The 72,089-nt window shown below is 47.1% G+C and overlaps 1 long non-coding RNA gene across 1 annotated transcript; it reads left to right on the top strand.

Annotated features, from left to right (window-relative positions):
• Positions 1-16,463: 16,463 nt before the first annotated feature.
• On the top strand, positions 16,464-39,638 carry LOC140391401 (uncharacterized). Its single transcript, XR_011935045.1, has 3 exons — positions 16,464-16,614; positions 23,808-23,918; positions 39,142-39,638. It is a non-coding gene; the product is annotated as an uncharacterized lncRNA (long non-coding RNA).
• The last annotated feature ends 32,451 nt before the right edge of the window (positions 39,639-72,089 follow it).

The raw sequence follows: 72,089 nt of genomic DNA, 5'->3' as shown, positions 1-72,089 counted from the left end.
TACATCACCCAAGGTGATGGGCCTGTATCGACGTTTTCAGTTACCCACTGATGCCTCACAACACCAAGGACCTGGGTTCAATTCCAGCCTTGGGTAACTGTCTGTGTGGAGTTTGCACATTCTACCCGTGTCTGTTCGGTTCCACCTGCGGCTCTTCCACCGTCCCCTCCTGGGTTTCTTTCGGGTGCTCCTGTACCCTCTCACAGTCCAAAGATATGCAGGTTTGGTGGGTTGGCCATTCTAAATTGCCCTTTACTGTCCAAAAGGTTAGGTGGGGTTACTGGGTTACGGGGTTAGAGTGGGGCTGTGGGCCTTGATAGTATACTCTTTCAGAGGCTCAGTGCAAAATTGATGGTCCTTCTGCACTGTAGTGATTCTATAATTGTAATATACAGTCATAGATTGTAATATACAATCATAGATTGGAATAGACAATGGTCACTCACTGTGAGGTAAGCTCTGATGCTCCTCAGTTTATGCCAAAGTCTGACTCCTGTCTTTCTCCTGACAGCGCACTCACACCCGCTCTCTGAACAGGGTCTGCATTGGGGAAGTTGATCTTGAAACACTGTCCCACAGGGGTTGGTGGTGGGGTGAGTGGAGGGCAACAGGGGTTGGAGGTGCAGACAGGCCCACTCTAAAGATCAACATGACAGAGGTTTCACATGTATCAGGTATGATTTAGTAGTGCACATTTAACATTTCCATTGCCGCCTCGTTACAGATGGTTCCCCCAGCCCCCACCCCAGTGCCCATTCAGTGATCTTCAATCTTTTTGATTTTACGTTTTGGTGTGTCCCCAGGATGCACATCAGAGGTGGAGGCAGCTTGCTGCTTTCGTACCCTGGCCTTTGATGGCCTGGAGGGCCTAGAGCTGAAGGGCCCCAGCCTATTTACAGGAGTCATTGGTGCCGTCATGCCACCCTGTTCTGCCCTTGAGATGCACTGGGGTCAGGGTGGGGGGGAATCGTTGGAACTGGAGACCCGTTGTTATCTCCCTAGTGACAAGCATTAGGTTGGCCCCCAGCACTTCCTCCTCCCTGATGGTGCCCATGAGGCCCTGGGGGCCTCCATGGGACAGAAAGGCAGCCGGAGTCAGCTCCAAGAGCCTCTGCGTTATCCGGCTCCACCAGTCCTGATGCCTCCCCATTCTTCGCACATGGTGTCGACGCCCTCGCCGATGGTCCTCTGTGACTCGGTCAGGCTCTGGCGTGCTCAGCAATGTCCACCTGCATCTGGGATATGTTTCTCATTGACTGGGACATGATGTCGAGGCTCTCAGCCATGGTCGTCATAGACTGAGCAACATCACTCAAGAAGCTGATGTTATGCTGCAAGCATTCTACTGCGGTTGTCACCCAGCAGTTTTAGCACAGGCCACCATCTCCTGTACCCGTAGCCCTTTGGACTCCTCCAATCGGCTATGTTCACATCCCTGCCTAATCTATCGCCCGTGTCCTAGCATCTGCGTCATCTTTGGGATAACCTTGTCCAGAGGCTCGGCACCTAATGGGGTCTCAGCTCAGTCTTGGGATCCAGAAGAACGTCACCTGCTGACTCCTTTGGGTCCCCAGGGCCTGGTGCCTACATTCTGGGTCTTAAAGGGAGTGACAGCGGAGATAGTGGATCCATTGGTTATGAAATATTCCAAAATTTCCTGGATGCGGGAAAGGTTTCAGTGGATTGGAAGAATGCTAATGTAACAACCTTATTCAAAAAGGGAGAGAGGCAGAAAGTAGGAAACTATAGACCAGATAGTTTAACATCTCTTCTTGGGAAATTGTTTGAATCCATGATTAAAGAAGCAATAACGGGACATTTGGAAAGTAAAAACATAATCGAGTCAGCATGGCTTTGTGACGGGTAAATTGTGTTGGACCCGTCTGCCTCCAACCCCAATAGTTTGTTCGGATGTTTTTCCAACTGCTGATGATTGTTCTCAGTCCATTATCTTTGCATTGCCTGTTAGTATTGGGATGGCACTAGTGTCCACCACTGTGAAAACTGAATATTGATTGAACATGTCTGTTACTTCTGTGTTTACCACTATTAACTCCCTGGTCTCATCCTGCAAGGGACGACCATTCACTTTAGTTACTCTCTTCCCTTTTATATACCTGTAGAAGCTTTTTTATCCTTTTTTATATTCTGAGCTTGTTTGCTTTCATAATTTACTTTGCTATTTTTTATTGTTTTTTTAGTAATCCTTTGTTGATCTTTAAAAGTTTCCCAATCTTCCAGCCTGCCACTTGCCTTTGCAATATAATTTTTGTCTTCATGTTATCTTTAACTTCCTTGCTTAGCCATGGATGTTTTCCCCCTTCTACAACCTTTTCTCCTCTCTTAAAATATTTTAGTTAGGAAGAATTAAATACCTCCTTAAACAACTGCCAATGCTTATCAACTGTCCTACATTTTGGTCTTCCTGCCCAGTCCACTAGGGTCAAGTCTTCCCTCATGCTTATGCAATTACCTTTGTTTGACTGGGACTTCAGGTTCTCGCCCTTACACTAAATGTTGAATTCTATCATGCAATGATCACTCTTCCCTAGAGGATCCTTAACTATGAAGTCATTCATTAATCCCCTCTCAGTACACAATACCAAATCTAGAATAGCCTCCTCCCTAGTTAGTTACAGAACACATTTCTCAAAGAAACAATCTCTCAGAGATTCAATGAACTCTCCTTCGAAGCTACCCTTGCCAACTTGATTAACCCAGCCTCTATCCATATTAAAATCACCCATGATTATTACCGTAGGTAGTTGTGCATCTAATGAATGGGCTAAATTCAGCCCATTTGAATTGTCATGAGGTGAGAGGGTCACTTAAATTGATCACAGAGAAATTGGTGTGTCCAGGATTGCAGACTACATTGTTGGAATGTGTGTCAAACCTTAGGGACAAATTAACTAAGGGTGATGACTTGGCTAGGAAATGTTTAAAATTGTCACAACAGGTAATGAAAAAAGAGGTGGATAAGAAATCAACAAATTGTAGTTCTGTTAGTGGGGGGTAAGTAAGAGTGTTATTACCACTGGTAGGTGAACCATTAAAAGCAAGATTTAATAGGCCTTGTCAAATTGAAAGGAAATTGAGTGAAGTGAATTATTTGCTAAGAACACCAGACAGAAGGAGAACTCACAAGAGTGTATCATATTAATATGTTCAAAGGGTATTTTTATAGAGAAGGAAAGAAGAAGGAAATGTTAGTCATTGTAGCTCAGGGAGAAGAGGTAAATCCAGACAATTTTGAAATTTACTTTCCTCAAATTAAATTGAATAACTAAGAAGTATTAAAGAATTGGGATAAATTATTAAGTTACCTTCCGGAGGAAAATCAAAATGACCTCCAAGAATTATTACAATCTCATAGAGCTGTATGTAGGAATAAATAGGAGGTATGAAAATCATTATGCATGATATAGATATAGGAAATGCTATTCCCATTAAAAAACATCCTCATAGGCTCAGTCAACTAAAGTTAGCACAGGTACAAGTGGAGATGCCTGATTCATGTAATAGCCAAACAGGACTCCCTGACAGAGCTAATGAAGAGCTGAAGGCTAGAAAACAGATAGCATTGTAGCCTCATCAAGCAGAAGGTATCAATGATGGTTACACAGAAACGAAAGCTAGCTTGAAAGGTAACCTAAGATGACATAGAATCCCTACAGTGCAGAAAGAGGCCTTTTAGACCATCAAGTCCGCACCGACCCTCCAAAAAAGCACCCTACCTAGATCCACTCACACACTTAACCTTTGGACACTAAGGGGAAATTTAGCACTGCCTATCATCTAACCTGCACATCTTTAGATTGTGGGAGGAAACCAAAGCACCTGGATGAAACCCACGTTGTCACGGGGAGAATGTGCAAACTCTACACAGACAGTCACGCAAAGTTAGAATTGAACCCGGGACCCTGAAGCTGAGGCAGCAATTCTAGACACTGGGATGGGATCCAGCATTAAATTGAACAGAGCCCGGGACCCTGGAGCTGAGGCAGCAATCCTAGACACTGGGATACACCATTAAATTGCACAGAAAGTCCATCATACCAGCAGTCATCTGCATGAGCTGGAAGAGGGGGGACAACAACTTCAACAAGAGAGGAAATGAATCAACAGATTGGAATGAAAAAAAATGCAGGAAGTGAGGAGCCCCATGAGCAGTCAAATTCCTGAATGGTAGTGACAAAGGAGGTGATGATACTTTTATCTAGTCAGGAGGGACAGATGAATGACTGGAGATGCCTCACTGTTTCACAGAGCGCATCTTCAGTGGTGTAATACTGGACGGAAGGTTAAAGAGCTTGTATGAATCTGGGAACTCGTCTTCAAGGATCTTTAGAAAATATTGCTGGAATCTATCACAGACACCACCGATCTGCATGATAATGCCAGGACTACTCAGACAGAACTTATGTGAGAATCTGTCCAAATGGAAATGTGATTGCTGATTCTTTATCACGACTGTAATATGTAAGAAGACGAGAATGGACTTTATTCCTGTTGATGTTTGCTGATTAAAAAATGTAAAATGATATATCGTATAGAGTATGTTGTGATGTTGTGTGTAATCTTATGAAATGTTGAAAGTGAAAGGGGTTTTAGAAAAATGAAAAATCTGTTTACATTTTTTAAGGGGGTAGGTGTAACAATTGGAAAATCTTAGTAAATTGGATATAAATGTAGTGGGTAATTGAAGGGTTAAAAGCCTGGGTGAGAATGTGTTTGTTTACAAAGGATTTTGTTTTGCCTCCAGAAAACAGCAGGCGGAAGTGTCAAGGAATGTATTTATCAGCCTGGGTTAATGCACGGTGCTTTGTCTTGGGAGGTCCTTGGGGGGGGGTTAATGTGCTTTTGCAGCCTGCAGAGATAATTGGTGGGTTTCCCATTCCTGGGATACCCAGAATGCACTTCCCGATGGGACAGAGAATTGAGCATCAGGGGAAAATCGATGCGCGCCTACAGGGAATGTAAATAAATGAAAATAGGTCTCAATGACCCATTTGCATCTATTGCACAGGCCCGGGGTTATATTCTCCGGTCTCCCATGATTCTCCGATCCCCACCGCCGTGAATCACGTGGGCATGGATCACTTGTGGTTTTTACCAGCGTAGCCTTGACATGGTGGACCTCACGATGGGCCGAGGGGGCCTCCCCAGGAAGCTCAATAATAGGGAAATCACACACTTGAGTGATTGGAATACACTTACATCTCTTTGATGTGGTTAATTTTTACAAACATTGGGGTTTCACCACTTAGGCCATTTAAGCATGAATGGATATGAATGGATTAAAGCTGCACATGGTTTATAAAAGCTGTCAATCGCAGTCCACTACTTGAAAGGTAGGAATGGCTTAATGCCAATATATCTGTGGGAAATAGCGCAGGTTACAGTTGCACCTCTTGGTGGAATGGGCACATGGAGCTGCAAGGTAGTTATTACAGCTATAATGCTTCCCACTGCCCCTGTCTGGACTGCTCCCTAGCTTCCAGACAGGGGTCCATTTTCTGGACTGGGGTAGGGGGGGGGTCAGTGTGGGGATAGGTGTGTGTGTGGGTGGGGTCTGTGGAGGGGGTTCCTTTAGGCAGGGGGACCCCATTGCAGAGATCCCAGGGGGGTTCCCTTATTACAGGGGTCCCTGGGGGTCCCGCTATTACAGTTTAAGTGTCCCTGGGGAGGGGAGGTTTGTGGCACTCCCGCATTTGGGGGTGGGGGACACCCAGGCAATCCGGGGGTGGGGGTCAGGGCCGATTTGCAGTGTGGATCAGTGGGGGGACGGGGGGGACGACGACGACTGATTTGCAGTGTGGGAGAGTTGGCCAGCCGAGGGACCATACTGTTGGGACACCCGCTCTAATGGTGCCTGATAGCTGGATTCCCTGGGAATCCCTCGTGTTCCACAGCATGAATAAATTTGCATGGCGTGGAACACTGAATTGCATCCAACTGGAGCCAAATCTGTTTTATAAAGCAAGCATTATTCGATGTAGTGAGCCTTACTTCTGTTGTGGCCAAAATCTTGGAAAGGTTTATAAGAGATAGGGTGTATAATCACCTGGAAAGGAATAATTTGATTAGAGATAGTCAACACGGTTTTGTGAGGAGTAGGTCGTGCCTCACGAACCTTATTGAGTTCTGGAGAAGGTGACCAAACAGGTGGATGAGGGTAAAGCAGTTGATGTGGTGTATATGGATTCCAGTAAAGCATTTGATAACGTTCCCCACGGTAGGCTACTGCAGAAAATACGGAGGCATGGGATTCAGGGTGATTTAGCAGTTTGGATCAGAAATTGGCTAGCTGGAAGAAGACAAAGGGTTGTGGTTGATGGGAAATGTTCAAACTGGAGTCCAGTTACTAGTGGTGTACCACAAGGATCTGTTTTGGGGCCACTGCTGTTTGTCATTTTTATAAATGACCTGGAGGAGGACGAAGAAGGATGGGTGAGTAAATTTGCAGATGACACTAAAGTCGGTGGAGTTGTGGACAGTGCGGAAGGATGTTACAAGTTACAGAGGGACATAGATAAGCTGCAGCGCTGGGCTGAGAGGTGGCAAATGGAGTTTAATGCTGAAAAGTGTGAGGTGATTCATTTTGGAAGGACTAACAGGAAGACAGAGTACTGGGCTAATGGTAACATTCTTGGCAGTGTGGATGAGCAGAGAGATCCTGGTGTCCATGTACATAGATCCCTGAAAGTTGCCACCCAGGTTGAGAGGGTTGTTAAGAAGGCGTACGGTGTGTTAGCTTTTATTGGTAGAGGGATTGAATTTCGGAGCCATGAGGTCATGTTGCAGCTGTACAAACTCTTGTGCGGCCGCATTTGGAGTATTACGTGCAATTCTGGTCGCCGCATTATTGGAAGGATGTGGAAGCATTGGAAAGGGTGCGGAGGAGATTTATCAGAATGTTGCCTGGTATCTGGTATGGAGGGAAGATCTTATGAGGAAAGGCTGAGGGACTTGAGGCTGTTTTCGTTAGCGAGAAGAAGGTTAAGAGGTGACTTAATTGAGGCATACAAGATGATCAGAGGAGTGGATAGGGTGGACAGTGAGAGCCTTTTTCCTCGGATGGTGATGTCTAGCACGAGGGGACATAGCTTTAAATTGAGGGGAGATAGATGTAAGCCAGATGTCAGAGGTAGGTTCTTTACTCAGAGAGTAGTAAGGGCGTGGAATGCCCTGCCTGAAACAGTAGTGGACTCGCCAACATGAAGGGCATTCAAATGGTCATTGGATAGACATATGGACGATAACGCAATAGTGTAGATGGGCTTTAGAGTGGTTTCACAGCTTGGCGCAGCATCGAGGGCCGAAGGGCCTGTACTGCGCTGTAATGTTCTATGTTCTATGTTCTATATTTTTATTTTTCTGTTTTCCTTCATGAGAAATTGTATCGATGTGTTAAGGGGTAATTGTAAGCTGTTCTTTGTGGGTGTGCAGTTAAAACAGTTGATATTGTAGTTATAATAAAGTTTTGTTTTAGAAACACCAAAGTCCAATTTTTTCATGCAATAATTCCTGGACGATTCATTCTTTCCACACAGTCGTACAAATATCAGAGCCACGGTTGGGGTCTGGCCTGGGATCGTAATACACAACATATCAGTATGCTACCATCAGTATACCACTTCTCATCAGTATATTCCCTTTATTGTACCACCTCTCAACACAATACTCTCTTCATACTGCCCCTTATCAGTGTATCATCTTCAGTATTTCACCTCTCATCAGTGTACTCCCTTCTGTATAACATGGTTCATCAGTGTACTCACTGCAGTATCCAAATACTCATCAGCATACACTTATCAGTATACCCCCACACATCAGCATACTTTATTCAATATACCACCACCCATCAATGTACAGCCTTCAATATACCGCAACTCCTCAGTATCTCTTTAAACATACCAATACTCATCATTGTTGTCTCTTCATTATACCACCTCTTATCACTGTCGTCCCTTCATTATAGCATGTCTCATTGGTACAGTCTCTTCATTATACCGACCTTTATCATGTATTCCCTTCAATATAGCAACAACCATCAACATACTCCCTTTATTACACCATCGTTTTTCTTGTAATTCTCTTCTGTATCCCACCACACTTCAGTATTCTGAAATCAGTGTACAATCATCCCTCAGTGTACTCACTTCAGTGTATCACCACACTTCAGAATGCGAAGATCAGTGTACAATCACTCCTCAATGTACTCACTTCAGTATATCACTGCTCATTAGTGCGCAACCAACATGATACCACCATGCAGCTGCATACTACATTTGGTACATTACCATCCAACAACAACAACTTCATGCATTTGTCCAATACCGTTAAGATCAAAAATATTCTAAAAAGACTTGTAGAGGTACAGTCCAAAACAATGGTTACCAATCTGGAAACAAAATTAGTAGGAGAGCTGACTGAATACCTGCACAGAGAGTAGAATTTTATGGTGAATCATAAATTGCAAAGTCAAAAGAGATTATGGAGGGATGTCCTGAGCATGTGACCTAGGCAGCTGGAAGCAAAGGGGAATACAAAAGAGACAAGAGTCTTCAGAAATGAGACTTTGTTGTTGTTGTTGGTTGCTGCGGTAAGGAGAAGCCAAAGTATAGAGGGGTCTTAACATACAGATGAAAATATGAAAACAAAGTTGCTCCATGCTCAGAAGCCAATGTCTATGATGCCAAGGATAGTGGGTGCATGGGGCTTGAACGGGGACAGGATACTGACAGCAAGTTTCAGATGAGCAGAGCTCACAAATGGCGGAAGTTGAGAGGCTAGGCAAGATAGTATTGCAATAAGTAAAAGGCAGTGATAACTAAGGAGCTGGTCATCGACTTCAGGAAGCCAAGTGTCATAAACACCCCTGTCTGCATCAACGGGGCCAAGGTGGAGAAGGTTAACAGCTCCAAATTCCGAGGTGTGCACATCACCAACAATCTGTCCTGGTCTACCCACATCAACAATACGACAAAGAAAGCACAACATCGCCTATACTTCCTCAGGAAATTAAGGAAATTTGGCATGTCCATAATGACTCTTGCCAATTTTTATAGATGCACCATAGAAAGCATCCTATCTGGCTGCATCACAGCTTGGTATGGCAGCTGCTCAGCCCAAGACCGTAAGAAATTACAGAGTCGTGAACACAGCGCAGTCTATGATGCGAACCTGCCTCCCACTCATTGATTCTGTCTACACCTCCCGCTGCCTTGGGAAAGCAGGCAGCATAATTAAAGACCCCTCCCACCTGGGCTATTCCCTCTTCCAACCTCTTCCATTGGACAGAAGATACAAATGTCTGAGAACACGCACCAACATATTCAAAAACAGCTTCTTCCCTGCTGTTACCACATTCCTGAATGGCCCTCTTATGGACTGAATTGATCTTTCTAAGCATCCTCTCTACTGTTGTAGCATTCTCTTCCATATGCTGCACCCGATGTCTATGTCTACATATTTACACCGTGTATTTATCGTTTCTCCTATGTTTTTCATGTATGGAACGATCTGCCTGGACTGTAGGCAAAACAATACTTTTCACTGTACCTCGGTTCACGTGATAATAAATCCAAATCTAAATCTAAATTTCAGTAAGAGTTAGGCTGAAGTCGGGGCACAGGTTGGTAAAATGATGCAGGCAGAAGCCAATGATCTTTCTGATGTTACTTTCAGTTTAAGATTGAAGTATTATGTGGATGCTTCAGGAAACTTTACTACAGCGCATGTCCAGTGGCAGAGTGATAAATCGCAGCACCATCATAATGAAGAGAATAAAACAGACATGTTGAATATAATGCAGTAAAACAACCGTGTACCATGCACCATTACTTAATTTGTATCTTTTTCCGACACAATGGGGAGTAAATAATTCTTGTTTTATTGAACACAGCTTTCAAATTAATTTGGTAATACTTCACATGATTGCCTACTGTGAAGAATAATTCAGAAAGATCTTTTTTCCCTTTTCTTGTTCATGTGAATGTGACTTTTTCTCTTCATTGAGCAATGAAGTCGCTAGCTACTCAAAATTAATTCAGATATTTCTCTAATTCTTAGTCTAATCATTGTGGGCTATTTGTACTTTATTCTATTGCTATATTATGAATAATTTTGTGTATTATTGTTGTTCAATTTATCATTCAAAACACAAATTATTTTCTATTCACAATAACAAGGCCATTACTGTCAGTGTTTATCTGCAGATTGTTCATAGATAAAAATATATTTTAGATCCTAGTAACTCGATATTGAACATGAATATTGCTGAAGGGAGACAAGTTGCTGAAGCTTTTTGTCTTGGATTAACCGCTAAACTGACTGGTCAATCAATCAGCACTCTTTTCTCCTGTAATATAAATTGTTGGCAAAGAGAAAATGCCGGAAAATCTCAGCAGGTCTGGCAGCATCTGTAGGGAGAGAAAACAGCTATCATTTCAAAACATTTTTCTCCCTACAGATGCTGCCAGATCTGCTGAGATTAGCCAGCATTTTCTCTTTGGTTTCAAATCCCAGCTTCCGCAGTAATTTGCTTTTATATAAATTGTTGGGATTGTTTGAAGTTTGACTTTCTTGCATGTGAGGCATGGTAACACAGTGGTTAGCACAGTCGCTTCACAGCACCAGGGTCCCATGTTCGATTCGCGGCATGGGTCACTGTCTGTGCGGAGTTTGCACTTTCTCCCCGTATCTGCGTGGGTTTTCCGGGTGCTCCGGTTTCCTCCCACAGTCCAAAGATATGCAGGTTAGGTGGATTGGCCACACTAAATTGCCCTTAGTGTCCAAAACGGTTAGGTGGGGTTAAGGGGATAGGGTGGAGTTGTGAGCTTAGCTAGGGTGATCTTTCCAGGGGCTGGTGCAGACTTGATGGGCTGAATGGCCTCCTTCTGCACTGTAAATTCTATGATTCTATGTGTCCTGATGAGTGCAAGAAGAAAAACTTTGGCAACATGTCTCTCTTTTGGTAATTCTCCTGATATCAGTAACATATTCATGACAAAACCAAATACATTTCACTCAAATGTGCTATTGATTGTCGGCATATATCAAATGGGGCAATTTCATCAGAACCATTTTTATAGCCCATTTTACATCCATTCTCATGCTTTAGATTGTCACTGTAAAAATCATTAGGGTCCATTTTAAACCTCGTCACTCATCACAAACGAGGTGGATGGATAATTCAAATGAGCAGCTTAATTACATGTTAGATTTATTTTACAAAATGCAAATTTCATCACCAATCATAATGGGATTCAAACGTGGAACCCCAGAGCTTTGCTCTAGATCGGGTGATTGTCAGTTCAATGACATATACAACTAGGCCACTAATTAAGTGTTAAACACTCATCCCTTTCCCACTATCTGTGAGTTTAACCAGATGGCTATGATGATCTCCTAAAGCAGACAGGGCCTCATGTATTGATGTAGTTTGGGGAACTTTATTTCAATGTGACTCCATTTGCTTTCTCATTGGGGCCTGGGCAGAGGGGTTGCCATAGCAATGCCCTCATGTGAAAGCAAGCCAGCTGCTGTTAGGTAGTGGAAAGCAGGAGTGCTCTTCTGGGCCTCACAGTAAGCTCATTTACCCTGCACTCCTTCTCATTTGTTCCCCCACTCTGCGAGACTGCATGACACCTGGCGCAGGCTGGCCACGAACACAGGGGAACCTTGACGAATCACAGAAACGACCATGACCCCGGTCACCCATAGGCAACAATCAGTCAGACTCCTCCCAATAGTTGTACAAGACCAGGACCCAGTCTGGCTGCAAAAAATTCAATTGGGCTGGCAGCAAATTTTCAAAATGTGAAATGGTGGCCTATACAAAGTAATTGGCAAATATCCCAAGCTATTTCAGGGAGGCCACGGCAAAATCAAAGGAGCAAGAGCAAAAATCTACATAGATTCAGAGACCCTACATAAGCACTTCAGAGCATGACCAGTCCCCTATGCCTTGCTCACCAAAGTAGAGACTGTACTTGGGCAGCTGGACAGCCTTGTTATTATTCGCCTGGTACAATTTACAGAATGCGGTGTGCCAGTAGTTCCAGTATTAAAGCCTAACAAGTCAGTCTGCCTTTGAGAGATGATAAATTAACTGCCAAAAGAGCCTCTCGCCTTGATTAGTACCCCATGCCATGCATCACTGACCTGTAAGCAAAACCGACTGGAGTCTATACATTTACGAAGCTGAACATGAGCCATGCATACCTCCAGCTGGAGCTCAATGTGGCATCCAGGAAATAAGTCACCATCAATAACCATTAGGGTTTATATGAATACACCTGCCTTTCGGAGTCTTATCGATGTACGCCGTTTTTCCGCACGTAATGGAAAATATCCTTCAAGGGTTGCCTAGGGTAGCAGCATACCTGGATGATGTATTAATTACAGGTGTCACTGGAAAAGAACATCTGGCAAATTTGGAGGAACCCCTATGGCGATTCTTGGGCATTGGCATCTGCCTCGAGAGGGAAAAGTGCATTTTTCAAGTAGGTGAGGGAATATACCTCGGATACCGTGTCGGTAAAGACGGCTTGCACCCTTTCGAGGACAATGTAAAGGCCGTAAAAGGGCCACTAACCCTGCAAAACATGACAGAGTGGAAGTCATTCCTTGGCATCAGCAAGTATTATGGGAAATGTATCCCCAACCTAGCTGCCTTATTGGCACCCCTGCAAGCATGGTTGAAGAAGAACAAGAAGTTGTTGTGAAAGGCATCACAGGACAAAGCATCCACAAAAGTCAAGCAACAGCTGCTGTCATCTAACATCTTGGCATACTATGATCCCACAAGACCGCTGGTACTAACATATGATCCCTCTCCATCTGGAGTAAGAGCAGTCCTCTCTTGTCGATGTGACAATGGGCACCATTCAGCTACCATGTTGTGCCCGGCAAGGATCCAGGTGTAACGGGTGAATTGAGAGCCCAAAACCGGGCTCCATGCCGGGCTGATCACGAGTCACCTGACCAGCTCCACCCTATGTGATCTGGATCTCGCAAAAACGTGGACCGGGCGTGACAGAAGCTTAGTAGGTCTTACAGGCCTCTAGAGACCTGCAGGTGGTTGGGGACAAGGCAGGATGGTACCCTGGCAACACTCCCTGGCATCCGGTCAACTTGGCACTGGCAGCCTGGCACCCCGCACTACCAGGGTGCCCTGGTGGCATTGCCAGGTGCCCAGGGCATGCTGGCAATACCAAGGTGCCTGGGTGCCAGGTTGACAGAGCCAAGGGGGCAGATCCAAGAAGGCCTTGTCCATAAGAGCAGGGGTGAGGGGAAATTAGGGGGTCCCAGAAAAAGTTTGGGGGAGGGTCCTGAAAGCCCAAGGGGGAGGGGGGAGCTGAAGGGAGGGGGGGGGAGGGTTCCAGAGATTTGGGCAGACTTCCAAAATATTACCCCAATCTGTGAGAAGCCGGTCCTGCTGGCGAGATCAGTGCAGGACAGCTGCCTAAGTGTGGAATCGAAAATGTGGGCCTGGAAAATGGGAGTGGGGAAAGGGAAGGTCTCAGAAATTTATAAAAAGCTCATGGAGTGGGAGGGAACCCAGTTAGGGGAGGTAAAGCACGAGTGGGAAGATGAGCTAGGTAAGGAGCAAGAGGCAGCTCTGTGGGAGGATGCTCTGAATAGAGTCAATACGTCCTCATCATGTGCCAGATAAAGCCTGATACAATTCAAGGTGATTCACCGGGCACACATGCTGGTGGCCCGGATGTGCAAGTTTTTTGGGGTGGAGGACAGGTGTGTGAGGTATGCAGGAGAGCCCGCAAATCATGTCCACATGTTTTGGGCATGTCCGGAGCTTAGGGGATCCTGGCAGGGATTTGCCAATATCATGTCCATGATGCTAAAAAACGAGGGTGGGCCCGAGTCCAGACGTGGCGATCTTTGGAGTGTCGGAAGACCAGTGATCCAGGGGTGAGAGAGGCTGGCGTTTTGGCCTTTGCCTCCTTGGTAGCCCAGAGACGGATCTTATTAGCGTGGAGGGACTCGGAGCCCCAAAATCGGGATATGGGTTAGCGATATGGCCGGGTTTCTCAGGCTTGAGAAAATTAAGTTCGCCCTGAGAGGATCAGTGTTAGGGTTCGTCCGGAGGTGGCAGCCGTTTATCGACTTCTTGGGGGAAAACTAAAATGTTATCAGATACAATAGGGGAGGGGGGGTAGGGAATAAGGGTGGAGGGGGTGTTAGTTTAGCTTAGTTCAGTTTAGGCGGATCAGCGAGAGAAGATGGGGGGACTTGAGGATTGTGTGTATAAGCTATGTTGGTGGGGTATGGTTGTTGGTTGGGGGGATGTTTTGCACTGAATTATGTTTACATTTGAATTTGTGTCTTTTGTTGTTATAAAACCATAAATGCCTCAATAAAACATTTGTTAAAAAAAAATGAAAATGGGGGCCTGACCGTGATATTCGGAATGAAGAAATTTCATCTGTGCATCTACGGTATACACTTTATGATAGTAAACCCTAAACCCCCTTTTTAAGGGGGACAAAGTGATCCCTCCCATCAACTCGGATCCAATGTTATAAAATATTGTTGTTGGATTATGAGTTCACCTTCAAGCACCGCCCAGGAACGCAGATAGCTAACATCCTGAGTCGCCTACCGTTGCCCACACACCCATCCCCTCTTGTCAGTAGGGGACGAGGTTATCATGATTTTAAACTTTCTGGAGAGGATGAGGATGTGGACTTGGGGGAGGGTGACGGATGTGATAACCCCTACGAGAACAATGGGAAATCACTTATTGATCTCCCCGTGGGCTCTTGGAGTACGAGTTCCCATAGTAACGGGCGGAGGCCCACCCAGCGGGGACTCAGTGCTGTTGCGCTGTGGATGTGGGTTTACTTTTGAGTTTACAATAAACCTGTTTAAACCTTCATCCTCATGTCTTCTGGATTACTACATTATACGGCATGATTTTAAAGTTTGCAGTTGCCACAAAACGTGGAAATGTAGAAAACGCAAAGGAGGATAACAATTAGCTTCAACAGGGCAAAGAGAAACTTGAAGGGTAAAAGACAATAGGGCTGCAGGAAAGATCAAGGAAGTGCAAACAATCACATCGCTCTTTCAAAGAGCCAGCAGAGGCACAATGGGCCAAATAGCCTCCTTTTGTGCTTTATCTTTCTATTATTCAGCTTTGAAAATCAACATCCACGTAATGTGTCTTTTTTAGTCGAACATCTCAAGCCACTTCATAAATGTGATCATGCAACTATCTGACACTGAGGCTGATAAGAAGATATTAAGGCAGGTGATCAAAAATCTGGTCAAAGAGATAGGTTTTAACCAACATCTTAAAGAAGAGAGAAGGAGACAAGGGAAAACGTGCAGGGAGAGAATTCGACAACTTGGTACCTTGGCAGCCATTGTGACAAAAACTGAGGAAGCGCTTGGTGGTATTAGAAGAGCACACAGATCCTGGAGGGTCGTCGGACTGAAGAAAGTTACAGAGAGAGGCAGTTTGCTAAACAATACGTTTTCAAAAAAATTGTTCAGCTTAATTTTTAAAAATTCATTCATTGGACCTGGGCATCGCTGGCTGGGCCAACATTTATTGCCCATCCCTAATTCCCTTGAGCTGAATGACTTGCTAGGCCATTCCGAGGAGGGGACATTTAAGAGTCAACAACATTTCTGCAGGTCTGGAGTCCAGACCAGTTAAGGATGGCAGATTTCCTTCCCTAAAGGACATTAGGCGCCAGATGGGTCTTTTTGACAATGGTAGTCATAATAGCCACTGGAGGAGGCCATTCAACCCACCATAACTTGTGTTGGTTCTTTCAAAGAGCTGTGCAATTATTCTCATTCCCTTGATCTTTCCTCATCGCTCTGTAATTTATTTTTCCCTCCAAGTCGGTCTTTTGTCATCCTTGATGTGTATCATTATCCTCCTTGGTGTCTATTACATTTCTAAGTTTGTGCCAACTGCAAATCAAATTCTGCCCTGCCATATTGAGTCTGGGTCAAGTGTGAGTGGTGCAACTATGAAAATTGAGATTTGCAAGCAGATATTAGATCTTTTCAGCTAAAATTACTGACTTTTTGTGCAGTCTAATCCACTACAATATTTTGCTTTAGGTTTAATGATAAATATGCCTATGCTATAATAATTGGGCAGCATTCTTTAAGTACAGCTCCTTCACGAGCTGCTAGGAGCGTTCCTCATGGGAATACTCTCTGATAAAGGCCTGGCATAAGTGTTGCTCAATAGATAAGCACAGAGCAGACTTTGCCTGTACTACACAGTTTATGGTCAATTTAATCTTACAGAACCAAACAGTTGTTGAAATCAATATTCTATCCAAGTAAGCAGTCAAAGATTGTGTTAGTACTTTTGTCCTTTCAGTTAGCCTATCGTTGCAAACTACCTTGCTAATTGTTCTCTGAAAACAGTAATTGACTTTATATATTGGAAGATCTACTGAGAAATCTATTCTTTAACAACAGCAACCGTTATTTATATTGTTCTTTTAACCTGGTTAATTGTTTCAAAGCGTTTCACCAGAGCATTATCAAGCAATGTCTGACACCAGGTCATGCAAGGAAATATGACAGCAGATGGCCAAAAACTGGGCCAAAGAGGTAAGTTTAAAAAACATCTCAACGGAGGAAAGAGGTAGAGAGGCAAAAATGTTGAGAAAGGGAATTAGTGAATTTACAATTTTGGCATCTGAAGCCGTGGCCATCGATTGTGAAGCAGCAAAGATTGGGATGTGTAAGAATGCAGATAGCTTGGAGAGTAACGGGGCTGGAGGAGGTTACAGAGAAAGGGAGTAGGCAAGACCATGAAAGGATTTGTAACCGTGGGTGAGCAACTTATAACTGAGACAATGTTTTACCAATGTAGGTAAATGAACACAGTATGATGGGTAAATGGGATTTGATGTATGTTGTTAGCACATCGACTACAAGGTTTTGGATGACTTCAAATTTAAGAGTGGAAGATAGAAGGTTGGCCAGGGATGCATTGAAATTGTGAAGTCCAGAGTAAACAAAGGCATGGATGAGGGTTTCAGTGGTAAATGCAGTAAGGCAGGGGCAGAGCCAGACGATGTTACTGGTGGAAATAGCTGGTTCTGGTGATGGTGTGGTTATGCAGTTGCATACTCATTTCTGGATTATGGACCATGCCCAGGTTGTGAACAGTTTGGTTCAGGCTCGGTTCACTGCCAGGGTGACGGATGGAGCCGGTGGCGAGCAAGTGGGGTTCACGGCAGGGACCAAAGATGATTGGACTTCCAATATTTAGATTGAATATCTTGTCCAATAAAGTTGTTGGGCAAACATACTGATTGTTCAGTAACAGCGGGGGCACCGAGAGATGTACTGGTGACTTCAAGTTTAGTGTTGTTAGCATATGTGTGGATGCCACTGTGGGATGAATTTTGCTACCCGACTTGGAACTGCATGGAGACGGATAGGAGAAATAATTTATCAGGAGAATGTGGCTCTGGGTGTTATGCTCACATTTTTGGTGCCAGCCATTTTCAGCAGTGCGGGAAAGGGTTGGGATTGGGAACCCCACATGTCGCGATTAAGACATCAGCGTCGCCATTGTGTCAAGAACTGAAACTGAATTTTCAGGATTTCCAAAAAGGACAGATGAGTTTCTGAAGATCTCCTAAACTAGCAGAGCACAGTCAAGTCCTGAATGCCACAAGAAGCCCATTCAGAAGGGTGGAAAAATCATAACTTTGCAGTAAAAAGAGTGGAAAAGCTCCAGAAAAGATGGTGGATTTGCACAAGGGAAGGGGAAAGAGGCAGGATGACCACCATGGCAACTCAAGGGTTGAACAAAAATCTGTCACTAATGAGAAATCAGGCCATTCAGCTAGACTTGCAGAAATTCTAACCCAAGGAAGGAAAGCTGCCACTAGAAATGGATGCAACTCCCTCTCACTTGCAGCCAATCAAGGCAACACAGCCGCAGCATCACGTCGCACAATGAAGGGTTCCCAGGCAGCAATAGGCTAATACTTCAGGAGGCAATGCCAAGTTGGAGGACCCTCATTCATCAAACATTGGGTCAACCGCTACAACTTTACCAGGACATGTCTGGGCACCAGTGTAGGAGACAGACAGTCCAGGGAAATCATAACAGTCATCTGTGCTTGCTGTAGCAACCACTTATCACCTGGAACCACCAATCGATAGACCCTACCAGTGGTAATGAAGATATGAAGATGATGGTCCCTCTCAGCTTCTCCTCAGTTACACTTCACGGCTCCTCTGCTGATTCTGGTGGCGTCTCTCAGTCGGCTGCTCACCGCTGCATTCACATTGTCATATGTGGCCTCTTTGCAAGGGTCACTGACTTCATCAACTTCTCGACAGATGAGACCTTGCAAATGCAGAAGGTTCTGCCACACTAGCCTGCATCCCCAAAGTCCAGGATACAATTGATTGTATCCAAGATGGTATCAAAGTGCCCACATAAACAGGAAGGATGACCATTCCATCAATATTCAGCTGGTGTGCGTCCACAAAAACAACTTCCTTCTCATCTGCACATGTTTTCCAGGCAACTGGAATATAATAAGTGGGTCAAACCTACCTTAGCTCTTCCACCTCACCCTTCAGCTACATGGATGGATTCTAGGCATCAAGGGCTACATACTGAGGATGTGGCTTCTAATGCATCTGTGAGATCCTCAAACAGATTCGGCATCAATGGCATTCTGCATCCAGGATCCTCGTAGAGCAAGCCAGCTGTTTGCTCAAGTTGAGATTACGCTGCTTTGACCACTTTGGTGTGGCCCTTACACGCCTGACAGACTCTTCCACATGTTTGTCCACACCGCATGGTGCACAGCATGGCACTGCAAAGAGGAATTATGTTTGTGGAGGGAAAGCATGAGGAAGGCCACCTATCATTGGAGGAAGAAGGATGAGGGAATCAAAGGACTGAAGTCCCAGAGAAAGAGGACTTGAATACAGAGGGTGAGGCACAGAGACATGGTGGTAACCATACCCAGGAGTTGGAGAGGGGTTCATGTAGGATGATTTTGTTGTGAGTGGGATTGGCCTAGAATCTCCAAGAATTACTGTGTGCAACCCTGGAGAAAAATTAAAGGAATATGAGAAAAGTTTCTTTTTTGTAATTTTCCTTGAACATTTCTCATTGGCGATATAAGAATGTTGAAAATGAGGAATAAAGGATTTGGTTAACAGTCAAGTCTCATCTATTTGTGTAATGGGTCTTTTTGCTTTTCAATTGGCACAGGGAGGCAGAGCATCACAATAATGGATCTGTTGGCTGACTAATGGCTGGGGTCTGAGGGAATACATTGAATCGCCGGTGGCAACCCTGGTTGACCCAGCAATAGTTCAGCTGAAGATCACTGAGTATTTGAGCATAGAAGACATGCCTGGTCCTAAACCAAGCCTGACTCTACATATGCAGAGTCATGACAGTCATGACAACATCATTCACAATCCTACTGTCACACAGGAAGGGACTGGCTATCGTCTCCACTCATACCGGTGAGAACCTGATGACGTCTGTGTACATTGTAAATAGAATTTGACATTGGGTTGTAAAGAGCATGCTAACCATTGCAAAAAAAACTTAATTTTATTCCATCAAGAGTGAGGCAGATTATTTAAAAAGTACATACAAAGGAACCCATAGTGTTCCACACAAGCGATTAATGCATTGCAGTGTCTGTAAATGTACACTGGAGTTCATTGGATGTGGATATTGTTGGCTGGGTCAGCCATTATTGTCCACCCTTAATTGGTATTGCTGGCATTCCCTTCCCATAATCTGTCTTTATTGCGTTCCTCCTTTAAGACAGCCTTTAAAGCTCTATTGGCTCAAGACATACATTGGAGGCTTCCAGTAGTAACAAGGGGTTTATTGATGAAAGGCAAAGACAGGTAAGTAAGAGGCACAGAACTCTATACAACATGTCTGGTCACTTCAGCTCTAGGGTCCATACCATTCAGGGTGCTGCTCCCAGGGTCATGTGCAAACTCCTTATTGGCTGGGGTTTGCGTGCTCCCGCATAATTGGCCCCGAGCTGGTCATGTGGTCTGTTGAGCCTGCCCCCTTAAAGGGGCCCCGCTACCACATCCCTTCCCCCCCCTTAACTCCTTTAGTACAAACAAAAAACTAGATACAGAATTTGCAAACATCAAAACGCCTAGAAGGTGGTCTCGGAACTCTGCAGACTGCCTACAGGCACGGCATTCTTCGAGGTCGTCAAGTTGTCAGCAGCCGTTGACACTTCAGGAGGCATCACCTCATGACAGGAGAACTGGCCTCGCCGGCTTCCACAGGTGCAGTTGTTTGAGTGGATTCAGGAGCCCTTGGCTCTCCTTCGTCGGAAACATTTACAGGAGTATCTATAATACCGATAGAAATTGTTGGCTCCAAATTGGGGGTCGCTGCCCCCTGACTCTTCTAGTGGTCACCGTGCTTTTTGACAATCTTTCTGTTTACATTGGCCGCATATGACACAGGCTCTGACTGGACCACAATCCATCGAGTTGTCAATGCAGTACCAAGGCAAAGTTACGAACCAAACCTGGGTCCCCCACCAGAAAAGACCTGTCGCCCCTCTGCGCAGCCCATTGACTTCTCTGAGAGGCCTGACGTGCCCCCACCCTCTCTACAAAATAAGAAAACACAAGATCTAACTGGGTTCTCAGGTGACGGCCCATGAGCAGCTCAGCGGGTCTGACCCCTGTGGTGGTGTGGGGGGTTAAATTATGCAACAATAAAAATGTGGCCAATCACTGGCATAATGGTTTGTCTGACTATTTCCGCATGACATTCTTGAAGGTCTGGATGGCTTTCTTGACCAAACCATGTGACACGAGGCCATCACCAGATGTATCTGCATGTCAGTGTCTTCAATCAAAGAGAAAATGCTGGAAAATCCCAGCAGGTCTGGCATCATCTGTAGGGAGAAAAAAAAGCTAATGTTTCAAGTCCAGATGACCCTTTGTCAAAGCAGCATCTTCATCTTTGTCTGTCCTGGGTGGGGGTAGGTGCTATTCAGCTCCTGTAAGAGGGGTCCCCTGACTGGAGGCGGAATGACTAATTGTGATCCCCATAGGATCACATCATGCTCAATGTCAACTCAACCTGGTAAAATCGGGTCCCAATTGCTCAGATTTCTCATTGTGCCACCCAGTCTCTATCATTCTCTTCACTTTGGATAATATGGGGTCCAAATGTGTCCAGCCGACACTGGCAGGGTGTCTGGAAGGCAGAAAGCTAAAATGATCTCCTGGGCTATTGGCAGTGGCGGGAAGCTCTTTGGCAGGGGGAGACCACTCAATGCATCTGCATTGGTAATCTACGTGCCAGGCCAATGTTGGAAAGCAAAATTGTAGGCCGCTAGCAGCAAGGCCCAATGCTGCATCCCAGCCATGGTTATTAATGGTATCGGCTTTGCTTCCCTTAAATGTCAAGGTAAACCATCACGTTGGAGGAGATTTTCCATCATACTGTGGAAAATAGCGCAGACTGAAGTGATACCAAATGTTAGTCTTGTGTGCTGAAAAAGGCCCTGGTGGGTGTTTATTGTGGCAAACAAAAGTGAATTTAATAATGTAACATTTTCTCAAATGTGTATTTGCATATTCTTGATGAATTATCGTTATTTCTTTTGGTCTGCCTATTACTTTGGCACTGTGCAATCTCTCTGGCCTCAGCAGAGATGGAAGCAGGTTACTCAAATCATTGCTCGAATTGTTCAACTGCTCTTGGATTTTGGAACCCAAGGCTCTGTCAAAGACTGTTCTATCTGAACCTGGGCAGGGGTAGACATGGCTACAGGAAAATAAGGCAGCATATTGGTATTGGCTGAGAGGAGAGGCTGACAATGGATAAAACATGGCAGCATTCTGAGTGGAGTTCCCACTTCCACAATTCCTTCAGCTGTATACTCCAAAACGTATGAGAGAGCTGGCACATTACAAAACTGAGAAACCAATTCTGTAACACGGTGAGAGTTTGAAGTAAAGTTAACTTCGACGAACTACCTGAAATCATCTCTTTCCTGGGCTTGTGAAGCATTACTCCTAGCACTCTGCTATAGTCCAGATTGGTGAAGATTATTGACACAATATAAGGGCACACAGAAGATATCTGTCATTCCATTTAAGATGCCAGGTCATTCCAAAGTCTTCATGGTCGTATTCATGACCTGCATGGATTCATCTGAGAGAGTTCTTTTTGCAGGGGTTGGGAAGGTGGGGGTGAGGGACAGAGAGGCAGGGGGAGAGGGGGGACAGGAGGAGGAAAAGGGGCAGGACAGATAGGCGGAGGGAGAGGGGGAGGGACAGATTTGGAGCAAGAGAGGGGTAGGGACAGACAGATGAAGGGAGAGAGGGAGGGATCGACAGGCTTGCCACTATGTTGATTATCCCCCAGAAAAGAGACCTCGGTCAGGAAACCCCCAGAAGAGAACCCCCTGGTTGGGAGCTAGGGAGCAGTCCAGATAGCGGCAGTGGAAAACAATTACTGTTGTAACTCTCACTTGGGCAATACACCTGCTGGCTCAGACACAGGAAGCAGCATCTGTCAATTCCTGGAAAGAGAAAAACAGTCAGCTGTGACAAAACCCCCTCAGATCTTTGAGATGCAAGCCATTCATTTATTTCTCTTTAATATTGATTTTAACTAGGCTGTGAATTACAGTTTCCACACACTTCCTCAGTAATGCTCCATTCACTTCCCTTCACGATTGAATAACTCTGAAGTGTTCTAACTGCAATGTTTATAAACATCAAGCTTTTATTGACAGAGCTTTCATGGGCCACATCAGACAGAGTTAAGTACTTTCCAATTACCTCCCTTTGCGCTTGAGTGATTTTGAAGTGGTCAGCTGGAAACTGACAACATCTAACTCTGTTTGAAGTGGTCCAGGAACTGTCAATCAAAGCTTGATAGAAACCATCTTCTTGAATACAACTGAGAAGAGTTATGAGTCCACCAGAGTGGTGTAGGTTTGGTATAACAAATAGACCAGTTTGAGTAAGGACAGCAGCTTTACTTCTCTGATGTTAGTGAAACTGATATACTTTTATAACAATCTGGCAGTTTTTATTCCAGACTTATTTAATTAAATGAATTCCCTGGCAGATGTGGTGGGAATTGAACTCATGTCACCAGATAATTAGTTCAGAATTCTGCATTATTAATCCAGTAACATACCTCAACAGCTAAAACCAGACCTAAGAAACTGAGCAATCTGTCTGTCTGTAGCAAAGGCAGAAAAACTGTATGAGAGAGCTGACACTCTACGAAACTGAGAAACAAATTCTGTAACATTGTGAGAGTTTGAAATAAAGTTAACTTTGATGAGCTCCCTGAAATCTCTGCAGATAAGCAAGAGGCTTTATATAAACACTACTGGATATTATTTTAAACTATAATATTTGGTTTCCTGGCCAGACATGATGCATGTTTCTCCTGATATTCTATATAACTGAACAACTCTAAGACGTACATTTATTTGAAATATTTTTCATAATTCAGACTGAAATCAGAGAGGATGCTGCTAGAAAATTAAAGAAAGGGTAGGAAGAGAGGCTTTTCACTGCCTCATTATCCAGTTGATATGAACCTCCAGCTTCCCTTGGCCTTGCCTGCTTCACTTTATGCATGTTCTCCTGGGCCATTTTCTTCCCATCCACCACACTTGATAAAGCTCCCTGAGGCTGCCATGAAGAAGATGATGGTAGACCTTAGTACTCAACAGCAATAGCCTTTGAGGAACTCTCTTGGAAAGAAAATTTATATTTTGCTGTTTACATTGTAGGAATTCTCCTTAGCATTGGAAATCCGGCTGGGAACCCTGATGCATCGGCAAAGATCAACGGTTGGACAGATTTAAAGGGGTTTGTGGAATATGGAAACTCTACCATGAAAGGTATTATCCCAAACTTTATCTTTTCAATCTATGATAAACACCCAGCCACTAAACCTGCATGACTCCAAAATATAAACATAATAATAATAATAATCTTTATTAGTGTCACAAATAGGCTTACATTAACACCGCAATGAAGTTCCACACTCTGGTGCCTGATCGGGTACACAGAGGGAGAATTCGGAATGTCCAAATCATCGAATAAGCACGTCTTTCAGGATTTGTGGGATGAAACTGGAGCACCCGGAGGAAACCCACGCAAACACGGAGAGATCGTGCAGACTCCGCACAGACAGTGACCCAAGCCGGGAATCAAACCCGGGTCCCTGCCGCGGTGAAGCAACAGTGCTAACCATTGTGCTACCATGCAGCCCTTGCTTGATTTCATTGAAAATATGAGTGAAATGAAGACACGGGTTTGGTACTTATTATAATTATGGTCATGTTGAGTTTGGTACAAGGTTGTGATTTAGTGCAACATACATTCACTAAATTAAAAAGGTTTCAACATTCATCTAGAGTTTATGTAAGTGTGATCAATACTATCAATGATGTGGAGATGCCGGCTCAGGTGAGGAAGGAGCAGCGCTCCGAAAGCTAGTGACATCGAAACAAACCTGTTGGACTTTAACCTGGTGTTGTAAGACTTCTTACAATACTATCAAAACAAGGATGAAGTTCAGTCTGAAATTCTCAGTGACGTTATTATTAGTTGTGGAAACTAGGAAGAAATATATCTAATTATATTAGAAGTCACTCGTCGGAGAAAGGAGTCATTAATAGAAAAAATGTCAAGCAGTTTATTTATGGAGAAAGGTAAAGAGTGAAAGGTTGAATAACCGAAACAGCGGGTTCTCTAAACAGAGAGGAAAAGAGACATCTAGGGGCATGAATACCTCAGCCTTGAAATTCTTGCTGCCTTGCTGCCCATATTGTCTCCCATCCACCAGTTTACCCTGAAGTTGACCTTGTTACAAATTACAAGGTCAAAGTCATTACCATAAAGGAAATAATGTGCTCATTGCGCTATCTGAGAGCCATGCAGGTTTAGTAGCTGAGGGTTTTTTATAGATTGAAAACATAAAAGGGTGGGATTATATTATTCCCTGTGGAGTTTCCAATAAAAATAATTCCACATACCCCTTTAAATCCGTTGCAACCCATTTCATTGCCAATGTACCAGGGTTCCAGGAGTATCATAGTGGTTCCTCAATAATTAATTTCATGAACTTGTCAATGTCCTGATAGCATTTAACATGTCCTTCTTGGTCACCAGTAAAGCAGAATTGGCAGGAGTCTTAATGAAGAATGACGGAAAAACAAATCCCCAACTTCTCAAAGTTAATAAATATTCGTCTTGCCAGTGATGTCCACATGCCCTGAAAGTATTATTGCGTCACATCTTTGAATTGTGCTATGAAAGAAGGTAATGGCCATAAGAGACAATCTCTCCGGAAATGTTGGTAATGGGGAGCAAGTGTTTTACCTGGCAGAAGCAAATTCTACCTTCCCAAAATATAACTTAGTATTTCCCTCCCTCAAGAATTTCAGAGCACTAAAGTCTTTAAAGGTCGGTGTTGTGGGCTAACTCCCTACTTCTGGTTCTGAGTTGACTCTAGGTATCAACAATTCATGACTACCAAATTAATGGTGCACAGAGCCTGCAGGATTCTCCGTCGGTGGGATCATCCGCTTCACCGGCACTGCGTCCACGGGTTTCCCACTGCCCGGCTGTGGCAATGGAAAATCCCGCTGGCGGCTGGGGTGCGCTGCGGCGGGAAACGGGGCTGGTGGGACAGAGAATCCCGCCCAGCATATTTATTCAGCATTACTAAATCTTAAACTCAACAAGAATTATTCTTACATGTCTACGTGGGCAAGGCTGCTTGGGTTTCTCGGAGTGTTAGAAGGGAGCGAATGATCCGCTCTCTCCTTCCAGTCTCCAAAGAGTTGATCAGACTACTTCATCCTGAACTGGCTAATTATTACCCTGGAGCAGGAATTTCTAATACCCAGCTCTGTGCATGCTGCCTCCGTGATCGGCTTTGGATAGGTTAATTCTACTTCCTCGAGACTCAGTGATTGGCCAGTTGTCTGTTGACAGATGCCACGGATACGTAACATCAATCAACGTCGGTCAGCCCTCTCATTGGTCTTGCCTGCACTCGGTTATTGACAGCCTCATCAAGTTTTGATCACCTGGCATAGGAAGTTCCTTCTTCTCCAGCCCTTAAATGATAATGACTCATCAGCTCATCTCCACCAACTTCTCTATCTCAAGCAACCAACCCGTGTGATGCATCAGTTACACAGTCAATGATAATTTTAGCAACATTTTGATGTTAATAGCACTTCACCACATTTCAGATTTGACACATCCCTTCCAACTTCGAGACACTTGTTTATCACACTCAGTTACTAATGTGCATCATTCCTGTTCACCAAGTTAAATATAGTTTATAGTTGGATGGAGGGTTGCTTATAGAGGGCAAGCAGGAACGACTATCCAGGTAATTTTTTATCTTCATCTTTGGGCAATGAACGGGCAGAATAAATTGCAGGCCAATTATAAAAAAACAATTGAAGTGAAAGTAGGACTGTTTCGATAACAAATAATGATCCACATTGCCAGTCTGAACAGCAAGTTGAAAATCTGCCTTGATAAAATCGCAAGTGGAATTCCCGATTTGAGACATGGAAACACTGAATATTAAAGAAAAATAATTAAGTTGAATTGTACAAATAATTGGTCGATCGAAGTTGGACTGCTGCATGTGGCCACACTTCAGGAAAAATATTAGAGCCATGGAAGAAATTACAGTAAAGAGCCACGAGAATAATAAGGGAAATTAAAGTTTATAGAAATGAACGAAGATTGGAAAAAAATAGAGCTGTTTTAACTGAAAACAGAGAAATTTAAGGGAGGGAGGATCAATCAAAGTTTTCAAAATTATGAGGATTAATAATAATAGATTGTTTCTGCTGGTTGACAAGTCAATAAGATTGATGTGCAGACTGAGAAATACCATGGGAACTTCAAAGGGGGAAGTTTACAGACAGAGATGTTTGCTGTTATTTCTACCTTTCAAAACTCTTAAGGCAGAAACTACTGCATCATTTGAAAGGAAACTGTATTTGCACATAAGAAATAGGATTCAGCAGATAGGCAATAGGGTTTCATAGATATGTCCAAATGTCATCCTGAGAGTGAACAGCAGGTTTGTGCTCCACAATGTCACTGTCACTTCCATGATCCACAGCTCAATAATCCGAATAATTCGCTAGAGCAAAGATTTCTGGATGGCGGCAAGACACGACATGCCCTGTCAATCACTGAGGTCCACATCCCCAATGGCAGCTGCCTTTGCTGAGGTGGCAACAGGCTTAGACTGGATAGCAGTAGCCCCGGATCTCAAGACTTCTGCCTCAGCGTCCACTGCAGCTCTAATATATTGGGCGGTTGCGACCTATATTGCAATGGAAGCTGAAATAGTGGCCAGAAAACGCTCCTGCTGCCAGAAAGGTACTCACTGTAATGTTCTCTGTGTACACGATGCCAAGGCCTTTGTAGTTGAAGTAATCAGAGAACCTATGGCTTTGTTAATGAAAACTGTTTATTAATTAACTAAAACACGAAAGAGTTTCTATGAGTTTTACTAAGAGTACAGTTGGTTACAATAGCTAAATACAAACAACTATGATTAATTATTATTAATTACTGTTATATGGAGATGCCGGCATTGGACTGGGGTGAGCACAGTAAGAAGTCTATCAACACCAGGTTAAAGTCCAAAAGGTTTGTTTCAAACACTAGCTTTCGGAGCACTGCTCCGGAGGAAGAAAGCTAGAGTTAATTATTGTTGACTCGGGAGTTGCTCGATCTGTGACTGCAGTCTGTGCTTGCTGTCCAGCTTCTGTCTCTGTGCTGTCCAGGAGACTATGTCCTGTCTCACATGTGGGTATCTTCTATTGACCTTCTCCTGTCACCATGCCACCTGTGGTCGGATGCTAGAATTACAATCTATGCATGCAGGCGCGAATGTTTATATACAGTTTGGTTATTATATTATATACACAAATGATATTCTACATATCATTACACTCACCACTTCCTTGCAAAGATACACTTCATGCTCTGTGTGATGTCCAGTATCACAATGGAGCATGATTCCTCCATGCGCTTTCCCAGTCACAGGCAGTGACTGTAACAAATGGCTAAAAAAGACACTCATGATTAAACACTATTTTATTTTTGCAGGTAGCTTATACATTGGATACAAAAAGTGACATTCCCCTTATATATTTACCACCCATTACAATCTCCATGGATTTACAGAACATATCACACAGCCCAGTTACTCCCAGCTTCCAATGGATTCTTGTATTCAATTGGATCCTCAATTTTCAGAGAGTTGTTTGAATACAACACCAGCCTGTTCTGATTAACCTTCTCCCCTCTGACCATGCCAGGGTGAATCTTCTAGAATGCTTAGATGGCCGCAGGATGCATCTTTTTCACTAGACACCCTCTCCCTAATGCATCTGGCTGTGGTAGCTTGCAAAGCAAAACAGCCTTTTCACTGTTCAGACCACATAGAACCCCTGCTGTCTGTCTGTGATATTCATTGATTTGTAGGAAAGTTTGTAACCTGATCTCAAAAAATGTCTTGCTCTGCCCTCTTCCCCACAGCAACTTGAGACATTTGTCTATGATGATGGTAAAATAAACCATGAAATTTTACACAGAAATATTGGGCTTTAAAGAAAATGTTATATTTTAAAATGGACACAAACCCCAAAGATGGCTGAGAGTGTACCGTTAACCACAGACAGGCAGGACTGCAGGGTGTTTCTCCATATGACAATGGGACCCCTCCCTGTGTTTCCATACAAGGGGCTGAATTCTCCATTCTGGAGACTGTACACAGCTGCAGCGATTCAACCGCTCCCAAGGGGCTAGCATGGGCGAATCGTGGAACTCCACACTGTGTTAACAGAACGGCGGCCGATTCACTGGTCCCGTGATTGACGCGACGCCACGGCTGCAAATAAATCATTCTTCCCCTTCCCACGCACAAGCGTCGCAGCCAACATGGCCGCAAGGAGGGCAGAGGCACACTTCTGGGATGCCGAATTGGAGACCCTCCTTGACTCCATAGAGGAGAGGAGGCTGGTGCTGTATCCCGGCCTGGGATGAGGTCATCAGGTGCCATCATGCGCCGTGCCTGGGCGGAGGTGGGAGCCGCCGTCAGCGCCATCGGGGAGGTGGCTCGGACTGGAGGCCAGTGCAGGAAGAAACCGCATGACCTCCACAGGGCGGCCAGGGTGAGTACCCAGCGTTGTGCCCCTGACACAACTCCCCCTACCCCCACACACACATGTGACCTCGAAGGGGTCGGACGGACCCTTTCCCTGACCCATATGGCTGCACCTATGCCAGCTGCAACCGATGCCATTAGACACCCAACCCCTGGGCTGCATGCACTGTTGCTGTTCGTGTTTTCACCCTACCCCCCGCCCCCCCTGCCCCAGGACAAGGCCACCCATAACCGCCGGGAGCGGGAGAAGACCGGAGGGGGACCATTCAGACCTGCATCCCCCCACCGTGCCCGAGCAGACAACACGGGACATTGTCGGCGGGCTGGAGTAGTGGGAGGTCGCCGGCGTGGAGGTCGGTGGCGCGCCACAAAGTGAGACCCCCTGCCTGGTTGCGGGTCCCCACACCACAACCCCCCTCACCCCACACCACAACCCCCTTCACCCCACACCCCAACCCCTCACCCATAGCCCCCTCACCCCACACCCCAACCCTCCTCATCCCATACCCCAACACCTGCACCCCACACCCCCTCACCCCACACCACAACCCCCCTCACCCCACACCACAACCCCCTTCACCCCACACCCCAACTCCTCTTCCATAGCCCCCTCACCCCACACCCCAACTCCTCATCCATAGCCCCCTCACCCCACACCCCAACTCCTCATCCATAGCCCCCTCACCCCACACCTCAACCCTCCTCATCCCATACCCCAACACCTGCACCCCACACCACAACCCCCCTCACCCCACACCACAACCCCCATCACCCCACACCCCAATCCCTCACCCTTAGCCCCCTCACCCCACACCCCAACACTCCTCATACCATACCCCAACCCCTCACCCATAGCACCCTCACCCCGCACCCTAACTCCCCTCACCCCAACCTCCCTCACCCCACACCCTCGCCCTCCTCATCCCATACCCCAACACCTGTACCCCATCACCCCACACCCCAACCCCTCTCACCCCACACCCCAATCCCCTCTCACCCCACACCCCAATCCCCTCAGCCCACACTCCAACCCCCTTCACCTCACACTGCATCCTCCCTCACCCCACACTCCATCCTCCCTCACCCCACACTCCAACCCCCCTCATCCCAGCCCTCACTACCTATCCCACTGTCTAACCATACATGCCGAGGTGTATTCCAGGATCAGCCGGAGATGGTCCTGGCCCGTCGGTTCTCCTGCCCACAGCCAGTGCCTGAGCCGGTGCCCTCCCAGACAGCCGAGCACCGACGGGAAGAGCATCCGGAACACCAGCCCTGTGCCCAAGACCCAGGACACCACGGAGTTCGGGTCAGAGGAGGACACAGATTTTCTGTCACTGCTATCTCCAACACTGTCCACCATCTCAGAGGCTATCACCTAGGTTGGGCAAATTAGTGAAGAGGCTCCTGGGACACAATGTGGTGCGCACCACACAGTCGGTCCGGTACATCAGGTGGAGGTAGGAGCAGCCGAAGGGTCAGACAGTTGGAAGGCACTCCAGCCCCAGGAACTAGCTGCCGGCCAGATAGGTCCCGGACTCCTGGAAGATCTAGTCCCTCCCATAGTGCAGGTGCAAGCAAAGACCCAGGGCCAAGAGGAGGAGATGACGGCCGGCTTCCAGAACCTGCAGACGCAGGTGGAGCAGTCCATCCGTGTGCAGGAGCAGGGAGTGGTGCCGGTCATGTGTGCCACCCAGGCTGAAACCGCATGGGTGGTGTCCGGGGTGGAGGCAACGGGGGTGACTATGTCGGACATGGGTCAGCGTGTGTAAGGCCTGGGGCATTCTGTGCAGGCAGGGCCGAGGCCCAGGATAGGGCTGCCCTCTCACAGGCAGCCATGTGCCAGAGCCACCTGGCGCTCCGCAGTGTGACCGAGTCACAGCAGGCCATTGCTGAGAGCATCGGCGGCATTGCCCAGGTGCTGGCCTGCGTCGCACAGACACAGAGGGAGCTGGCCCACTCCCTGTGCTCCATGGCCACGAACGTTCAGACCCTTGTCGAAACCAGAGCGGGCATCCAGGACAAGCAGCGCTAAGTGGTGGGGTGGGGGGGGGGGGGGCCTCGGGGGATGTCTCCCGTCCCATGATGAAGCCCAGGGACCATTGGGCAATACGAGGGAGGAGGAGGTGCTGGGCCCCGTGTCGCTGACTCCTGCTGGGGAGTTCCCAGAACACCGCAGCACCTTCCCCTCCTGTCCCTGGTGCATCTGGTGGGCAGCGGGCAGAATAGGGTGGCACCACGCGGGACGTCCGAGAAGCAGCCAGGCCCATCCAGGCTGTGCCGCCCCAGGAGATGGGTGCAGGGAGGGCAGGAGTCGCAGCAAGCCGCCTCCAGTACTACTGTCCCGTCTGGGGAACCACAAAGGCATAGCAGTGGGGCCTTAAGGCCAGAAAGTTAGACACCAGTTAAGTTGGTACGGGTGCAGGGCACAGTTGAATTATAGGGGCTAGGGCACAGACTCATTATACCTCTTCATATTAAACACTTGTTAACACCGTTGAAACCAACCTCTGTGATCTGTCTGATGGATGTGGGCTGGGGCTGTCAGTGATGTCCACTGGGAGTGGGGGTGGTGAGCGAGTGAGGACCAGTGGGTGGACCATGCAGGCCCCCCCCCAGGATGTTCCCATCACTCCGTCCCCAGCGATTCGACACAGCCAGGTGATGAACTGGCCAGCCTTCATACAGGGCTCACCCAGCTGGAATGTGCTACTGTGGGCATGAGTCAGACATTGTCTAACGATGTGGAGGACGGAGCTCATCGCAGAGCGGGCTGTCATCATCCTCCATCCCATGGACCAGACCCGCTGTCACTGCCAACCCAGTGCCCTGGCTCGTAGTGCCGCAGGTACATATAACGGAGGGGGATGTTCATGCCGGTTGTTTGATGGTGTGGGAGGTGAGGGTGGTCGGTGGTGTGGGAGGTGAGGGTGGTCGGTGGTGTGGCGGTGAGGCTGTTTGGTGGTGAAGGGGTGCGGTACTGTAGTGCCCCTGCTCAGCAACCCCCCTCCCCCCTAGTTGGTGAAACGTGTGTCGATTAATGTGTTCCGTGCTTGCTGGCCCTGGCGGTTCCGTTGTGCGGCCTCCCATGCCTGTCCAGCCCCCATGTCCCGTTCATCCTCCTCGTCCGACGAGGCCTGCCCTTGCTCCTCATCCTCCTCCAGCACAGCGCCCCTCTGCTGGGCTGTATTGTGGAGGGCGCAGCAGACCACCACGTTGCGGCCGACCTTCCGGGCCTCGTACTGGAGGGCCCCTCCAGAGCGGTCCAGGCACCTGAAAGTATCTCCAGGACCCCGAAGCACCGCTCGACCACACCCCTGGTCGGACAATGGGCATCATTGTAGCGGTGCTCCGCGTCGGTCTGTTGCCTCCGTATAGGCGTCATCAGCCACAACTGAAATGGGTGACTCCTGTCACCCATCAACCATGTGAACGTTCATTGAGTGATACCTCTTCCGGATGGTGTTATCCCGGTGACAGCAACGAACCCCGCTGCCCGGGCATCCTGGTGGCGTGGTCCACTGGGTGCTGGATGTACCGGTCCGCAAGGGCATACAGGGCGTCTGTGGTCTGTGACGGCGCAAATGCACCTGTGCGCCAATATCTGGGAGATGCTGGCAGGTCCCTAATCGGCGACTGGAAAGACCCCATCGCGTAGAAGTTGAGTGCTAGGAGTGGGTGTCCTCCCCCATTGCCATGCGGTGCCAGGTGTGCCATCATGTGATAGATGTGTCTCACTGCCTTTCTGCTCAACTGCAGTCTCCTCCTGCATGCCCGGTCCGGGAGTTCCTCAAAGGACATGCGGTCGCGGTATACGCATGGCTTCGTCCGGCGACTCCTTGGCACCACCTCCTCCTCCTCCCACTCGTCCTGTTGGGTGGCTGGCTCTCCAGCCTGAGCGGCTGCCACCTGCCCCTCTGCAGCCGCTCCTCTGCTACAGCCTCCGCCACCTCTCTGAGTCGCCCCCGCTGTCACAGGGCAGTGGTTGCCGCCACGGCGGCCAACATCGCTGGTTGATGACTGAACATAATTATCTGCAGGGGTGAGGGGAAAATATGTCAGCATGGCTCATACACCCGTGAACAACCAGGTACCATAAGTTACATGGTAGCCCCGGTTATCACCGCACGCCCCAGCCATACATGTCCCCCACCACCGCAGCCCAGCCTGTCCCTGCTGCCAGGGCCACGATTTGATGGCACTGTCCTCACTGGGGGCTGCCATTGGTGTGGCCCTGGGTGGTCCCCCGGTGGATGTGGCCTATTGAGTGGGGTGGCCGGGGATCGGGGGCAAACCAACACCAACTCATATGGCCATTCTCTCTGCGTCCACCCAGGGGCCGGGTTGGGTGGCCAGCAAAATGGCCACCGTAATGGCGTGGGCACTGCCCCTGTACTTTCGGGGGCTCCCTGGCTGCTCTGCTTTTCACCCCCACTGCCCTGCCCCGCCCCCGGCGCAGCAGGTGCCCCCCCCCCGCAGAAACTGCTGCCGGTGTCCGATACGAGAGCCCGCAGTGCCCCCACGCCACCTCCTACCTCCTTTTGCAGCTGCCTCAACCAGCATGCCAGCTTCACGATTTTTTTAAGGATGTTACAAACACGCCGGCGGGAATCGGTCCATCTGAGGCGCAGAATCGCTGGGGCCCTGGAACATTGGTCGTCAGGGCAGATAATGAGATGCGTACTGTACTTCCAGGCCGAGCGGTGGGTGTTGCAATTTCGTCAAGTTGGGGGGTCTGGAAAATGCCAAGCCCAATTTCGACGTCGGAGCCAATTCTCCGGCCGATTGCGTTTTGCGATTTCGGCGTCACGCACGGAGAATCCAGCCCAAGGTACTTCTAAAAGCATTGCAAGACTGATTACAGTGTCCAGACTTCAAGGGGTGATTGGGATGCTAGGTAATGACTCCCACATGCTCCATGACCCGCTCACCCATGGGGTTCCACTTGTGTAGTGAGAAGTGCTCATTTAACCATGATTGCCAATTCCCTATTAACAACAGCCTTCAGCCCCATGGCCACAGGCCTCCATAGTCAGTGTGAGTTAAGGGTGGTCGGTGGGCAAACAAACAGGGACGAGGGTTGCCCCCAGAATGGGAAAGCAAAGTCCAGGGATTTGTATGGAGGACCATACCCGCACCCCCTCCCCCAAGCAGCACCCTTTCCACCTCCCCAGCAGAGTCTGCCCGGTCCCAATACCACCAGCCCCCCACGGCGGCCCACCCCCACCACCCCCAACACCCAGTTTCCCCCCTACCCCTCTTCAGAGTGCAGGGCAAAAAGCCCAGTGCCTCTGGGCTCATTGCTCATGAGTGAAGATGGCCACTCACCTCCTCAGCTCCCTGCAACAGCCCATCTGCCAGGTTCGGGTTTTTCTAATCGACTCTAAAGTGGCCACTTGCTGGGAGGCTGCTGGATCACGTGAGACCGTTAGATATGGGGTGGCTCGTGTTAATTGTATGGAAATAAGGCTTAAGTGGTGATAATTGGTTTTTCGCCACGCTATGGCCTGATCCCGATTTGGCCGACAGGAGCGGGCCGGCATGGTCTCGTGTTTGGGCTCTCCCACTATTCATTGGCCTTGTCGCACTCTCGCGAGCGCAATGAGGCCAATGAATCGCGCGCAATGTCTCCACTCAAAATTTGAATGGACAGTTGCAAGGAAGCAGTGTGGAATGAGGATGCGTAAATGTGATTAGGGATATTTGGTCATGTGGGGAGTAAATACCGGCATGTATTAGTTGAAACAAATGGCCCATTTTTGTGTTGTGTTTCCAATCTTGTACTCTTAGTTTCAGGACAAGTACCAATGCACTTCTTAAAAGGTGACAAAAGTAAATGCCATAGCAAAGAACAGATTTTGGTATTTACTTTCACTTTTAAAGGAAGTTACTCCATTTACAACAGTAGTAGGCATGAACATCGGTTTAAGTGAACTGAATTTCTTTGATCTAAATTCAGTTTGTTGACAAAAGCACAACCTACAAATATCAGATAAGCCTGAAATGTTGATCCAATCTTCTTGAGACTCTCTCGCATGCATTAACATTAGTTATTGCCAAATAGTCAGCACTTTATGCTGATATGGGATAAACTTAGCAACTACATGTTCAGTGTCATGAGATATAAATGATTTTAAAAATGGCGTTAAGCTGATCTATGCCAGAAAAGCAATAAGGGTCCTACTATTGGCCTCAGTGTCTTTGGCTTCAGGAGGAAAGAAGACAACAGGAGGTCTTGCTCCAGATTTTTTTAAATGGAAGAAGAGGCTAGACCGATTGATTACAGACCAGTCAGCAAAACCTCAATGGTGGGAAATGTATTGGAAAACATTCTGAGACATTTTTAGAAAGGCATGGATTGATCAAAGATAATCAGCATGGACCTGTTTTGAGAAGGTCAATGCATTTGAGGTTTTTGATAATTATCTGGAGTTTTAGCAATGGTAGACTGGTCACAAAAGTAAAAGCGAATGGAATCCAAGGTAAAGTGGCGAGTTGAGTCCAGAGGTGGCTCAGAGGTAGAAGCAGAGGGTAATAGTTGGTGGGTGTTTTTGTGAATGGAAGGCTATTACCTTTGGGGCTTCACTAGGTCCTTGTTTTTATGACATGTATCAATGATTTGTCCTTAAATGTAGGGGATATATTTAAGAAGTTTGCAGTTGATGCAAAAATTGATTGTCCACAGATGTCTGAAAGTGGCTAGATAGGTATTCTTGAACTGCATAAAACACCAATTAGGCCATAGCTGGAATACGATGTACTCTTCTAGTCGCCACAAAATAAGAAATATGTGTTTGCACTCAATAAGGTACGGAGTAGACTTACCATGACCTCTACCAACCAGAAGTATAAGGGCAATAAATGCATGGGAACACAACCAACTGCAAGTTCCCCTCCAACTCACACACTATCCTGACTTGGAAATGTATTATACTTCACTGTTGCTCGATCTAAGTCCTGGAACTCTCTTCCGAACAGTAGTCTAGGTGCATCTATAGCATATGAATTACAACAGTGCGAGAAGGTGTCTCACCACCACCTCCAATTTTCACAGTAACTTCATTGCAGTCTTAATGTAAGCCTACTTGTGACACTAATAAAGATTATTATTATTAAAAGGGTAATTAGAGATTGGCAACAAATCTTTGCCAGGAATGCTCACATGCCATGAATGTATTAAAAAAAATTACTTGGACTGGACAATATTAAAGATTCAATTGATGATTTGATTTTTATTGCAACAGAGGAGGCTGAGGAGAGACAGAATTGAAATGTACAAAACTATGAGGGGTCTAAATAGAGGATGGGAAGGCCATAGTCTCTGTCATTGAGGCATCCATAACCATGAGGGAATAGACATATGCCAAGAGATAGGAGATTCAGAGGGGATTGTAGGGGAATTCTTTTCACCCAGAGGGTGGTGGGGATTGGAAACCATTACTTGAAATGGTACAAATCATAGAATTTACAGTGCAGAAGGAGGCCATTCGGCCCATCGAGTCTGCACCGGCTCTTTGAAAGAGCACACTACCCAAGCCCACACCTCCACCCTATCCCCATAACCCAGTAACCCCATCCAACACTAAGGGCAATTTATCATGGCCAATCCACCTAACCTGCACATCTTTGGACTGCGGGAGGAAACCGGAGCACCCGGAGGAAACCCACGCACACACGGGGAAAACAGAGTGACCCAAGCCGGGAATCGCACCTGGGACCCTGGAGCTGTGAAGCAATTGTGCTAACCACCATGCTACCGTGCTGCCCTTTGGTGGTAGAGGCCAATAGTGTCATGACATTTAAAAAGTACTTAGACATGCACTTCAAGAGCTGTAACTAACAAGGCTGTGGAGAAAGCTGGAAAAGTGGGATGGGGCTGGATGCCTTCCTGTTAAATTGCGCAGAGTTGATGGGTTGGATAGTCTCTTGTACTGTAAATTTCTATGATTCTATGATTGCCATTGCTTTCACTAATAATCATAATCTGGATTGAGGCATAAAGAATGGGTATGCAAATGTTAATAAACCAAAGGAGAGACACTGGACGAGATCTTGTGGCCATTCACACCGGTGGGATCTTCCAGTCCCGTCGCCGACACCCCCCCACCGCCATTGACAGTGGCGGGACCAGATTATCCCGTCGCTGGCCAATGGTGGGCCATCTCCCGCTGTCATAGAAACACACCGGAGGGAGGTATGAAAATCCAGCCGAGTGAACCGTGTAATGGTGCCCAAAATAAGGCTGGGACTTTGTTCTTGTTTTTCTTCACGGGCCCACAGCTGCAGTTTGGGTTCCAATTAGATATACTCCTGTTTGCATTGCCTTGGCCCTTGCACTGTTTTCTTTAAGAAAGAACTAAGCATGCCCTTAGACACAATCAAGGGAAAACCTCCTTCCCCAAGTTATATATTAAAAGTTTTAGCAGTCGTGGGAGGGGAGAATTTCACCACTCTAAGCAGTTAAATTAAGGCTGGACAAGTTTACTATGGAATCTATGGAAAAGTTTCAAAGTAAGTTTGACACCAAGCTGAATTTTACACTCATTGAAGGACAATATTGTAGGGTAATGTCCTAAACCTCACCAGGCTTTTTTTTAAAAAGAGTCAGGTTGTCACTGATTTCAGATTTCCCATTTAGTGCAAACCTATGGCTGGATTCTTCCACCCCACCCACCGCAAGAACCCGTGATGGGCGGGACACGGACAATGGAGAAATCCATTGACCTCGTGCGGAATTCTCCAGTCGCCGGGTAGGTGTCACCGGAGAATCCTGCCCCTAGAATTCCTTGGCCCCTGAGCTTGCAATGTAAATTCATCCTAATCAAATAATCTTAAAATCTTTCTTTTTTCTTCCAACCACCCCACAGTACATGCGCTCACAATTATCTATTTTGGAGATGTCAACAATTTTCGAAAACCTGAGCTTGGTTGACTTGTTTTTCACTTAATCAAATGCATAATCAATTATTATGGACTGGGGAGAGATGATAGGGATGGTTCCCCACCCCCCTTTTTCCAGATTTTGACTTTATTGAAGACCAATGTGTTTCAAAAGAAAAAAGGTGTCCTTGACCCCTGAGTGCTGTAACTGGCAGGACCAGATACATAACAGATTTTTCTCCTCCGTTTTATTGATACATAGATACATAGAAGATAGGAGCAGGAGGAGGCCTTTTGACCCTTCGAGCCTGCTCCGCCATTTATCACGATCATTGCTGATCATCCAACTCAATAGCCTAATCCTGCTTTCTCCCCATAGCCTTTGATCCCATGCTCCCCAAGTGCTATATCCAGCCGCCTCTTGAATATATTCAAAGTTTTAGCATCAACTACTTCCTGTGGTAATGAACTCCACAGGCTCACCACTCTTTGTGTGAAAAAGTGTCTCCTTATTTCTGTCCGAAATGGTTTACCCTGAATCCTCAGGCTGTGACCCCTGGTTCTGGACACACCCATCATTAATAACATCTTCCCTGCATCTACCCTGTCTAGTCCTGTTAGAATTTTATAAGTCTCTATGAGATCCCCCCTCATTCTTCTGAATTCCAGCGAGACCAATCCCAACCTAATCAGTCTCTCCTCATATGAGAGTCCTGCCATCCCTGGAATCAGTCTGGTAAACCTTCGCTGCACTCCCTCGAGAGCAAGAACATTCTTCCTCAGAGAAGGAGACGAAAACTACACACAATACTCCAGGTGTGGCTTCACCAAGGCCCTGTACAATTGCAGCAAAAGATAAATGTTTACTATTCAACACCTGTATGCGCACATAACCAGACACATTTGCACACTCATACAGAAACAGTTGCACACATGAAAAGATTGCGAATATAAAGCAAAGGTAATATGCATTTAGGCCTAAATTGTTCAAAAAGTCTCTCTCATGCTTGCTTTTTCTTCCCCAGGACAATGTCATGAAACATGGAAGGCCTATAGTTTTTTTTGGTGAACAGAAGAAAGGAGTCTGGAGGCTTAAGATAATGGATTTGCTGTGGTTTATTGCTTGAAGTAGTAGATTTCTCTTGTTCTGCTCCAATCAAAGTTCTGGAACAAAATCCTGGCTTGGTTCGTCAAACAGAGAGATCAAGGTCATCCCAATGTCTCTTCCTACTGATGGTTCTTTGACAGGATTTAGTTCTTTCACTGGTCTGAATAATTCTCCCTTCTACCTCGTATCGTGCCTCACTAAATGTCCTTGTCTGAAACCATGTGACCAGAGTACTTTATCTTCATTGCCCTCACAAATGGTTTCCAATGGCGAGGCCACTGTGTAATATGGGGCCTATTCACATATATCCGTAATAAAATAGGATTTTTTCACACCTCTCCCCTGGATTTCAACTGTGGAGTTGAACAATCTGCAAACAGTATTATAAAAAGCAGTTTATTTAATTATTTGGAAACGGGCATCCAATAAACAAAATAATCAATAATCAAAAATAAATGTCTCAAGTATTTTAATACCTTGTCCAAAGATAAAGAGCATCTCAATTGGTCTTGTAGTTGCATGTGTACTAACGAGAGAGAAAGGTTCACCTGATTTCTCTACTCCATTTTGTTGGACAGTAAAGTGTTCATTTCCTATTTTATTTTAAAAGAATACTGTCCATTCCAATTTTATACTCCATATATCTGTGGGTAGAATCTTACCAAAAAATGGCAAAGTGCAGTTCCAGTGAGAAAATCGACGTAAATCCCATCGGTGCTGGCGGTGCGAATTCTCACAGAATATAGAGCTTCTTAAATAACATTTTTCTTCTTCACGTGAATCACGCTGTGCTTGTGGCAGCCTCCCACTGATTCGCTAACCCAGGGGCAACTTAATCTCTGCAATCAGTGGGGAACTTCATCTAAACATCTCCCCAGCAGTCTCCAGCACTTACTCCAGATCAAATTGGCAGTCAGTCAGCCTGCACCGTATTTCTAAGAGGGAGCCCTGGCTAGACTCCCGGATGGAGCGCAGCAGGGGCAGGACCTCTTACATCCATGTTCCCACTAGCATCCATGCAGCAAGGCGACCACCCCCACCTGGGAGGCAGTGGCATCATTAGTTGGTGCCAGCTCCCTCACACGCCCCTTGCACCTGCAAGGTGATCTCTTACCCAGCCGTTTGGCAGGTTGCCAACACCTGTCACGAGGCCCTCTTTTAATCCCCCCAACCCCCATAGTGGATCCCAGTATTTGCTCTATGCCTCACATCCCCTTTCCACTCAAGTCCCATGCATGCCACTCCTCAACCATCAGAACTGGCAGGACCCCTGGCTGCACTCCCCCATCTGTTTCTCTGCAGTACAAACTCGAGTATTATAGTCGTGAGCGGGCACAGCCACTTGGACTGAAGCGCAAGCTTCAATGCCTCACCCCATTTGTGGAAAGAACCCTTGCGCTGGCCAGGGAGGAGCAAGACCACAGGTTGGTGTTGGGAAAAATGGGACTGCAAAGTAAAGTAAGAACCTTAATGACAAACAATCATTCCACAAGCATCATGTGAGTAAACATCTCGCATCATTTATCCCCCATGATTTACTAATGCCATCTCATTTCCCTTGTAGGGTAATCAGACAAGCAGGCTGGCCCATTTTTGTGCCCCTTGGAAACCAATGATTCATGGAGCAGCAAGGGAGAATCCCGGAGCCTGGGACCCTGCTGAGCTCGTAGCCAATGTGGTATTCCTGCGTCCGGCCCCAGCTGCTGAAACTGCTAAGGCAGAGTCGGGAGCATCAGGAAGGGATGACATCTTCCCTCCTCAGACCGCAAGGCCAATTGGAAGTATCCCAACAGCCTCTCTCTGAGGAGATGGTGCTATCACTCCAATGCCAATTAGGCCAACACTTCAAAGGCAGTGTCCACAGTAGAGACTGATGTGTTGGGTGTTCTGGATCACATACAGTTCACCAACACTTGAAGTAGTGCAACACTATTTTATTGAAAGGTTAACTTTTTAAACATACTTGAACTGTGGGTAAATACGATACCAGCTTTAACTAAAGACCTTTGCCTTGTCCTAACCAGTTGATGCACTCAGCACATGGTGAATGTCTGTGTTGCAGGCTGTGAGCTCTGTGCTCCTAGCTAGCTGCTACGCGAATGAGCAGGAACTCTGATGTCCCCTGTCTTTATAGTGCGTGTGCTCTCACTGGTGATTGGCTGTGGTGGTGTGTATGTTGATTGGTCCCACTGTGTTTCCATCAGTATGTGTCTGCACCATGATATACTGGTGTACATTATGACAGAGACCTTGGTGCAGGAGGTGCACTCCATGGCAGGGGATGTCGCCCCATGCTTCAGCTCATCATGTCCATGGCTGAGGGCATGTATTCCAGGAGTGCCAAGGCCAGAGGATGGAGGGGCTTCTAGATCTCACTCCAACTACCTCTCTCCCATGGAAGAATACAAGGACCCCCGAGAACCCAAAGGGAACAGGATTGAGAGGAGCGCAGCCTTGGGCCCTCCACTCAGGAGGCCCTGCGGGGTGCCAGCCCATCTGACACTACCTTCCCTGTGCGCGACACATCTCCAGCTCAGCACCCCATGGAGTGAAGCACTGCAACATCTGTGCTGCTGGACAGTAGGCCCGGACCCTCAATGTCCAGGACCCCCAGGGGACGCTCTCAAAATCACCTCAGGCAGCAGGGTATGGAAGGCAGCTGGTTGCCTCAACCTCAACTGTGGATCCTGGGGATAGATGTAGTGGGAGGGTTGGGAAGAGTCCAAAACTGGAAGCATCAACTAGGCATGGTTGAACACAGGCACCAGTTGAGTTAGATCACCACTATAATATAGCACTTACAATAAACATCACTTTATTGACCACGCTGTCATTTCACGGCACCATGCTCCACAAACCCATGTGCACACTCAGCGTTTCATCCCTGTGGAGTGAGAATGGCACCTCCCACACTGATGATTCAGTAAAGACATGCTGCTACTGTCAGGCTTCACCCCACAGCATCAACGCTCAGGCCTCTCATTTCTGCCACTCTTCTAAGGAGGCCAAGGGCTGACAAAGTGTCGACAAGCTGCCACACCTTAGATGTTCATTGGAGGAAAGCACTAGGACCCCAGGCCTCGAAGGGCGCTATAGAAAATGAGAGGTTGTTCCAGCATCTCTGAACCTTGTGATAAGCCCGTTCATTGGCAGGAAGCGTTCTCTGTCAGGCAGGAATCAGACATAGTACTGAGGATGAGAGGAGCATCACTCGGTCATCACACTCCCACAGAGTCCTGCCAATGGCTTTAGCATGCTGCCCATGAACTTGGGCACCATCGCGAGAACATACCCCGGCACCATAGCAATGATGAGATGTCACATCCCATGGTGGAAAAGCTCTTCACTCCCTAGTCCTGGTTGTCCCCAAACGAGAGATTATGAGGGCGTCCTGGCTCTTCGACCCATGCGGGCCCTGGCCATAGTCCGTGGTTCTTCCTCCTCCTCCTCCGCGAGTTGCCCCTCTCCAACCTCCTTGGCCTTCTCATCCGAGGAGATGTGGTGCTCCCTCATCTCCTCCTGGTCTCTCCACTGCAGCACCAAGTTGTGGAGAGCGCAGCAGATCACTATATTGCAGAACACCCTCTGGGAGCTGTATTGGAGGGCACCAACCAGTTCAGGCACCGGAACCGCATCTTCAGCAGCCCTATTGCCTGCTCAACCAGCGCACAGGTTGTACTTTGAGACTTGTAGTAGTGAGTCTCCACAGGTGTTTGTGGCCTCCGCACTGGCATCATCAGCCACCTACTAAGGGGTACCCCTGTCCCCGAGGAGCCATCCCTCCATCCATTGCTCTCCCTCAAAAACATTATCTGCGAGTGACCAAAATGTCACTATCATGGTCACTCCCTGGGAAACAGGCACACATGTGCATGACACACATCATGTGGTCACAGACGATTTGGACATTGAGAGAGTGGAACCCCTTGCAGTTCATGAGTGATACCACATGTGCCATGGAGACTGCAGGGCCTCCTGGGTTGCAGCCTATCAAACCCTGCACCCAGGGCACGCCTGCTGAGTGGGTGAATCCTATGGCCCTGGCATCCTGGCTCACCTGGTCCCGGTCGAAGTTGATATATGTGGGCCCTCGCATAAAGGGCCTCTGTTACCTCCCAAATGCATTAATGTGTGGCTGACTGGGAAACGGCATGCAGATCACCAGTACAGCCCTGAAACAAGCCACTCGCATAGAAGTTCAATACAACGGTAACTTTAAGGGACATTGGCAGTGGGTGTTTCTCCAATCCATGTGGTGCAAGCTTCTGCAGGATGTGGCAAAGGTAGTCAACCATCCCCCAGGAAAGAAGTAGTCTTCTCTGGCACTGAGGCTCTGACATCTACAGATAGTATCTCCTACGAGGCTCCACCATACTCCCAGAACAGCTACTGGCCCGGCCTCCACCTCCTCCCCAAGGCACCAATCCTGGCCATGTGCAGCAGCACATCAATGTCTCTGTAGATGCTTGATCATTGTAAGTAGAATAGCCAACTCAGCTGGTTCCATGATTCGCCAGAGTCATGCACCAAAAAGAAGGGATCACCTCAGTGAGAATTGAGGATTCCTGACAGCCCTGACCCTCAGCCCTTCATGCTTTGGATACTTTTGCGGGGAATGGCCACTCAGGGGAAAACAGCAACAGCCAAACTCGTGGCACCACGGTTAGTTCTGCTGCAGAAGGGAGGAGTGATAAGTGTGACAGTGCAATAGTTATAGGAGATTCAATTGTAAGGGGAATAGACAGGCGTTTCTGTGGCCGCAAACGAGACTCCAGGATGGTATGTTGCCTCCCTGGTGCTAGGGTCAAGGATGTCTCGGAGCGGGTACAGGACATTCTGGAGGGGGAGGGTGAACAGCCAGTGGTCGTGGTACACATCGGAACAAATGACATAGGTAAAAAAAGGGATGAGGTCCTAAAAGCAGAATACAGGGAGCTAGGAAGGAAGTTAAGAAATCGGACCTCGAAGGTAGTGATCTCAGGATTACTCCCGGTGCCACGTGCTAGTCAGAGTAGAAATGACAGGATATATAGGATGAATACGTGGCTGAAGAGATGATGTCAGGGGGAGGGTTTCAAATTCCTGGGGCATTGGGACCGGTTCTGGGGGAGGTGGGAGCTGTACAAACTGGACGGGTTACACTTGGTGTCCTATTTGCTAGAGCAGTTGAGGAGGGTTTAACATAATATGCCAGGAGGATGGGAACCTATGCAAGGAGTCAGAGAAAGAGGGAGAAAAGACAAAAGCAAAAGGTAGAAAAATGATTAAGAGTAGTGATTGGTGGAGAAACCAAGGACAAAATTCAAACAGGGCAATAGAGGAAAATATTGGAAGCAAGACAAGCATTGTGAAAAAGACAAACTTAAAGGCTCTGTGCCTTAATGCACGGCGCATTTGCAATAAAGTGGGTGAACTAATCGCACAGATAGATATCAATGGGTATTATATGATTGGGATTACGGAGACATGGCTGCAGAATGACCAGGGATGGGAACTGAATGTTCCAGGGTTCTCAGTATTTAGGAAGGACCGGCATAAAAGAAAAGGTGGTGGTGCGGCACTGCTGGTTAAAGAGGAAATTAACACAATAGTGAGAAAGGATATTAGTCCCACAATGTGGAATCTGTATGGGTAGAGTTGAGAAATACCAAGGGACAAAAACATAGACCCCCAAACTGCACCGTTGAGGTTGGGAATGGCATTAAACAAGAAATTTGAGATGCATGTAATCAGGGAATATCAGTGATCATGGGTGATTTTAATCTTCACACAGATTGGGCAAATCAAATTAGCCACAATGCCGTAGAGGAGGAAATCCTGGAGTGTATACAGGATGGTTTTCTTGACCAATATGTGGAGGAACGAACTAGAGAGCAGGCCATCTTAGACTGGGTACTGTGTAATAATCTTTATGAGACCCCTTGGGGATGAGCGACCATAACAGGTTAGAATATTTTATCAAAATGGAGAGTTGATTCGGAGACTAGGGTGCTGAATCTTTTTATTTTTAGGAGTACCCAATTTTATTTTTTTTACCAATTAAGGGGCAATTTCAGCATGGCCAATCCACCTAAGCTGCACATAACATAAGAACATAAGAACTAGGAGCAGGAGTAGGCCATCTAGCCCCTCGAGCCTGCTCCACCATTCAATGAGATCATGGCTGATCTTTTGTCGACTCAGCTCCACTTTCCGGCCTGAACACCATAACCCTTAATCCCTTTATTCTTCAAAAAACTATCTATCTTTATCTTAAAAACATTTAATGAAGGAGCCTCTACTGCTTCACTGGGCAAGGAATTCCATAGATTCACAACCCTTTGGGTGAAGAAGTTCCTCCTAAACTCAGTCCTAAATCTACTTCCCCTTATTTTGAGGCTATGCCCCCTAGTTCTGCTTTCACCCGCCAGTGGAAACAACCTGCCCGCATCTATCCTATCTATTCCCTTCATAATCTTATATGTTTCTATAAGATCCCCCCTCATCCTTCTAAATTCCAAGAAGTACAGTCCCACTGCAGTACCCAGTCTACTCAACCTCTTCTCGTAATCCAACCACTTCAGCTCTGGGATTAACCTAGTGAATCTCCTCTGTGCACCCTCCAGTGCCAGTACATCCTTTCTCAAGTAAGGAGACCAAAACTGAACACAATACTCCAGGTGTGGCCTCACTAACACCTTATACAATTGCAGCATAACCTCCCTAGTCTTAAACTCCATCCCTGTAGCAATGAAGGACAAAATTCCATTTGCCTTCTTAATCACCTGTTGCACCTGTAAACCAACTTTTTGCGACTCATGCACTAGCACACACAGGTCTCTCTGCACAGCAGCATGTTTTAATATTTTATCATTTAAATAATAATCCTTTTTGCTGTTATTCCTACCAAAATGGATAATCTCACATTTGTCAACATTGTATTCCATCTGCCAGACCCTAGCCCATTCACTTAGCCTATCCAAATCCCTCTGCAGACTTCCAGTATCCTCTGCACTTTTTGCTTTACCACTTATCTTAGTGTCGTCTGCAAACTTGGACACATTGCCCTTGGTCCCCAACTCCAAATCATCGATGTAAATTGTGAACAGTTGTGGGCCCAACACTGATACCTGAGGGACACCACTAGCTACTGATTGCCAACCAGAGAAACACCCATTAATCCCCACTCTTTGCTTTCTATTAATTAACCAATCCTCTATCCATGCTACTACTTTCCCCTTAATGCCATGCATCTTTATCTTACGCAGTAATCTTTTGTGTGGCACCTTGTCAAAGGCTTTCTGGAAATCCAGATATACCACATCCATTGGCTCCCCGTTATCTACCGCAATTGTAATGTCCTCAAAAAATTCCACTAAATTAGTTAGGCACGACCTGCCCTTTATGAAACCATGCTGTGTCTGTCCAATGGGACAATTTCCATCCTGATGCCTCGCTATGTCTTCCTTGATGATAGATTCCAGCATCTTCCCTACTACCGAAGTTAAGCTCACTGGCCTATAATTACCCGCTTTCCGCCTACCTCCTTTTTTAAACAGTGGTGTCACGTTTGCTAATTTCCAATCCACCAGGACCACCCCAGAGTCTGGTGAATTTTGGTCAATTATCACTAATGCATTTGCAATTTCCCTAGCCATCTCTTTTAGCACTCTGGGATGCATTCCATCAGGTACAGGAGACTTGTATACCTTTAGCCCCATTAGCTTGCCCATCACTACCTCCTTGGTGATAACAAACCTCTCAAGGTCCTCACCTGTCATAGCCTCATTTCCATCAGTCACTGGCATGTTATTTGTGTCTTCCACTGTGAAGACCGACCCAAAAAACCTGTTCAGTTCCTCAGCCATTTCCTCATCTCCCATTATTAAATCTCCCTTCTCATCCTCTAAAGGACCAATATTTACCTTAGCCACTCTTTTTTGTTTTATGTATTTGCAGAAACTTTTACTATCTGTTTTTATATTCTGAGCAAGTTTACTCTCATAATCTATCTTACTCTTCTTTATAGCTTTTTTAGTAGCTTTCTGTTGCCCCCTAAAGATTTCCCAGTACTCTAGTCTCCCATTAATTTTGCCACTTTGTAAATTTATTTATTAAGATTTGCTGAATCTTAATAAAGGGAACTATGAGGATATGAGGTGTGAGGTGACCTTGATAGATTGGGGAGAGTTACTTAAAGGGATGACAGTGGATAGCCAATGGCAAACATTTAAGGAACGCAGAGAGGAACTATAGCAACTGTTCATTCCTGTCTGGCACAAAAGCAAAGGGGGTAAGAGGGCCAATCCATGGCTTACAAAGGAAATAGAAATAGTATCCGATACAAGGAAGAAGCATACAGATTAGCCAAGAAAAATAATAGGTGTGAGGATTGGGAGCAGTTTAGAATTCAGCAAAGAAGGACAAAGAGATTGATTAAGAAGGGGAAAGTACAGTACGAAAGGAAGCTTGCAGGAAACATAAAGACTGACACTAAGAGTTTCTACTGATATGTGAAGAGAAAGAGATTGGTAAAGAGAAATGTAGGCCCACTACAGACAGAAACAGGGGAATGCATAATACGCCACAAAGAAATGGCTGAGCAATTGAATACATACTTTGGTTCTGTCTTCACAAATGAGGACACAAATCAGAGACCAGAAATGTTGGAGAGAAATGGTACTGAGAAAACTGATGGGATTGAAGGCGGATAAATCCCAAGGGTCTGAGAATCTGCATCCCAGAGTGCTTGAGGTGGCTCTGGAAATAGTGGATGCATTGGTTGTCATCTTCCAGGATTCTATAGACTCTGGAACTGTCCCTGCAGATTGGAGGGTAGCGCACGTCACTCCGATATTCAAAAAGGGAGGTAGAGAGAAAGCAGGGAATTATGGACCAGTAAGCCTAACACCAGTAGTGGGGAAAATGCTTGAATCCATAATGAAATGAAAAATGAAATGAAAATCACTTATTGTCACAAGTAGGCTTCAAATGAAGTTCGGGGAGGCTGGTATGGGAATTGAACCGTGCTGCTGGCCTGCCTTGGTCTGCTTTAAAAGCCAGTGATTTAGCCTAGTGTGCTAAACCAGCCTCAAGGATTTTATAGCGGAACATTTAGAATGCAGTGACAGGATCAGTCAGAGTCAGCATAGATTTATGAAGGGAAAATCATGCTTGACAAATCTGTTGGAATTCTTTGAAGAGGTAACCAGTACAGTCAACAAGGGGGAGCCAGTTGATGTGGTATATTTGGACTTTCAGAAGGCGTTTGACAAAGTCCTGCATAAGAGATTATTGTGCAAAATTAAAGCGCATGGGATTGGGGGAAATGTATTGAAGTAGATAGAAAACTGGTTGGCAGAGAGGAAACAAAGAGTAGGGATTAATGGGTCCTTTTCAAATTGGCAGGCAGTAATCAATGGGGTACCACAGGGATCGGTGCTGGGACCCCAGCTATTCACAATATAAATTAATGATTTGGATGAGGGAACAAAATGTAACATCTCAAAGTTTGCAGATGATACCAAATTAGGAGGGAGGGTGAATTGTGACGAGGATGCAGGGATCCTACAGCAAGATCTGGAAAGGTTGGGCGAGTGAGCAAATGGCAGATGCAGTATAATTTGGATAAGTGTGAGGTTATTCATTTTGGAAGCAAAAACAGGAAGGCAGATTACTACCTGAATGGTTGTAAATTGGGAGAGGGGAGTGTGCAGCAGGACCTGGGTGTTCTTGTGCACCAGTCGCTGAAGGTAAACATGCAGGTGCAGCAGGCGGTAAAGAAGGCTAATGGTATGTTGGTCTTCATTGCGAGAGGTTTCGAGTATAGAAGCAGGGATGTATTGCTGCAATTGTACAGGGCCTTGGTGAGGCCACACTTGGAATACTGTGTGCAGTTTTGGTCTCCTTCTCTGAGGAAGGATGTTCTTGCTGTCGAGGGAGTGCAGCAAAGGTTTACCAGACTGATTCCAGGGATGACGGGACTGTCATATGTGGAGAGATTGACTAGGTTGGGATTGTTCTCACTGGAGTTCAGAAGAATGAGGGGGAATCTCATAGAGACTTATAAAATTCTAACAGGACTAGACAGGGTAGATGCAGGGAAGATGTTATCAATGATGGGTGTGTCCAGAACCAGGGGCCACAGCCTGAGGATTCAGGGTAAACCATTTCGGACAGAAATAAGGAGACACTTTTTCACACAAAGAGTGGTGAGCCTGTGGAGTTCATTACCACAGGAAGTAGTTGATGCTAAAACTTTGAATATATTCAAGAGATGGCTAGATATAGCACTTGGGGAGAATGGGATCAAAGGCTCGAGGGAGAAAGCAGGATTAGGCTATTGAGTTGGATGATCAGCCATGATCGTGATGAATGGCGGAGCAGGCTCGAAGGGCCAAAAGGCCTCCTCCTGCTCCTATCTTCTATGCATGTATCTATGTATGTATGCCTCTGGGACTTCCACTCTTAGTCAGTGCCACTCCACTAAGACTCAGACCCTCCCCTCTCACACTACCACTTCCTCACACTTGTCCCCCTCGGCACCAACAGGATAAGGTTTGTGGACCCTCGAGAGTTCCAGCGGCACCTTACTCCCAACTATTTCACAACGCCTCCACCCATCCACCCAACCCTGGCCTCAGGTAATAGGGCAGATGGGTGGTTGCATTGGACCAGCATCTGCATCCTCTGGGGGACCTCAACAATGCCCGAGATAGACATCATCATCACACCTTGCATAGGGGTACATACCAGTGTTATCTGTGCAATATGACTGCTTTTAGGAGCATTTGAGTTCAATGCATGGGAGCAACACTTATAAAGGGTTAAGAACTTGGCTTCAATCAGTGGCACTGATGTTTAGCTCTGCAGATTTCATTGGCTTGTCAAGGAAGGATGAGGTAGTATATCAGGCAAATGACAGCCTCTTGTGGCAGACGAGGCATAGCTGATTAGAGTGAAGCCTGCAATTAGCATGTCTAGCACATGCGTAGTTTGACATGTCAATTCAGAGCACAGACAACCTAATTCTCCCAGTTCACAAGGGCTGCAGAATTGACAAGTCTTCCATCAGCCTTCCAGTCCAACACTAAATCCTGACAGTCAAACTTCCCTGCCAAGTGGATTTGAACTTCAATAACCCTACCCTTTTTCTTCAGAGTGCTGCCTGAGTGTGGGGTTCCACTCACTCTGCAATCACCCTCCTCCAAGTAAGGATTTTAATACATTAGCATTCCATTAGCGAACACCTACTCTGGGAGTTCCCCCACACTGAATCTTCATGGGGTCGGCATGACTCCATACCGGCACCATTTACAACAGCCTCATGAGGCAGTGTTGCAACCCACTCCTGAGTCCCCCACTCAGTCTTTACATCATAGCCTTTTAAAGAGCCCCACCCAACAACCTCACATTCACTCCCAGTGCTGACCCTCTGTAATCACCTCCTTCCACCCACTTTCCAGCTCCCATTCAGGATAAGCACCACCTCACCAGGGTTTGGACACAGGCTCAGCAAAGAGCACACAGCAAGCCATTCCTGCATGGCAACCTTCAGACCCCTTTAAAGCAAGGAGCGTTCCAAAATGAATGGAAGGTAAGGCCCACAAACAACCTCGCCCCTCGAGATTGAGACTGAACGCCAGCCCCATATTGAATTTACCTGTGTCCCCCACTTCCTCTCTGGTGAAGCCTGAGCAGTGCAGATACTAGAGAATCATGGCTCACCTCCAAAATCCCCCTCAGAGGTGAGACCGCCAGGTTCATGTTAATGTAAAGCTGTTGTAAATGGTGCCGGTATGGAGTCATGCCGACCCCGATGAAGATTCAATGTGGGGGAAGTCCCAGAGTAGGTGTTCGCTAATGGCATGCTAATGTATTAAACTGAGATTCACGGGCTCCTGCATCCTGTTTTGCGTTACTCCACCAGTTAGGGAGCGGGAGCGGGGGGAAAATCAGAAATCACAACCTCGCCGGAAAGAATAGTGTTTTCTGATTCTCTCTGGATTTTAAGCCCATAGCATTGTTCTCACTGATGGCTAAAGAGAGGTCAAAAACCATTCCCATATGGCACAGCATGACACTATCATCCTCAGGACAATATAAGTTTCAGACAAATAACTCATTGAAAGCATATAAGTCAACATCCTGCAGTATGAGCACTGTTGCATATCAATGACCTGGAGTCCATGTTTTGTTTCCATTTATTCTCAGGATGGTGTCACACCTTTGAGAAGGTGGTAATGAGGGTGGCCTGGTGGTTAGCACTGCTGCCTCACAGCGCCGAGGACCCGGGTTCGATCTCGGCCCTGGTTCGCTGCCCGGATGGAGTTTGCACATTCTCACCACCTCTGCCTGTGTCTCACCCCCACAAGTCCACGCTAAATTGCCCCTTAATTGGAAAAAAAGAAGGTGGTAATGGACCCTTCTCTTTACCCTCTGCAGTTAATTTGGTAAAGACAAGTGGTTTGATTCAACTGCGTAGTTTGATATGTCAGTTCAGAGCACAGACAAGTGTCAACTGCACTGTTGTGGGGCTGTCGTCACATACAATTCAACTTGGCTATGAATGACAGGGTTCATACCCTAAAAGATATTCATGGACAAGATGGGTTTTTATGACAATCCGATAGTTGATTATTACTTTTGTTTTTTTTGCTGCGACCGGATTTGCTTAAACTGAATTAAAATTCTCAAAGTGTCATGATGGGTTTTATACTCATGCTCTCTGGATTTTTAGTCCAAAATTCTATACTGTTAGTTCAGCAATATAGCCATTGACATAGTCACCACATTGTCAGATTCAAATTTAAAGAAATCTCTGATAGACAATGAAACAGTATAAATTATTACTATTTTATGATCATACTTAGCAGCGAGCAATTTCAGGGCTATAATTGGACATTTGGTTCAAGTACAGGTTATAAACTACTGGTTTATGATGACAACCAAGCCCAAGACAGGTTTAGTGTATTGTAATCACTCCCAGGACCTGGGAGTCTGTACATATGTAAAATATGATTAATGCTTATTCTTGAAAAGATTCCCCCACTTTCAGAATTGGATACCTAAGAGCTAGCTATTTATAGGAGCTTACAAATAGACTTGGTTACTTGCTTTGAAATCTCAGCTCCAGACAAGTTTTAGTGATTTCATAATTCACCCACATGATGTGTCATTACTGATTGGTTCGGAGTGACGTAATGATTTATAATCAGATTTGCTTTAGTGCAACACATAGATTCGGGCAGTTAACTTGGTAAGAACAAATATTTCACCACATTCATCACTATTTCAGCGGTATCATACAAACCATCGATTAAATGATTGTAGTTTTGGCTCATTCATCACATTCATCATCTACGGCTTTTCAGGCAACCAACCAACTATCCCTTTTGAAGGTTAGGCTAAACAGCAGATCAGCTGGGAGAATGTTAACCCCCAAAGTATTTTTACTCGTAATTCAGCTTCTCAGAAATGTGGCAGTAAAGTTATTTGTTCATTGTTCTTGGCAGTGATTTATGATATAACAAGAGATTCAAAGCCCTGCCATGAATCCTTGTTGTATCCCTGCTGTAAATCAGCAATGGTATGATTCAACAACATCCTTACATCATTCCGACTACCAATAATAACAAATGTAAGAAAAATAAGAGCAGAAGGAGGCCATTCAGCCCCTTGAGTCTGTTCATCCATTCAACCAGATCATAGCATAAATGTATCTCAATTCCGTTTACTCCCTCTTAATCTATTGCCTTTGATTACGTTACTTAACTACAATGTATCGGTTTCAGTCTTGAACGTTTGAACTGAACCAGTTCATAATTTTTTGTTGTTACAAAGCATGTCTAATTTGGTGTGAAGTGAATGAAACATATATCTCGGGCAGGATTCTCTGTCCTGCCGCACCCGTTGTCTGGTGCTGAACGCCGCCGCAGGCAGAGGGATCCTCCGTCCCAGAGGCCAACCAATGGGGTTTCGCATTTTGGACACCTCCATTCCATCGGGAAATTTGCGGGCGTGAGTGCACTTCCGGCAAAGCGGAGGATCCTGCCGACAGAGAACCCAGCCTCTCATGTGGAAACCACAATGGCCAATGAAAGACCAATAAAGATATAAAGGTCCAACAATTCTTGTAGAAAGGAAAGGTTGGTGGACAGAGAAGAAACTCTCAGCAAGGGATGGGGGGTTGGGAATGTTATTTACCTTTCCAGTCAAATTAGGTGGAATATTCCCTGTTAGGTTTCGACCCCGACAGCAGCTTCAGCTACACATCGGGAAGCTGGATGTGGTTGTGGCTTAAGAGTCCCAATCTTCCTGCAGGCGGCCAATTAAGAAGCTGTCTCTAGGAGTCCTGTTCAATGAAGGATGGAAGGAGGACCAGGGAAGTGACAGAACAATAAGAGCAACAGTCATGTCCCATTGACAACCATATCAGGAGACATGGGCGCTGCTAAGTCAATAAGTGAATATAAGCATACTTCAAGATTAAGAATTATAAAATTGTACACAATAAGTGTGACTACAGCTGTTAGGCCATCTTTGTGGAGGGGAACACTGCCTGCTGCCTGTTGATCCCTGTGGCTTCAGGGGACTGGGTGGTTTAAAGGAGGTGTTGGTGATTCTCCACCCTTGCGCCAGGAGGCCAGTTCTGAGCACTGGCTGGGCTTCAGCCTCAGCAGGGAGGAGGGGGTCAGTCGCTGTTGAGAAGATCCCAGCTGTATCATCATTTTATCCTCAAGTGGGAACTTAATTGAGGATAAATGACTACTTACTGCAAGATCGCTTGGAGGCAGGATTGCATTGGGAGTTGCCCCAGCTTCAGAATATGCCACCTTTCTCCCGGTTCTGCCTCCTAATCCATCTCTGAGGGACCAGGAAAATTCAGCTCCATGATGTTTAGGGGAAGAAAACATATAGACTGCAGCTTGCTTCAATGCATAAAATGAATGAACATGCAAAGTCTGCTGGTATTCTGAGTTCAGTTTGCCTTAATGTAGAGAAATAGAGAAAAAGTGAATGCTTATCGCCAATGTCCATCCTCAGCTCAAAAAAGCTGTCCAGTATTTTTAAGCACTGATGTTTGTGTGACCCCAGGCCCTGGTATACAGGCAAACAATCATCTTTTAGTTATGATATTCAGTAGATGTTTGTGCTCTACTGTACTGTTCTTCCAGAAAGTCAACAAAACTCGCTTTATCTTGAAATAGTCACATTTCTGACCTTTATGTTTTGCTAATCCTCGAATGCAACCTTCATTCAAAGCAATCTGAAAAACAAGTTAACATCAATCAAAGGAAAATCTGCAAAAATGATCAATTAAAGTATCCGAACTTGAAGACAGTTGTGACAACAGAAGAAATGCACAGCAGAATCATCCAGCGTTACAATTATTTTCCAATTGATAAAATCATAGCCCAGTAAAAATCAGTCCATTTGAGATCTTTTAAACTGAATTCTGCATTCAAGACAGTCTATTGAATCTGTTGTGATGACCACGAGGGCTATGGAGGATCATTGATAAATCCTCCCACAGGGTTCGTGGAATATGAGTTCTCCTATTGATTGGGTGGAGGCTCGCCCAAGAAGAAATATTCAACAGGAGTTTAGAGCCTGCAACCCAGATCCGCACTCCCAATGGTCCCTGGGCTGGGATGCCAGCATTGTACACCGTGACTGCGGCCCTTTTTCAATATCCAAATAAACTAGAGTCTGACCTTGGTGGGTTTATTACATTGGCGACGAGGAGTAAACATGAGATTTCCTAGCAGCCTTCAGAGTGAAACACACATCTGTCCGGTAAGCAATGCAAAATGCCTTTTTTTCGTAAGCCTGAACCTCATGATATTAACAGAGAAGACTGGTCTCAACATGCAGAGCACATGCATTCTTTATTTCAGACTAATAACATTGTGGGAGATGAGAAGCAGCAAGTGATCCTCCTGACAGTTTGAGGAGCCCCAAACTTTAGCATAATTAAAAGCCTTGCCTACCCAGAGGCCCTGACTCAAAATTTTTTGACGAGCTTGTAAACCTAGTGCAACGTTATTATGATGCAAAGACATCAATCATCCTCCAAATATACCATTTTAATATGGCAAGGGAGACCCTGGGGGAGCTGGTCACTAAATTACTCAGTAGGTTGCAAAAATTAATGGAATGCTGCAAATGTGGTTCACCCCTGACCAAAATGCCACACAATAGATTGGTGTGGGGTTACTAATGTCACCACTCAAAAGAAGTTACTGGCGGAGCCCAATCTGTGTCTGAAACAGATCATTGAAATAGCCTTGTCCCTGGAGAATGGAGGGAAAGGGGCTCATGAACTACAAGAGGTATTGAACAGTAGAGTCCTCAGGTTGGATGAAGGTGATTACAGGAGTTGCCCATTGCCTAAAGAAAACTGTCAGGGCCTTCCTGGCAGTTGAGGAAACCACATGATAACCCCAAGTATGCCAAGGAAACTGCTCCAGAGGAATGAAAGTGCAAACTAATGGACTGCTGTAAGCGCTGCAGAAGGGCATAACCAAGGCAGTGCTGCTGGACTTGTCAATACGCCTATTACCCAATCAAGAAGCCAAGGTCAGCAAAGGCTCATACCACTTCTAGATGACAAGATGATGCAGTAAACTGTATTGTTAAAACTAAGGTTTCCCCAATGTAGGCGGCTAATCTGGCTCTGATGTTCTTTAAATGTAAAGGTAAGATGCCAGTCTGGAGATGATTAAGCATTGAATAATGAAAAAGAGCTGCAACTGCAACATAAAATGCTTGCGTCCCATCCTGGAGACCATTGGGAATGCCGGTCCTGGACTGGGCTGCAATTCTTTTAAAATCTTTCCAGTTCAGGGGCAATTTAGTGTGACTAATCCATCTACCCTGCACATCTTTGGGTTGTGGGGGTGAGACGCACGCAGACACTGGGTGAATGTGCAAACTACACACGGACAGTGACCTGAGGCCGGGATCGAACCCGGGTCCTCGGCACCGTTAGGCAGCGGTGCTAACCACTGTGCTACCGTGCCGCCCCACAGATTTTAAACACCCGCTGAATAGTTCCTGTTGGATGAGTCTCCACCCGCTCAATAGGGGAACTCATATTCCACAAACTCCATGGGAGATCTGTCGATGATCCTCCATGTGCATGGTCATCATTACAGATTCAGTAGACTCTCTTGAATGCAAAATTCAGTTCAACATATCTCAAATAGACTAATTTTTACTGGGCCACTTTTGATTGGTCATCCATTCAAAATGGAGGTAGACACAGCAGTTGCTGTCTCCGACAGTGAAGAACAGACATTTAATCGTCTACAAACTGGCATCCTATATAAGATTAAAGGATACCAGAGCTAGATTAGCCCCCTGGAAGAAGGAAGCTTAAAGGATTATGGGAACCACGATGACCCCAGTAACCTACAGGAAACAGTCAGCCCGACTTCCACTCACACTTGGCATAAAAAAATTCACCAGTACATCTATGGCAGGTATTTTGTGACAGTGACAAGCCGACCATAAGGCTGTATTGTATTTAAAGAAGATAGGGCAATCCCGCCTCTCGCCACTGCCCAGATACAGCATTGGGCCTTGTTATTGACAGCCTATGAATATTACTTAGATTATCACCCTTGATCACGAACAGCCAATACTGACGATGTGAATGATCTCCCACTGCCCACAAGTCTGGTTCCTTTTCCTGTGTTAGAAGAGGTCATGATGACATTGAATTTCATAGAAGCCCTACCGGTATTGACGAAGCAAATCAAGGCCTGGACACAAAAGGACCCGATGTTATCAAAACTAAAACACGAGCGCAGGATAGAATCATAGAATCATAGAATTTACAGTGCAGGAGGCCATTCAGCCCATTGAGTCTGCACCGGCCCTTGGAAAGAGCACACTACCTAAACCCACACCCCCACCCTATACCGGTAACCCAGTAACCACATCCAACTTTTTGTTTGGACACTAAGGGCAATTTAACAAGGTCAATCCACCTAACCTGCACATCTTTGGACTGTGGGAAGAAACCGAAGCACCCGGAGGAAACCCACGCACACACGGGGAGAAAGTGCAGACTTTGGAACGATGGCTTTGCATCAGGGTAAGCTTGTTGTTTACAAATTTGGCGGGGAGGGTGGAATCCCAACAGGAAAATTAAAAAATAAATCACAATGCCATAAGATCCGAACATTTAAGACTGGCGACGGAGTCCACAGGTGGGATTTCTGAGTTGGCTCCAGCTAGGTCCCTGGAGTCATATTAGAAAGATCGGGGCCCGTAAGGTAGAAGTTGAATGTCGCAGACAAAGTTCTGAGTAAGCACCTGGACCACCTCAGAAGTAGGAAGCCTGCCCCCTATCACTGGTGCAGGGCCAAAGAGAACCCTGTGCCTGTCTCTCCTGATTATGAGGACTTGGATATGGAAGCCAAAGGTTCCCCTGATAGCTAATACAGGAGAAGGACCGATGTCGGTGACCCTTAGGGGCACCCAGAGGAACTGATCTGCTTCACATCTCTCGGTTTGGCTCCACCTGCCACAGACCTGAGACCAAATGCAAAGAGGCAGTGGGGACCTCTTTGCTATAGACGTATGGAGGGTGAAATGGACTTGAGGGGGAGAGGGATGTTACGGCACCCACAAAGGTCATGGGGGATCATCAGTAGATCTCCCCATGGGTTTCGGGGAATGTGAACAAGTGGAGGCGAGCCCAGTTGGAGCTATTCAACGGGAATTTAAAACCAGCAGCCCAGACCAGCATTCCCTGTGGTCCCCAGGCTGGGATGCCAGCATTGTCAGCCGTAACTGCAACTCTTTTTTGTTATCTAAATAAACTAGAGTTTGTCTGAAGCCTGGCCTTCCTGATTATTACAGAATTTAAATGAACAATGAAAAAAGCCACGCTGCTACTTTCAATTATAAAGGACATAATTCGGTTTTTGCACTGATTTCTGGAAAAGAGATAGCACATATAAAAAATAATGGGCTGTCAATACTTTAAACGATTGCCTTTCAACATTATTGAACAATTCACAAATGACATTACATCCACAAAGTGTAGTAAAGGGTGAGACAAGTCACTTGGTTAGCCAGGCAGTGAAAAACTCCCATTCATAAATGGAAGTCCGCTGTCTGATTGATTGTATTGACCAGAATGTATGTTTATCAAAGAGTGAGAAATCAATGTGAAGAGGGTAAAAATAACCACATGTTCTGGGAATAGGAATCTCCTTTTAGACAGAGTATAGAGTTTCTGTCAGCAGCACGAGAGGATCTCTCATGCCTGCCGCTCACTGAAAACCAGGACTAAGTAAATTTTCTTCAGTGTGCATTATTAGTGCTGTAGAGAAAAGGAAAAGGGATCTGGAACATTCTTTTGATGGCAGAATGGTTCAATTCCAGGTGTGATTGTGACAGACACTGGTTCAGCAGGACTGGGGTGCAGGTGTAATTTAACGGAAAGCTTTTGGCCATGATTGGCGGGGTGCTCCTCAATGGCTGCATAGGTGAGTTCACAGCCTGGATTTAATGGCATGTCATGCCAAAAATGAGCACCCATGAAAATATCACCATTACTGCTGCCTCACTGTCTGATTCACCAGTCCCGTTCCTCAGCGTCTCGCCACTAACAAGGAGAGCTGCTTTAAATGTTTCCTCACCGCTCACTCCCAGTCAACATACAAGCATGGCAGCACGCAGATCTGCTTCCTGCTTAGGGGATAGACTTCTCAATGGCATTGATGTGAGATGGAACAGCCTGTTGTCCTGAGGGGGTCGGAGAATCAATAGTAGAGTCACCAACTGCTGGAGAGGCAGTTGCACCAATGTCAGTACTTGCAGCATTATCAGGTGGTCCAACATCCAATTTTGGAAGAAGACCAACGACTTGCACCGAGCTGCAAATGTATGTTACCACCTCTCTCCTGGCACTAGTTTTGTCTGCCACCCCTCAATTACCCACCACCCCCATCCCCCCAACAAATCACTGGCTGTCACCTCGCACCCACCCCACACCCGATCTTCATGCTTGTTCCTCAGCACCCTCTGGCATCCCTTGGCAGCCACCAGTATAACCACTTCTTATCCAGTTGCGGTGTCAGCACATGTCACCTGCTATAGACCCCCCCTGTTCCATCAAACACTTGGCTCACAACGCCTTCTCTTTGTCCCCCGCAGGAGAAAATGGCCATTCTAAACAGAAAAGGGCCAAGATGGGGAATGCAGTAGCAGAGATCCGGGTCTTCACTCCCTATGAGGAACGGGCCCTGGAAATCGGGGGGTTGACCGAGGAGAGAGCTGTCACTTGCAGAAAGGTTGGTATGCACTGCAGAGGTGAGGATACACTGACCTTTCACTCAGATGACCTGTCTCAAGTGAATTGTTCATGTCAGAAAAATTAACCTCCCCTCTCACTGAATATCCATTCTCTCGCAGGATCTCCACCTGATGGGATCGGCCCATCTGGAGACATTCCCCATCATCGTCTCCCATGAGATGACCATGAAGGAGAGCTCCGAGGAGACCACCATGGAGGCATCACAGCTATCACCCCACCTACCACCAGTGTAGAGACCACACAGCTCAGTGGTGACATTAGTAAGCAGGTTTCTGGGCACAATCTGGTGAGCACCACGCCATTACTGATGCACATCAGGTGGAGACAGGAACATCCAAGGGAGTCAGCAGTTGGAGGTCAGCTGGAGTTCAGGGCACTTCTGATGTTGAGCCTCTGGACAAGGTTATCCCAGAGCTTATGCAGATGCTGGAACATGGCCATGAGATTCAGGAGAGAATATCAGCCACATTCTAGTAAGTGCATAGCCATTTGGAAGTGTCCCAAAGGCTAAATGTGCAAGAGGTGATGCTGCCAATGCATTGCATTGCTAGGGTAGTGACTGCAGTGGAAACCCTGAAGCACGAGGTCAGCGTCTTGAGTTGCCGTGTCCAAGGCATGGCTCACTCTGTGATGATCATGGCTGAGGGTCTCACATCATGTCCCAGTCGCTCAAGGACATATCCCAGACGTGGGTGGACATTGCCAGGGCAAGGCAGAATGTGACCCAGTCACTGAGGAGCATTGCTGAAGGCATCAACACCATGGTGCAGCCATGGAGAGGCACCAGGACTAGCAGAGCCAGATACCGCAGAGTCCTCTGGAGCAATTTCCAACTGCCCATCCATCCCATGGAGATCGCCAGGGACCTACGGGCCATGACAAGGTGGAGGAAGTGCTAGAAGCCAACTCAGACCTGCCACAAAGGAGACAATGGCAGTATCCAGTTCGTCCGAATCCCCCTGTCCTGATACCGGGCACCGGGCAGAACAGGGTGACACAATAAAGCCAGTAACACCACGGCTATGCCGTGTTATATGGTGAGGCAGGCCGGATAGCGCAGAGTCCGCTGTTCTCTCTGGGTTCCATATTGAAAAGCAGCCCATCATCACTGACCCACTATTGAAGAAAGAATGTGGACCTCTTTAAAATGAAGGCGGCTCTCCAGGAAAATTCTGAGGTTGGAAGATGGAGCCCCTTCATCACACTAAATCTGGAAGGTCCACCTGTAGTGGCTCCCCCCACCCACTGCTGTAGTGTTGGGGGTGCTGTCGGCCTCCACCCTGAACTCTAGAAGAAGCCCCAGGCATTGTACAGGTGAGTCCTGAGGTCGTCCCAAACGTGTTTCGCACCAGCGGGTTTTGCTGTTGGCGCTGCGGAGAATTGGGTATGCGTGGTTGAGCCTTCATTTGCTCCCTATTAGCGGGTTTCAAATGAGTTTCTCGTCAGCCAGCGGGTTTCCCGATCTGTCATGGCAGACACCAGTGGAAGACCCAGTTGCAAATTCACGCTGGCGTAAAGTCAATTTTTCAGGCCTGCAGCCGAATTCACCCCACACCCATTGACCCCACACCCATTGAACCCACCAGTGGGGGCTTGGGAGAATTCTGTCCTATATATCTATACGAGATCACCAGTATGTGTCTGTATACATATTTGTATCAGTCGCATATGCATGGAACTCTGTGTAACTTCAATGATGTATGAATTCATGCAGGTAAAATTTACATTCTGGGGTAACTTTAACATAGATTAATAAATGCTGACATGTTAACAGGGCTGGGAAAAGTCTGCTTTTTACACCAAGCTAATCGTCACCAGTTGCACATGTCAGACATCAACGTATCCTCCATCCTCACACTGAGCTGCATCACCTCTCAACATCTTGGGGATTATCATAGGCCAAGACTGAACTGGGCCAGCCATTTAATGTTGTGGCTACAGGAGCAGGTCAGAGGTTGGGAATTCTGCAGCGACTAATTCATCTCCTGGCTCCCCAAAGCCTGTCTACAAGTCATAAGTCAAGTGTCTGATGGAATACTTTCACTTGCCTGGGTGAGCGTAGCTCCAACAACACACAAGCTCAACATCATCCAGGTCAAAGCAACTTGCTTGATTGATACCCCATCCACCACCTTAAAAATTCACTTCCTCCACCACCGGTGCATAGTAGCAGCACTGGGTATCATCTATAAACTGCACTGCAGTAACACACCAAGGCTTTTAAAACATCATTTTCCAAATCCAGGGCTTCTATCACCCAGAAGGTCAAAGGAAGTAGGTTCATGGGAACACCACCACCTGCAAGTTCCCCTCCAAGGCAACCACCATCCTGACTTAAACTATATCACTGTTCGACACTGTCATTGGGTCAAAATCCTGGAACTTCCTCACAACATTCTGGGTGTCCCTACACAACATGGGCTGCGGCAGTTGAAGAAGATAGCTTACAACCACCTTCTCAAGAGCAATTGGAAATGGACAATAATGCTGGCCTAGACAGTGGAGACCCCGCCCTACAAATTATTACAAAGGAAATTCCGGGCTGTGATTCAGTGACTCAAATTTACAGCGCAGCCACAATCCTCCCTTCTCTCTAGCATCCAAACTCTGCCAAAGCCTGCTTGCCCAGGTGTTGATCTAGTACTTGGCCTCAGTTCAAGCTTGAACCTCAGAGAGCCTCTCCAACAATCAGCCTAACGATCTGTGCAGTGTGGGCCCATCTCCACCCCACGAGCAGTACCATGAGAGAAACACGAGTATACAACATCTTCACTGTAAACGATTTTACTGATGTTTGTTATCAGAAATTGGATTTGAAGGTTTTAACTTATAAATAGGAACATGCAACCTTAAAGATAAAAAAATGAAAGATAAAGAGAGAAAAGGCTGACTTTTACTTATGTAGCGTTAAGATCTCAGGATGCCCGAAACACTTTACAATCAACAATGTACTTTTGAAATATAATAGCTATTGTAATGTGCACAAACAAGCTCCCACAAGCAGCAATAGAATGAGCAGGTCATCTGCTTTAGGTGTTATTTAAGGAATTAATATTGACCAGGACTTCATGGGAGACTCTCCTGCTGTGAGATCCTTTACATTCACCTGTGCATTCATCGGTATCTCTCCCTTGTTAAGTTTTTGACCTGTAAGAGTGCCGGTTAGAGGCAATCTGGGAGCAGACATCATTTACAAGTTATGCACTACTGATATCATGAATGAGAAAAGCTCCCTACATTCCTCTGTCTCCATTCCATTAGTCACTGAAGCAGAACTTCCCCATTACACAGTGGAAAACATTTTTAAACAAATCATCAGTTCCCAGGCTGCTCATGAACAGCAAATTTGTAACATAAAACATGGAATGATATTGCAGCGAAGACACTAATAAGTCTTACATGTGTCTTTCTTCATATTGTTTGGGGAATGTATAATGATTCATTATGATCCACACACCTCTTTAATGAGCAAAATTTTAAAAATGCACACTATGTGTGATAAATTCATATCAGCTAAAGTATGCTGATTAACGTTCCTGAGTGCACAACCTCTGCTGGTAAACAGAAATATACAATATATTGTAAATCACTGGCCAGTTATATATTAATCCTAATCTCAAGTAACCAAGAACCATCTGAATCACTGATTCATAAACAATAAAACCTGCTTTGCTTTGGCTGTGCATGTGATTTAACATGTGGGTAAGGAATATATTTCAGGCTCAATAAAACAGACAACATACCGAACATTGAGGACACGCAGCTTTGAAAGCATGTTTAAAACATTTGGATAGAATGTGACCTTCCTACGCAAAAACATTATATCCTGTTCTCATAATTTCGAGCCACACTTGTGTGTCTGTATTTACCATTATAAACTAATCTCTCAGCATTTCCTGTTCAAGTTTGGCTATCTCTACTCTCAACCATAGGAGTGCTCTCTGTGGGACAGTTGGTAGCTGTCTTGCCTATCGGTCATCTGTCCAAAATGTGCATGTTAGATGGATTGGCTATGCTCAGTTGCCCCTTAGTATCACAAAGGTTTGCAGGTTAGATGGATTTATGGGGCTATGAGGAAAGGTCAGGGGAGTGAGCCCAGGTAAGGTGCTCTTTCAGAGGGTCAGTGCAGACTCGTTGGGACGAAAGGACTCCTTCTGCACTGTAGGAATTCTATGGTTCTGTGGTTCTATCAATTCAAATCCCACTCCAGAGACCTGAGCAGAAATTCTAGACAGGCACTTCAGTATACTACCATGCATGCTGCACTACTGAGGGTGTCCATCGTCAAAGCAAAATCTTCTGCGGTGATTGTAAAAGATCCCATGGTATCATTTTGAGGAAGAACAGAGGAGTTTCCTCTGGTGTCCTTACACAAATTTCGGCCTCAACCAATCTTTATCAGAATATAAACTATTTTGAGACTTTGCTATGTGCAAATTGGCTGCTGTTTTCATTTTTAATAATCTTTACAAGTAGGCTTACAATAACACTGCAATGAAGTTACCGTGAAAAGCCCCTGGTCGCCACATTCTGGCACCTGTTCGGGCACACGGAGGGAAAATTCAGAATGTCCAAATTACCTAACAGCGCATCTTTTGGGACTTGTGGGAGGAAACTGGAGCATCCGGAAGAAACCCACGCAGACACAGGGAGAATGTGCAGACTCCGCACAGACAGTGACACAAGCCGGGAATCGAACCTGGGACCCTGGCGCTGTGAAACCATAGTGCTAACCACTGTGCTACCGTGCTGCCCACATTTCCCATATTGTAACAGTGTCTAATCTGCACAAGTATTCAATTAGATGCGGGGCAGTTTGAGAAGTCAAGAAGTCATGAAAGATACCACATAACCACATTCATTTCTTTTCTTTTTTTTGGCTGGGTCGATTGAAAGTTGAAGTTCCTGACCAGTGAGGTACAATAGTCATTCGCTCCCACAGTGTCTGAGACGAGTGTTGTTATATGTTTTATACATGTTTTATATTCAGGGGAAGCACGGTAGCAAAAGTGGATAGCACTGTGGCTTCACAGCGCCAGGGTCCCAGGTTTGATTCCCCGCTGGGTCACTGTCTGTGCGGAGTCTGCACTTTCTCCCCGTGTGTGCGTGGGTTTTCTCCGGGTGCTTCGGTTTCCTCCCACAGTCCAAAGATGTGCAGGTTAGGTGGATTGGCCATGAAAAATTGCCCTTAGTGTCCAAAACGGTTAGGCGGGGTTATTGGATTGCAGAGATAGGTGGAAGTGAGGGCTTAGGTGGGTCACTGCAGACTCGATGGGCCGAATGGCCTCCTTCTGCACTGTATGTTCTATCTCAGAGAAGACTTTATTTCCATGTGTATAACATGGTTTATCAACCTGTCTCATCTCGCAACTTCCAGCTCGTTCTCTTCCGCTTTCTCTTGTTTCGTTTTCCACACACAGTCTTAACTAATCAAGCACTGTGAGCATCAATAGTAAAGAGACTTACATAATCGAATACAGACAATTGAACACAATGGGTGGGATTCCCCGCTCTCCACCGCTAAGATGGTCCCTATCGGGCAGAGAACAGGATCAGCGGCGGCCAACAGACTTGCCCACATTCTCCACTCCCGCCTCGCCGGCCATCAAGGGCTTCCCTCCCAGCGCCAGTGGAAACATGCAATAGGCCGAGTTACATTGATTTGAATTCAATCAGTGGGCTGGAAGCCCGAATCTCCCCTTCACCGCCCCACTTATGCTCCCTTATGTTGGTGCGGTGGGAGCACCCATGCGGCAGATGGCACTCTGCAGGATTAGGGGCCAAGGTGGGTGGTCAGTGGGTGCGCAGCAAGATGGCCACTGTAATGGAGGTCAGTGCCTGGTCACCGCCCCAGTCCCGTGGTGGGGTCACCTGACTGCCTGGCCTGTCGCCCCCTCCTGTCCCCCTCTACTGTAGCCCTGGCAGGGCCCCCCCACCCCAGCCAGCATGGCCAGTGTCCAGGATGGCAGCCCACAATCACTCCTCTCCATGTCCTACCTCCTCGCTGGTTTAGCACACTGGGCTAAGTCACTGGCTTTTAAAGCAGACCAAGGCAGGCCAGCAGCACGGTTCGATTCCCTTACCAGCCTCCCTGAACAGGCGCCGGGATGTGGCAACTAGGGGCTTTTCACAGTAACTTCATTTGAAGCCTACTTGTGCCAATAAGCGATTTTCATTTTTAAAATTTCTCTCTCTCTCTCAGCAGCCAGCACGCCAGACTCATGATTTCTGTCGACCGCGCCGTCAGGAATCCAGCTCATTGGAGGCGGAGAATCACGGGTGGACCCACAAATGAGATGCATACGGCATTTAACCTCCATGCAGTGATGGAGAATCTTGATTTGGCTCCAAACCGGCGCCTGCTGCGATTTTTAAAACAGAGAGAGATAGGTTTTTGATCAATAAGGGGATCAGGGGTTATAGAACAAAGAACAAAGAAATGTACAGCACAGGAACAGGCCCTTCGGCCCTCCAAGCCCGTGCCGACCATGCTGCCCGACTAAACTACAATCTTCTACACTTCCTGGGTCAGTATCCCTCAATTCCCATCCTATTCATGTATTTGTCAAGATGCCCCTTAAATGTCACTATCGTCCCTGCTTCCACCACCTTCTCCGGTAGCGAGTTCCAGGCACCCACTACCCTCTGCGTAAAAAACATGCCTCGTACATCTACTCTAAACCTTGCCCCTCTCACCTTAAACCTATGCCCCCTAGTAATTGACCCCTCTACCCCGGGGAAAAGCCTCTGACTATCCACCCTGTCTATGCCCTTCATAATTTTGTAGACCTCTATCAGGTCGCCCCTCAACCTCCTTTGTTCCAGTGAGAACAAACCGAGTTTATTCAACCGCTCCTCATAGCTAATGCACCCCATACCAGGCAACATTCTGGTAAAGGGAGAAGACAGGAGAATGGAGATGAGAAAAATATCCGCCATGATTGAATGGCGGAGCAGACTCGATGGGCCGAGTGGCCTAATTCTGCTCCTATGTCTTATGGTCTTATGATTTTGGTGTCGGAAGCTATTCTCCGCCCAATCACATTTTCCAATGACGAATCCTGCCCATGGTCTTTCATGGAGCTGTTCCTTACAGGTTTGCTGCTTACCGAGGTTTGGCTTAGACTGTTCTCTGACCATGTGACTGCATACATCACTCTTTGGGCGGTGCTTCACCAGTTCCAAGTTGACCCTTGCTCTGCCAAGCATCTTACAGTAAAAGGCACTCAGGTACATCATCACAATACAACAAAGTCTTATTCCTTGACAGTTCTTTCACAACTGGGTATCAGGAATGGTTGTGGTAATCTCTATCTGATATTTTAGTCATGTGATTAAGTTTCTTCTCGTTCCAGCATTTCAATTGAGCATCTTTTTCATTGACCACTTTAACATATTAGTTCTTGTGCTTTTCTATTAGCGTGATCATTTCAGCAACCTTGGGCGGGATTCTCCATTCCCAACACCGAAATCGCAAAACACTGCCAGAGCTGGCTGGTGTGTGGGGGGCGGGGAGGGGGGGGGGGGGGGCGTGGTGGGGGTGGGGGGTGGGGGGGTGGTGGTGGGGGGGGGGGCGGCCAGCACCGTGGGTGAAGTTGATGGGGGCACAGGCCAAGCGGCCAGGGTGACCCCCATGGGACTGGGGCGGTGCTTGGGCATGGACTGCCATTACCACAGGCCTGCAAGGCAGCCATCTTGCTGCGCACCCACATACCATCCACCCTGGCCCCTGGTTCTGCAGAGTGACACTGGCCGTATGGGTGCCCCCACCCACCCTCCGCCACACCCCTCACACCATCCCTGCACCTCTGCCCACCCTCCACCCGACGTCACCCGCCACCAGGGCAACACCCACAGTAGCCCCTCTGGGGGCCGTGGTGCGTACCCCTGGTGAGGGCAGCAGCAGCCGACAGTACCCCTAGCATCAGGGACGGGTGCCAGGCCAGAGGCCCCCGTGGTGCCTGCCACCAATGAGGTCAGGGGTGCAGTAATGGGGGAGGGGGGGGGCACACACACGGAGGCAGAGCCCGCAGTGCCAACCACGTCACCCGGTGGACCTGGTTGGGAACGGGAGTATGCACCATGCTAACATGCCGGCCTTTCACCTGCTGCAGACAATGGGCATTGGAATTCAACCAGCAATGGTGGCCTTCCTGCAGCCCTGGGGGATGCCCTGCGGCTGTATGAGCGGGTGCTGCTCGAGGAGGAGGAGGAAGCTGCAGCAGCAAGGCATGCCTCAGAGGAACAGGTAGCAGCCACACAAGATGGAGAGCCAGCTGCCCAACAGGCCAAAGAGGAGGAGGTGCCAAGCAGGCGCATGAAGCCTCGTGTGTACCAGCAGTGCCTGTCATTCGAGGAGCTGTCGGACTGGGAATGCCGTCGAAGACTTTGGCTGAGTAGAGAGACAGTGTGACATGTCTGCCAATTGATGGCACCTCCGGGGTATAGGGGGGACACCTGCTGCTGGTGGCCGTCAAGTTGACGGTCGCCCAGAACCTTTACGCCACAGGGTCCTTCCAGGTGCCGAGTGGGGAGCTACAGGGATCTCACAGACCTCGGTGCACAGGTGCATCCGTGCCATCACAGAGGCCCTATATGCCCAGCCAACTCAATACATCCACTTCAATGCGGACTGAGCCCACCAGGATGCCTGGGCAGCGGGGTTCGCTGCCTTCGCCAGGATGCCCTGGTTCCAGGGCATGACCCGATGGTCATCTGCAGATGACAGGCCGCTCTACATAACCCACAAAGGGTTCCATTTAATGAATGTGCAGCTGGTATGTGGCCATCAGCTTTGCATCATACACGTCTGCATCGATACCCGGGCAGTACGCACGACTCCTTCATCCTGGCTCATCAACAATTCCTGACACATTTGAGACACACCCCCAGCTGGGGGGGTTGGCTCCTGGGCAACAGGGGTTATCCACGATGGTTGTGGCTGATGACAACAACCAGAGGCCACAGACTGACATGGAGACCCGCTATTACAACGTTCATACAGCGACCAGGTCCGTGATCAAACCGTGCGTCGGCCTCCTGAAGATGCGGTTCAGGTACCTAAATCACTTTGGAGGGGCCCTCCAGATGATGCTGAGAGGATTGTCCACATCGTTGCGGCCTGCTGTGTCCTCAGAGGGGCCATGTGCTGGAGGAGAAGGAGGATGTACACCAGGCCCCCATCTGACGAGGAGGATGCGGGAGAGGGCGAGGATGGGCAGGACATGAGTGTGCCAGGGCCAGCTAGCCTCCAGGTTCACCAACTAGGGGAAGGTAGTGGAGAGAGGGGACTGTCCAGGGGCATGGACACAGCATCCCACCCCCACATCCCCTCATTTCTCCCCCCCCCTCCCCCCATCGCCTACCTGGAACTCCCTCCGTGATACATACCTGCCGCACTATGGCAGGTCCTGGGTTGGCAGTAACAGTGGGTCTGGCCCTTGGGATGGAGGATGGTGACAACCCGCTTTGCAATGAGCTCTTGTGCTCCGCAACATTTGACAACGTCTGACTCCTGCCCACGGAAGCACTTTCCACTGTCCACCTGGGTGATTCCTGCATGCAAGCTGGCCATTCCATCACACAGTCCAGTCCCATTGAATCTCCTGGATTGGCGTTGGTGGAGACGGTCAGGTGGGGTGGGGTGTGATCCCAGACCACCCACAAGGTCCAACTATTCCCCCCCTCCAATGTCCGCCCATTCCACACACCCCTCCCCCCCACATGCCCCCCACCCCTCACACCCATTGGACAGAGCATTGAAGCAGGTTTAACGGTGGCAGCAGGTGTTAAATTTGAACAAATATTTACTGATTTGTGCCCTAGCCCCTATAACTAAACTGTGCCTTGCACCCGTGCCAACTTAACTGATGTCTAATTTTCTGGCCTTCCCAGCCCTAATGTTACACCTAGGTGGTTCCCCAGGAGTGGAGGCCGCCTGCTGTGATTCCCGCCTTGCGACCTGGTTCCCTGTTGGCGGACGTCTTCTGGGGCGACCGGGCCTGGATGCACCCGGCTGCTGCTCGGGTGTCCCGGGTGGCATTGTGGCGCCCTGTTCTGCCCACTGCCCACCAGAGGCACCAGGGACAGGAGGGGGGTAAACCGAGGTGGTGTGGTATTCTGGCACCTCTCCTGCGGGGGTCACCGGCACGGGCCCAATCAGCTCCTCCCTCGGGTGTACGATGGCCCCTGGGATGCTCCTTGGGACGGCGGTGCGAGCAGCGCTATTCCCTGAGGCTCCTTCAGGGGATTACCCACTGTGCTGTTAGGGTGGATGTTCCAGGATTTTGGCCCAACGACAGCGAAGGAACAACGATATATTTCCAAGTCAAAGTGGTGAGTGACTTGGAGGGGAACCTCTAGGTGGTGGGCTTCCCAGGTATCAGCTGATCTTGTCCTTCTAGATGGTAGTGGTCATGGGTTTGGAAGGTGTTGTCTCAGGAACCTTGGTGAATTACTGCAGTGGATCTTGTAGATGGTACACACGGCTGCCACTGTTGTCGAGGGTTTAAATGTTTATGGAAGAAGGAGCAATCAAGTGGACTGCTTTGTCCTGGATGGTGTCGAGTTTCTTGAGTGTTTTTCGAACTCCCCCGCCACCTGGCACTGCCAGTCCTGGAGGCCCCCTCTGGTCTCGAGCAGGGTCCGTACACTTGTGGTCATGGAGCACAAGGAGTAGACCATCTCCATCTGGGATTGTGACACATCACACTGTGACTTTGCCACCACACTGAGGGTCTGTGCCACATCAACCAGTCATTCACCATCTCCCTCTGGGACTGGGTCACATGAAAAATGAAAAAATGAAATGAAAATCGCTTATTGTCACAAGTAGGCTTCAAATGAAGTTACTGTGAAAAGCCCCTAGTCACTACATTCCGGCGCCTGTTCGGGGAGGCTGGTACGGGAATCCCCGTATGGTATCCCTCTGTGTCTGCGCCATATCTGCCAACGCCTGGGTAATGCCGCCGACGTTCCCACCCATAGCTTGCTGTGACTGGGCCATATGATTTCCAGGTGGCTCTGGGACATGTCTCTTGTGAGGCAGCAACCCGATCCTGGGCGTCGACTAGCACCTGCGCAGAATGTCCCAGGCCTTGGACATGCTGATCCATAGCCAAAACCATCGCCCCCCAATGCCTCCACCGTGGACGCCACATGCGGTGTTGCCATGGGTGTACACATTGTTGGCACCACTCCTGTTGCTGCAGTTGGACTCCCCCAACTGCACCTGCAGGTGCTGAATGTTCTCCAACAGCCCCTCATATAATCCCTGGCTCTGCGACTGCATCGTCACAATCAATGGGTATGTCTGTTCTGTAGGGTATATCATTGCCCTATTTGTGGGGTGTTTCATTGCCCTTTCTGTGCGGTCTTTCATTGCCCTCTTTGTCGGGTCTTCCACTGCCCACTCTGCAGGGTCTTTCATTGCCCTCTTTCTGGTGTCATTCATTGCCCTCTTTGCAGGGTCTTTCATTGCCCTCTTTGCGGGGTCTTTCATTGCCCTCTTTGTGGGGTCTTTCATTGCCTTCTTTGCGGGGTCTTTCTTTGCCCTCTTTGCAGGGTCTTTCATTGCCCTCTTTGCAGGGTCTTTCATTGCCCTCTTTGCGGGGTCTTTCTTTGCCCTCTTTGCAGCTTTCATTGCCCTCTTTGCAGGGTCTTTCATTGTCCGCTCTGCAGGGTCTTTCATTGTCCACTCTGCAGGGTATTTCATTGTCTGCTCTGCAGGGTCTTTCATTGCCCTCTTTGCAGGGTCTTTCATTGCCCTCTTTGCAGGGTCTTTCATTGTCCGCTCTGCAGGGTCTTTCATTGCCCTCTTTGCGGTGTCTTTCATTGTCCACTCTGCAGGGTCTTTCATTGTCCGCTCTGCAGGGTCTTTCATTGCCCTCTTTGCGGTGTCTTTCATTGTCCGCTCTGCAGGGTCTTTCATTGCCCTCTCTGTAGGGTCTTTCATTGCCCTCTTTGCAGGGTCTTTCATTGTCCGCTCTGCAGGGTCTTTCATTGCCCACTTTGCGGGGTCTTTCATTGCCCTCTTTGCGGGGTCTTTCATTGCCCTCTTTGTGGGGTCTTTCTTTGCCCTCTTTGCAGGGTCTTTCATTGCCCTCTTTGCAGGGTCTTTCATTGTCCACTCTGTAGGGTCTTTCATTGCCCTCTCTGTAGAGTCTTTCATTGCCCTCTCTGTGGGATTTTTCATTGCCCTATTTGTGGGTCTCTCATTGACCTTCTGGGGTGATTCATTGCCCTCCTTCTGGGTTCTTCAATTGCCCTCCTTCTGGGAGGGCATTAGCCTTATCATTATGCTCCACTTTGGGTCTTTCATTTCGCTCCTTCTGGCTAAAAAATTGGCAGAGTTACAACAAAACGTTGTAGAAATAAAACGGATGTATCACAAAGCATACACGGAAGAGGAATCTGCCTGTATACCAGAGTGTTATTACCATAAAAGTGATGTCTTGATGAGAAAATGGGAACCTTTACATATGCAGGCGGATGAAAAGTGGGCAGAAGTTCATCCAGTAGTATTGCCGGTAGGGTATAGAAAGGAAGTGTTG

Source organism: Scyliorhinus torazame, chromosome 15, assembly GCF_047496885.1.
Source record: "Scyliorhinus torazame isolate Kashiwa2021f chromosome 15, sScyTor2.1, whole genome shotgun sequence".
Taxonomy (NCBI): domain Eukaryota; kingdom Metazoa; phylum Chordata; class Chondrichthyes; order Carcharhiniformes; family Scyliorhinidae; genus Scyliorhinus; species Scyliorhinus torazame.
Note: the sequence above shows the minus strand (reverse complement) of the source record. Positions and strands in the feature narration are given on the sequence as shown.